This window comes from Rhipicephalus sanguineus, chromosome 4 (genome assembly GCF_013339695.2).
Source record: "Rhipicephalus sanguineus isolate Rsan-2018 chromosome 4, BIME_Rsan_1.4, whole genome shotgun sequence".
NCBI classification, from domain to species: domain Eukaryota; kingdom Metazoa; phylum Arthropoda; class Arachnida; order Ixodida; family Ixodidae; genus Rhipicephalus; species Rhipicephalus sanguineus.
The window spans coordinates 106,536,901-106,608,989 of NC_051179.1; the positions used below are offsets into that span (position 1 = coordinate 106,536,901).

General features: G+C 46.3%; 1 protein-coding gene and 1 long non-coding RNA gene across 2 annotated transcripts; both read left to right on the plus strand.

Annotated features, from left to right (window-relative positions):
* Window positions 1-28,675: 28,675 nt before the first annotated feature.
* LOC125758088 (uncharacterized) lies at window positions 28,676-51,256 on the plus strand. Its single transcript, XR_007415826.1, has 3 exons — window positions 28,676-30,315; window positions 47,439-48,721; window positions 50,596-51,256. It is a non-coding gene; the product is annotated as an uncharacterized LOC125758088 (long non-coding RNA).
* LOC125758087 (uncharacterized) lies at window positions 40,996-43,665 on the plus strand. Its single transcript, XM_049414853.1, has one exon. The coding sequence runs from the start codon at window positions 41,157-41,159 to the stop codon at window positions 43,458-43,460; it is 2,304 nt and encodes a 767-aa protein (XP_049270810.1). The 5' UTR covers window positions 40,996-41,156; the 3' UTR covers window positions 43,461-43,665.
* Window positions 51,257-72,089: the final 20,833 nt, after the last annotated feature.

The following is a 72,089-nucleotide window of genomic DNA, read 5'->3' on the forward strand; positions in this document are numbered from 1 at the left end:
TCAAAGTTTCAACAACATAACGGCAACCTTTGAGTAACGTAATTGCTACATACAGCAACATTCTCGCCGTGCTGCTTGGATGTTACTGCAACATTTGGGCAACTTTTGTGTAACTGCAACATATGCCAACCTTCGCTTCAAGGCACTGGTGTGGTGTTCACGGCTCCTTTTTCATGCACGTCCCTCAACCATAGGTATCTAGATTTCGTCATGCCTATAGAAACAGCAAGTGACAGAGTGCAACCGCCAATGGCAGAGAGGACAATAAATTCTTGCATTTACATGATATGTAATGATGCTCAACATTAGTGGTCATGAAGCCAGTCTCAATTGAACAGCTGTGTTACATGCACATCTACCTGTTGCCAGTCAATGGTTACTATAGCAGTAATATTTGCCAAAAGGTGTAAACAGAACACTTTATATTAGCCTAACATATATCACTGTGCAAAAGGAAGAATTATTCCTCCATGTTTCTTATGCAATACATGCATCTCGGTGCTTGCAGTATGTTGTCGGCAATATAGTTTAAGGGCAGCAGTGAATTAATCCACTATAGCAGTGATTACAGTGAACTTCCTAGTGGCATGGAAGTTCCTAGACATGAGTTCATCACTCAGTATTAACAACATGAAAAGTAATGCAAAGATTTATTACACAGAAGAGAAAAGACGCATAAGCTTGGTTCGAATTTTTCAGAATCAAATAACACTACAATTTTTTCTAAGAAAATATATGCTTACATATTCTTCAAAACAAATGCACCTGTCCAGGATAGCAATACAGCAGAAACATTTCCATTCATCAATGCTGATCACAATCTTTGATGAGGGGCCTATTGCGGCTAGCTGTGCGACATTTGCAGTGAAAATGGCCACCCATATTGATGAATAAATTACCCTAAATTCTTGCAATGAACGAAATCACATTGACACCTTGTACAACTGAAAAGGTAAACAAACAGAATAAAAAAAGCAGAATATTGGCACCAATGCTGGTCTTACAGTGAAACTAGCAATATTAAGAAAAAGAAAATACTGCGTACAGTAACATTAGAAAATAGTGTCAACAAACTTGGCCTCTTCAAGACATTCTAGCAGTTCTGACAAGACAAAATGTGACACAGGAATAAGTGAGCAATAATCTTGGAAGTCTGGTACCTGCGTGGCCATTCATGAAGTGTTCTTAACATTAACAAAGCTGCAAAGTCAGGCTTGACTATATACTGTAATATTACAAAAAAGAAACTGAGCAAACCTAAGAGCACTTGAACTTTCTTTTTTGAAATCTCCTAAAGAAAATGTGGCACAGGAGAAACTAAGCATCAGTCCTGCAGCACTGGTACCCATAATTATGTGGCCCCTTATAGTTTTAACATCGACAAAGCTGTGAAGGCAGGCTTGACTAGATACTGTAGTACTACAACATGGCAAGACAAACATAGGTGCAAGTTGCCCTTATAAAGATAGCCCAGACAGACAAAATGTGACACAGGAGAAAGTAAGAAATAATTCTGGAGGAATAGTACCGATACCTGTGTGGTCACTTATCAAAGTTTTAACATGAATAGACCTGTGAAGGCATGCTTGACTATACACTGCAATATTGCAAAATAGCATGAACAAACATAAGTTCAGCTTGCCCCTTTTGAGGTAACCAAGAAAGGCAAAATGTGATGCAGGAGAAAGTAGGAAATAATCTTGCAAGGCTGGCAGCCGTAACAATGTGGCCCCATATCAACATCACTTTGATATCAACAAAGCTGTGAAGGCACGCATCACTAGATAAGGTAATATTACAAAATAGTATGACAAAATGTGAGTGCAGCTTTGCCTCTTTTAAAGTAACCTAGAAAGACAATATGTGACAGATGAGAATTTAAGACATAACCTTGCAAGGCTGGTATTATAACTATGTGGCCATTCATCAAGTGTTCTTAAAATTGACAAAGCTGCAAAGGCAGGCTTGACTAGATGCTGTAATATGACAAAATAGTGTGAATAAACCAAAGAACAACTTTTCCTTTTGAAATATCCCAAACAAAAAGTAGCACAGGAGAAATTAAGCAATAGTTCTGCGGGATTGGCACCCGCAACTATAAAGCATCAAGTGTCTTAACATCAATTCTGTAACGGCACGCTCAATTGATACAACACTGAGGTATTATATTTACATGGAACGAACAAACATCAGTGCAAGTTGCCCTTTGGAAGCTATCTTAACTCTACAAAAAAAAAAGAAATAGAAAGAACTGAAAGTTGAAAGAATTTAAACAACACGGGGTTTCAGATCACGTTGGCGCAGTAAGCCCTTTCTGGTAGTAGTGTAGTAGTGTGCGCATTTGTAGTAGTGTGCGCACTGTACATGGTGTTGTAATGGAAACAAGGCGACAAGACGAACAGTCAGAGAACCGCAGGTCGAATACAGGCTGGCACTGCCTCTCTGGAGAAAAAAGAAAAGGGCACAAACTAAACTGGCAGAATAAAGCAACAGACTTAAGTAACTTGAAGCACTTAGGTCCTGCTAATTTGCCTACAAATCTACAACACCAATTTGGCTCAACCTGCAATTGTGTTCAAGGCCTTACGAAAACAAAAATAAAATTAATACATCCTGAAACTCACGCTTAATTCTTTCCTATTGGTGGTTCTGAATAAATCATTACAGCACCGTTAACAGTTTCAGTGGTCAAAAATGAATGCATTGCCATGCATGCGTACCGGCAAAACTTATCTTTATATTCAACGTACAAAACTAAGGGTGTCCGGCGTTAGGCAAGGTGGAAGCGGCTGATTCAGTGCCAGACGAATAAAAAACGCCACTAACATCACGTTCGCCTGTGACTGATGCGCGCGGTAAACTGAGCGCGCCGTGCAACTGCGGGGCGCCGAGCAGTTGGGTCAGAAAACGGAACTTCATTCCCGCGCTCTGCTGACTCGTTCACCGAGTGATCGTCGCTGCGACAGTCGTCACTTGTATCGAAACAGCTAACGAGTTCATGACGAACATCTTCAGCTATTCTTCAACGCTTTTGCCTTTCGCCTACTTCACTCAATGCGCACTTCACCCGCTGCGTTTTTCGCCCGCGAACTCCGTATAAAGCAAAGAGCCAAGGCAGGAAAAGTCCTCGCAAAGCACGGAATATTCTGCGAGTGACCACTGACTGGACAATAATTGATGTTATAATATATAAATCCACAAAAGACTTACCGTTCTCTTTCCAACGCAGTATTCTCGTAGACTTCAGCTGAGCGCCACGAAGAGCTCAAACATCGCGCACAACTTTCCACGGGAAACTGCTGTCGGCCATTAACGATGTCACTAACCGTAGGACTGCCGCTGATAAGCAAAGGCTCCGCTTTTTGTTTCGGTTTCACTTTTATATGCCGCTTGCCCCTGCGGCACCACTGCGCCAGAATCAACGCGTCAGTGGGATAATTTATGAAAGTGCATATTTAACACGAGATACGTATCGTATAAATCTATTTTGAATATGCGATGTGCACGTGTACGCGCACGTTTTCATTTCAGGCAGCAGTGCAGCAATGGCATCTTTATTTTGGGCAAGCAGCTGAGAAATCTTTTAAATTTAACTGTGCATGCCACGGAAATAACACCGGTTTTGCAGTTACAGTTGTTTTGCAGTTGCGGCGGCGATGTTCCAGCCGTGTGGTCAAATATGGGCCAACGTCTGTCAACATTTGACAACATTGTATTAACATAGTAAATGCAACGTTACCTAAACATTGCTGAACGTTGTTGAATGTTGAGCAACATCTGACAACATTGACGCAATGTTGTGAAATGTTGCACAACATTCAACAACATTCGCAACATTGTGACAACATTGCAGCAACAATTCGTGCTACTAGGGATGCGACCGATTGTCGCTGAGTGTAAAAGAGAGAAAGAAAATGAAGGCACAAATCGACTCGGGCAGACTGCCAAAAACGTGCGCGTGTAAAAACGGATCGCCCAAAGAGAATTAAGCGCAAAATCGGCGCACGAAACAAAATGCTTACCTGATGCTAGAAACGGAAGCGTAACTTGGAAGGCGCGTCTTGGCTGGCACTGACGAACGCATCACGCTGTTTTGGCGCGCAATTCTCGGCTCGATCAGGGCGAGCAGATCGTGAAATTGCTCGATGCTAAGGCGCAGCAAGCGCTTGTACTCTTCGGGATCGCTGGCCAGTAATTCTTCGTGCAGTTCTGCATCCCGAGAGATTTTTTTTGTGAGCCGCGGCTTGACCCAGACCGATCACTTGCGCTGAAGAAAACCGCTCTCCTCTTCGTCGTCTGCTGCAACTTCGAGAGCAACAGCCATCGCGGCAAAGCGGCGCTTGCGCTCGACGTCCATTTTGCGCAGCGTAACATCTGCAGCAGAGCTCCTGCGCGGTCACCTTTAATCCTGGGAGCGAGGGTAGGGCCGATCCGTCCGCGCCGTCGTCTGTTTTTCTCCCCTGTCGTGTGAATGCAAGCCGCGGACAGATCTCAAACACGTCACATGTCACGTGACTGATTCGTCCGCGACCACGTCCATCGTGGGAATACAGCTTTAGGGGGCGACATCGGCGGGCCGCACCCACGACTCGACGGGGAGATGCATCTCCTCGGCCATGTCATGGGCTCTCTGGATAGCCCTTAGCTGGTCTTCTTTCTCGTTGCTAGTGACAAGATATCGCCAGTCCTCTTCCGTAGAGGGAGACCCGGGGCTCTCGCGCAGTGCAGGACACTGCCACAGCATGTGTTGTAAGGTGCAACGCGGGTTAGCACAGCGAGGGCAGCCCGGCTCTATGCCATGCATGTATTTAGAACATCTAAGAGGAGAAGCGTATGCCTCCGTCTGTAACAGACGGAAAGTGATGGACTGCGCTCTGTTTAGATGTTGATGCGGGAGGGGGAACTTCCGCCGTTCCAGCTGATAGCGCTTGCAAATGTCATGAAAGGTTAGGAGGGGATCTCGGTAGCACCAGCTTGCGTCCTCAGCTTCCGAGTGGTTCTCCCCGACGTGGAATGTTAGACCTCGCGCCCGGGAGTGTGCCAACTCTTTGGCATTAAGGATGGTTCCGTGTACGTGTCGGCCAACGTGTGCTGGGAACCAGATGATGTGCTTTCTGTCTGTCCAATTGGCAGCAGTGAGAATTCGAGCTTCTTCCCGGCATACCGAACCCGTCATGAAGGCTCGGGCGGTTGCTCGCGAGTTGGTGCCCAGACAACACAATAACAACCTTAGGACATCCTCAGTATGCCACCTTGAGGACATTATGACGCCCTCAGAACGTCCTGTTATAGTACAAGAATGGCACTAATCCAGTCCTGTTGTCCGTACTCATAATAACCTGAGGGCGTCCTCAAAACAACACTTCAGGACTTTCTTAGTATATTTTCAGAACAACCATTGTGCAGCCGGTTCGGTACCGTAGGCTGTGATATTTTGTATTACTACATATGATTTATTTCTTTTCAAGGTATTTACATACATTAAAGGAAAAACACCTCTGTGAGGTCTTGTGCATGTATACTGCGTCAAGAAATGGAGAGGTGACAATGAGTGCTTGACTATGACAAAAAAAAAAAAAAAAACAAAGCTTGTTGACTGAAATTCATTTATTTAAACAGTAATTAGTCCCGACTGGTTATGAGGACGGCTTTCTCAGGCATCCGAGTCCGAGTAGTCAGAGGCAGTGTCTGAAAAAAAAAGCAATATTAAGGCATTTAGCACAAATTTGCAAAGATGTTTTACTGTACCGGGCTACTCCTGCAAAAAAAAAAAGACGTCAAATAAAGGCAGTTACGATTTTAATGAAAGGATTAATACATGCAAAAGGAACCAGATGCTGTCCCATGTAGAACAATGCTACATTTCATGACAGTCTCATGTGATGTCACCGCAGCATGCGACGACTGCGACTCAATGGCCCACGTTTGTAAACTTCCTCGGAAGTCTGGCACAATGTCCTCGTCACCATGTGTATCGTGCCCAGTGCACTCATTAGTGTTAGAGGCTCCGCTCTGACAGCCCACCAGTGCACTCGACACGGGCATCGAGTTAACTTGCTTGAGGTGGGGCCATGTGTCAGGCGCAGACGTAGATTCCCCGTTATTCACGTTGGGACTCTCCGAAGCACAATTCACCGCGATTTGTTCGACTGGTGCCGATCCATTCATTGGAGCATCAGTCAGAGCTTTGAGTAACGTGAAGCACCCATCAACACGGCGATTGACCTCCCGTCGACGTCTACGATTTGCACTTTCAGACGTCTCACTTTTGTTAACTATGCACTACACTGTATTATACACACAAACAACAAAGATGCGGTTTGCACTCACCTACATTGCAAGATCCCATTATGGTGGCTAGATGGGGAGGTGTCAGCATCGAGCAGCCTGCGCTGCGAGAGGAGGCGCGCCAGTGCTCCATGACGCTGCTAGGTGGCGCGCTTGTCGCCACGGAGATGCCTTCATGCTCGTGGTGCATCGGGGAACACGTATGTTTTAGCGAAATGCTGCCGTGCTGCCGCTGCCTTCAGTGATTTCTTTTTGCAATGTGGCCGTGCTCGTTATAGCTATGATGATTGAAAAGAAACAGAGACACTGCTTTGCTCCAGGATGCACTGCTGGGTATGTTTCCGCCAGAAAGCAAGGTAACAAGGCGTCCCTTTTCACCGCTCCTGAAGACGACGAACGAAGCAAGGCTTGGGAGCGCTTAAACCAGCGTGCAGACTGGAGAAAAACTGTGTCGTTTGCGAAGCGCATTTAGATGAGCGATTTATCGTTCGGACGTACAAACATGTGATCAATGGTGAAACCGTACAAATTCGCCGAGACCGTCCCTGCCTCACTCCCGACGCCATACGGGCCGGGACTGTTTTCCCAAATATTCCGTCGTACTTTACGAAGAAGCTCCCACCGAAAAGGAAAACAGCAGCGTCGAATGGTTGCCTCAGTTTTGAGACCTTGGCACGGTTTCCCTCGCGTGGCAATGTTTCAGAGGGCCTGTTAAATAGCCTTTTGGGTCCGAGCAACAGTTGCGACCTAAAATTTGTGCAAAACAAGCTTGATGATCTTTTAGACGTATCGCAGCTCAATGAGGTCCATGAGATATTAAATGCATGTGATGCCCTTCCAGACCACCGTGATTTGGTTGGGGAAAATGTGACTCGCGTGTAACATACTATGTTTGTGGGTATGTAGCTCGAAGAATGCTAAAGAAAACCAAATGTGGTGACTGTGCAGAGTTGTTGCTACAAGGGGACAGCCAGGGCCCGGGTCCAAGATAGTCATGTTTAACAAATCACATGGATAGAGGAGGACTGATGTACCCTTCACAAGCACTGAGCTGGTCTTGAAAATGGAAGATGCCTTTACGCACTGCTTTAGCTTTAACAAGCTGAAGAGCAACAGCATAAGAGATCTCATCTCCTGCCTCTCTATTAACAAGCTTAACACGGTTGGCTACGCACAGCACAATGTATAGGTCACAAATGAAGTGATCAGATTTTATGTGATAACTAGGCTTCATTTTCTAGTGGCAGATGAGAAAGCATCAAGACAGGCTAAAAGAGACAAGATGAAGCACCTTAAGATGAGGCGAACAACATGATAGAATGCATTTATCTTGTGAACATTTCAGTGTTTGTATAAATATGAAGTTCCATTTTGCCTTATTTTATGTGAACTCGAAGAGTTGATAATTAAAAAGTTCTGCTGCCTAGAAGCATTCAACATTCCTTACTGCGAATGTGAAGTCTTACCTCATAAATGTGATGTTTTGCTATATTATTCCAGTTGTACCAGTTAAAATTTTGTGCATTATGTGAGTTTGTTAATATTTTTTTTCGTGTTATGTACTTGTACATTGCTAAAGATTTATAGATTTTTGAATAAATGTTCATTTTAAGCATGGTCCTGTCCTGAGCTCTTCCAAGCGAACATGTTGCTCGTTATGTACTTTGAAAGGTAAGGCAGCCAATCCTTGCCAGAACTTAATTTTATGAGAATTGCATGCACTCACCACTTTAATGCCACTGGTCTGTGCGTATATATATACGCATGCGGAATTGAAAGTTACGGCAGGGTTCAAACCACCCTGGTTTCGCCGTTGTCTAACACACGGAGAAGAAGGCGACCGTATGTTTTTTTACCTCGCATGATGTCGACGTGAAAGTGTATTTAGTGGAAGATGAACTGTACGACATGCGCGCTGCCATTGATCTTACAAATTTCTGGCAGATAGCTGCTCGATTACAGAGCGTGCGAAGTCCCCTATTTCGCAGCGGAGGCGACCGGTCGCGCGTCTTTCGCATCTCCGTGCCGACAGCAGCGCCGCCGCAGCGTCCTGAAGATCCGCTCTCTCCACGGCGCGCCGTTTCGCACACCTCCCCATCTAGCCACCATAATCCCATCTTGACAGTCAGTTGACTTGGAATGGCTTGGCTGGTTTGGCTACTTGACTATCCAGAACGGCAACGCATGGTCAATATTACGCGCTACAGCGGCGGATATTCACGAATATATGGCTGCCACTTTTAAGAACATTCTATTTTAAATGAACATTTCGCAATATCAGCTTCGATACCCGAGATGATTAATTACTTGTGTTTCAGAACGCGAAACGTGTAATTTGAAGCTTTTCAACCAAAAGAGAAGCAACGAGGCAAAAATATGCAATGACTGTGTGAAACAAACGTGCTGAGAAAATTTTCACATATGATATGCATCTACTTAGTGTGAAAAGGACACGAGGAATCATATGTAAGCGCTCAGTGCATGCATTGCATTTGTCATCCCCAAAAGGTCCCTGGAAGAACCTTTTCAGGACAACTTGTTAGCGCGCTCTCGATATTGCTTTTGTCATTCCCAAAAGGTATCTGGAAGAACCTTTTCAGGACAACTTGTTGTCCTCAGAAAGCACTCGCAAAGACGTTTCCGGGTCAGACCAGCTCGTGTCGTACTCAATATGTACGAAGGACATCGAGAAATGTGTGAGGACGATTGTACCATTTGAGGACGACCTCGGGACGTCGAGTGTTGTCTGGGTGTAAATAGCTGTGCTGTTGGTTGTAGCAAGAGCGAGTGCTACGATCACGGCAACCTGTTCAGCGTGATCTGCGTTCGCGTGTAATAAAGTCAGTGACGACAAATGGTCGCCTTTAAGTGTGGTCACTGGTGACTACTGATACAAAGTGATCCGAGCAACCGTACTGCGCTGCGTCTACGAAGGCCACGTTATCCTCCGTAGCGGCTGCGGTACTGAGCAAGGCTCGCGCCCGTGTCTTGCTCAGTACCGGGGTATCGTTTCCGGGGTTTCGGGGATACTGTGAATTTAGCGTGCAACTCCTCGGGGAGCTGTACTCTCTTTGGTGAGTAACAGGAGATGTGAGCTCGAGGTGTGCCAATAATCGTCGCCCAGCCTCAGTGGAAGACAGCCGTACAAGTTGGGATAGTTTTTGCGCTTCAACAATTTCGCTGAAGGTGTTGTGTATACCTAGCTCATTGAGCTTTACCATGCGGGTGTTGCCTGGTAACCCGAGGACCTGTTTAACACACCGGCGAATGAGTACATCGAGACGGTTCTCGTCCCCTTTTTGCCACAGGTGGGCGGGGGCTACGTTGTTGATATGACTCATGAGAAACGCGTGGAAGAGTTTTCGGAGATTCTCATCAGGCACTCCCCTGCGTTTGTTGGCCACTCTATTGATGAGTTTTGCCATTGCTTCGGCCTTTTTCGAGATGCGTGTTACGCTGGTGGCGTTGCTGCCATTGGCTTCTGTAATCATGCCCAAAATGCATGCTTGCCCTACCGTGGGGATTATTGAGCATTCTGCTGTAAGGAGGGTTATTTCTGAGTAATCGTCTTTGTGTGCCTTGTATTTGGGGCGGTAAAGTAGTAGCTCCGATTTCTCTGCCGATAGGGAGAGACTGGCCTGCCGTAGAAACGCTTGTATCGTGTTTACTGCGTCTTGCAGTCTTTCTTCGATGCGGCCATCATTGCCCCCCGTACACCAGGCCAACGTTACTAGAACAAACTCAGTTTAAAAGCTCCGCCGGAGAGGCGGTCCGCGTGGCGGTCGTGAGAACTAGTGGCGCTGCAGTCACGTCTAGCTCCCGCGGCTGGCGCTTGCTGTGATCGGCGCCGCCGATGTACGAGCGCACGTGGGTTACAGCGTCGTCTGCGCTTTGTTAGCTCGTCATTTTTGCGACTGTTCTTGACCAGGCTTAGCGTCTTGTACGAAGACACGTGCATGATGTACGAAGCGTAACGAGGGCGAACAGATTCACAGTGCGGTACGCCGACTTCCTTTGCGCCGGGCTGCAAGAGCGGCTACCGCAACGACGACTCCGCTTCACGACACTTCTTCGGACCTGCAAAAGACTCTATACCATTCAAGCTTTGCATCGCAAAGATAGAAAGCTTACTGCGAAATGCAAGGTCTGTGACGTTCATTTTGAGAGTGACTACATTGTAAAGCACTGTCGTCGTGTCGTTGCGGGACAAGAAGTTTTGATCCCACGTGGAAAGTGGGAACTCGCGCCAGGTGCCGTGCCGCGCTTGTTCCCAGCACTTCCACCCCACATTTCACAGCCAAAATGTTCGGTGTTTAGGCGCACATCCCCCCCCAAAACGCACGGCGTCCCGCGAAAGCCCAGTGCCCAATTTGGAGGAGCCGCCAGAAATAGAACAGCAGAACGAAAGGCAGGCGATTACCTATATACGCTACCGAGACTGAGAGTTGCATCACACTAACATTCGATCAGTTGTCAGCTGTCGCTATGCCTTCAAAGCAGTGGATTTTCGAGAGATTTTACGACGAGGTATTGAACAAGATGTGCGGAATATTTTACACTTGCCGGCTCGGGAACCGTCTGCTCAGAGCAAAAATTTGACACGGTACACATAGAAAAGACGAGGACCAGCGCTGGTCCTCGTCTTTTCTATGTGTACCGTGTGAATTTTTTTGCGCTGAGCAGTTTAATAATGGAATACCAACTAGCCCAATCCCACACTTTGCTTCGGGAACGGAGACTTACTTGTGCAAAAGATAATTGTAGTTGACGAGCAGTTTAACTGCGTAGTGAACGGCTACAGCACGAAACGCAAACGGCTGTCGTACAGTGTAAAGTGCTTCAGGCATGGAACATCTGCTCGGTGAAGTTGAAAAACTGAAGTTGAATACTGACGACTCTTCTAGCGACAGAGTACGCGCGAATAACTGCTCGGTGCTCACATCACGGCCGATCTGTTCGAATTGTTTAAGGCACCGTAGAAGGATGCGACGTAGAAAGATGACACACCGAAAATACAACTATCCGCTGAAATAATTGCTTAGAGACGACATCTATTCGATGTAATCGCACACTGAGATTTCATTTACCGAGTTCTCGTAAAATTTTCCGATTTTGGGTCATTATCCCTTTAACCTTCGCGAAAACGTGTCTTGTAAACATTGCAAAGCATTGGTGACGTTTTTCGAGAAAGTTTTTTTCAATAAATTGTAGAAACATGAGTACTGTTTTTCTAGAACGTTTTTGTATCTCGAGTAAGTGCGCTTCTTTGTCCACTATAAAGGCTTTTACAAACGTGTTGGGTTGTTCTTGGTCTAAATAAGACGGCAGCGGCTAAAATTATGGTGGTAGTTATAAAAATTACTCTGAAAACCCTGATTCGCTTAGAAACTCCTATGCTTGGAAGTTAAGCGCAATGTAGACAGCTCAAATATTGTCACAGGGTGGTGACGTCGACGAAGGCAGCATGCAGTCAGCAGGTCCGAGATGAAACTCTTTATTTGGCCGAACTTGTGGCCGGGAAACTGAAAGTCAAACTACAGCAATACACTGATAGCGGCGAACAGAGCGTCGACCGTAGATCAACTGACAAGCGGTCAAGCGCGTCGGCTTTTATACAGGCGCTATCGAACATCGAACTTTCCAGCGATATCGCTGGTGGCGGCGTTATCTCTCGACAAAGCTGGAACATTCGTGTGCAGCGCGCAATCTTTCCAAAACGATCTATTACAATCGCGAAGCTTCTCGAACACTGCTTTGCGGACAGCGTCGAGCGTTGATAACCGTCCTTGCTAGTCAAACCTGAATACATCAAAATAAAACAAGAAGTGGGCGTGGCAATATAGACCGAACATCGATTCTTAGCCCATCAATGAACAACGCACGCAGGTCAATGCATACGACGACCTTATGCATATCCACCTAAGTATCCACCTAACTAGTACAATAAGAAAGTTGCCGCGCAGTTGCCGCTCGGCAGACCGCAGCGTTATGCCGTGGCAGCAGACGACGCGCCGATAGTAGCGCAAGACGGAACTGCAGCGCCGCTAGTTCTCGCGACCGCCGTTCGGACCACCCTCCTCCGCTGGCGGAGATACGGAGCTTTGAAACTGAGTTTGTTCTAGTAACGTTGCACCAGGCTGTAATGTCGTCGGCGTAGAAGGCATGCCCGATGCCGTCGATTTGTGAGAGTTGCCGCGAAAGTGCGCGCATGGATAGGTTGAATAGGAACGGGGAGATTACAGCCCCTTGAGATGTGCCTCGCGGCCCTAAGTTGAATTGCTGTGAGCCCAATGTGCTTAGTTTCAAGGTAGCTTTCCTCTCTCGATGAAACGAGGTAACATAGTTATAGAAACGTGTCCCTAGTCCGGCCTCCCTAATAGAAGCAAGAATGTGTGAGTGCTTTACTCGGTCGAATGCTTTCGTCGAATACAAACAACGCAGGCACAGCAAGTGCATAAAATATGTTGAGACTGACGCGTGCACAGAGCTCTCTAAATTCTACTGGAACTTAATAAATAAGAAGGCGCACACAATCTTAACTCGCCTCTTAATCGTCATACATTTCTTTCGTCATCCTTTTCAAGTGGGATGGAGTGATGTTGAAACCATAACAGCTACTATCAGCCAACGTTCTTTTTGCGTGCAGCAAGGCACATAACGCGTCAGTCAACCTGTTTTGTTGCTTTGTTTTTAGTAGGTTCAATTGGGAAAACACACGTTCAACAGCGGTGCTGGAGTGTGGCAGACACAAAATGTTCCTCATAAAGTTTGACAAAAGAGGGTCCTCTTGCGTTCCGTCGCCTCTTTTAATTTGGTGAATGGTGTGCCAAAACAGGCTCGCAGTTAAGCCAGCGTGTTCACTCAACTCCATGTTACGGAGGAGTCGCCACTCCCTGTCAATATCATTTATTTCGCTTTCTTTGACGATCAGAGGAAATGTGACCGCAAGCGACGCAATCGACGGAACTGTTTTGCCTACGACAACTTTGGGGTCCTGGACACGAAGGTTCTTCAGTTGTTCATTTTTCAAAGGGAACCGCATGTAAATGTGGTGGGCTGCCTCAATACAGAACTCTATATAAACACCGCAGCCTGAAGTTGTGTACCTGGTTCTCATTTCGTCCATGCATGCCACCGGCTAACGCTGCAGTTGGCTTCGCTCTCAGGTATATTTCTTACAGTGGCAGGAATTTCGCGGGGTCTTTGTACTGCACATCAGATAATGGCGTGGCCTCCAAGTAGTCTCGCTTGATGTAGCATTCCACTATGCATTTTAGCATACCCTAAACCTTTTCATGCAACAAGTGGATTCTGGTTTCCTCGGACTGCACCTCTTTATTTAGGTTGGTGAAAAAGGGCAGCATGTATTCAAGAAACTCAAGGTAGAGCTTTGTTGAAGGGTCACTCAATTTCTCAAGTATGGTTTTATACAGCAAGCAGGCGGTCCTCAATGACTGATTTTCTAAAAATTTAATGAGGGCTGGCATCTGCTCAAGTAGGCAGGTCACAACAACTTCGAGGGACAGCTACCTCGTTTGGCTTGGGTGCAGCAGCTTATGTGGCTTTACCTAGCTCTGCCAGCTTTTGGAACTCTTGATTAGCAGACGTCTGCTTGGGAGACAAAAAGTAGTTGAACACATCGCGCGCCAGGTCCTCCATTCCCCTTGGAAGTGTCTTGCATGCGTAAGAGGCGCAGAGATGGAATGACTGTCAAACGCATTTCATAAAGAAAATGCCCGGAATATCTGCTTGCAGCAGGGATGCAACGGAATGGCGAGAGCCCATCATCACGTTCGCTCCGTTGGCTGCAAAACCGATCAAGTTGGTTTCGTAAGAAATTTTTGTGTTAGTAAAAACTTCTTTCAGGCTACTGTACAGAGAGCTGGCGGTCGCATCACTGACTGGTACTAGGTCAAGAAACGCATCCACTGCGTCATCGTTGTCATTCATTACTCTTGCGACGAGGGAGAAATGCTTCACCGTTCCCATGTCTGTAGATTCATCTACAAGAAGAGAGAACTTCTGCTTGCGCAAACATTCAACGATCTGTTGGCGACTCTGCTCTCCAAGAACGTTCTTTATGATGGCAGTGCATTTTGTCCGGCCGCAGTTTACATTCTGTGCAATTTGCGAATCATCACATGCTGTCGATCACATCGACCAAAATGCCCCATTGCATTAAATGACAAGCCTCTGACAGATCTGTTTGGTTGACTATGCGCACTCACTGAAGGCATAGACGTCAGCATGCGGGTCGATTGCAAGCGCTTTTCTTGTGCTTGCAGCTTGCGAGGTGGCGGTCGAGTTCTGATTTTGCGCCTTTGCAGTCGGCATTGCATGATTTACAAAATAAATACAGGGGCCCTTTTTTTACCGGCTGAAAGCCATCCTGTGTACTTTGGTACAGCTTCCCATTTAGGCAAGTATTTTTGGTCTTATACTTTAGCTTTCTTTTTAGACGGCTCACCTTGCTCAATATCAGGTGGAGCAACAGTGCAAGGTAAAGGCACGCGGTGAGCTAGAACTTGGCACGTTTTTCCGCGCTCCACAGGGCAAAAATACACTTAGTGTCACAATCACTCACGCCGCGCAGTACGTTACGCGCATCCCCTCTAAACGCCCACAAAGTTTCGTTTTCCTTCCCGGTGTACAACCGACGATATTCTCGCATTGCAGAACGGCTATCGCCATCTCTCGGCCAAGCAGAGGACCAGCGCTCTTTTATTAAATAAAATAGATCACAATATATTACCTTTATGCCGTCTTTTTTGTTGAAACGATTCATTAGTTGGTTAATACTGTCATGGGGCCGCATCACTTAACATTTCCCGACTAACAAAAAAAAATCCCTAGACTTTACGAAAAAGACGCCAAATCCCCAACAGACCGGAGAAATTCCTAGATAGAAGGATAAATCCCTAGGGTTGGCATCACTGACATGAAGGACATTAGAGAAGTTTATTTTCAGTTTCGTTTTGTATCACACGGTTAAAGGGGCTACCACAAGCTTTCGAAATGCCACTTTGGCGTACCTATGGCGCAAAAATTCCCGAAAACGACCATTTGGAGCAGCGTGGCGCAGCATTTTCGTTTTAGAGCAGTTTGGCGCAATTGGAGCAGCACTGACTTATTTATTTATTTATTTATTTATTTATTTATTTATTTATTTATTTATGAAACCCTCAGGGTACATTTCTACATTGTATAGGGGAGGGGCAGAAATACAGGTCAACAGCAAAATAAATACAGGATTACCTAAACATAATAAAGTGGAGATAACAGTACTACATAATAGTAAATATTACACACAAATAGTATACTTTATTAATAGACAATGGAAATCAATACACAAAGAATACACTCAAGAGCCAATCTACACCAATAATAGTTATACACGTTGGTACAATTCACGATTGCAAGTTTACTATTATTGCATTCTTAAAATGATATGGTACTGTCACATGCATAATGAGAGACTGCATGACCACCTGAAACACTGTCAGAATTTTGACTCCCTAGTGAAGGGAGTTCGCTTAGCGTGTTAGCAAATGTTTGCTTTAGCATGGTTAACGTGAATGGTTTATGCAATTCCTGTGACTTCGTAACGTGAATGGTTTACGCAATTCCTGTGACTTCATGTTTTCCTGCGAGGTAACATTCGCAAATGGTGCGTGGGGTTAGGTGCCTGGAGTTGCATTAAAGTTTTATCCAAACACTGCTAAACGGCTCGTCTTGTAGGTCTCGATAGTGTTTCTTTTTGTGTGCCAATTCATTGCTATTTCTGAAACATGTATAAACTAAGCACTCGCAAGTTTTGTGGGATGTTTGCACGAACTCTCAATGTGTCTGCTTCTCTGCCCTAATGTGAATGCTGCGTGATGGTTGCTAATTGCTGTGTGTGAAAACGTGTACATAAATTTGTAACTATGAATAAAGGAGTGGTAAGTACTGTCAAGAGAGAATACAAGTACAGCATTCATTTTTTCACCTAAGCTGATCCTTGCAATGCGGACACGTACAAACAGAGGTTCATGTTGAGTGCGTTGTTATTTTCGTTGCGGGTAATCTTCAAAATACATTCAGCACACACACAGACGCGCGCGCGTGCTGGCTACATGTTTGGTACAGCGTTTATTTAATTCTCTGTACCACACATTGCACATGCCCAAATAGATTATTTTGTAATCTGACGAGCAATGTCTGCTCTATCACCAGTGAAATTGGCCAAAGTGCGTTGGCGGGCTAGTTGGTTTGTCATGTTAAGTTTGAACAGCGCGACTGAACGCGGGCAGAGTGGAACACGGACATCCACGCACAGCACTGACTTTCAACTGGAAATGTTTATATTTATATGCACGTGGCGCATGTACATACATACGCGAGCAGGTAAAAACAAAGTAAGATGCAGAACAAGGACCCAAACGCGCATGCTTTACTGCAATCACAACCTTTTACAGACTTGGGTGACGGATCGAGAAATGTCATTTCCTTTGTCGGACAGTGACAAAGATGGCATGCTGACACACTTATCATTCAAGTGAATGATAAGGATGCCGACCACAAGCCACAAAAATACAAGACGTTTAGGCTCCGAGGGGAGACGAAGTAGACGGTCATATATTTTTGTTGTTTGTGGTCCGCATGCTTTTACCGGACTAGCCTGATTTTACCAACCCTTAAATTTAATATTGCGGCTACTAAACCCAGCACATTCCTACAAAGGGAAGGCATCCCTGATTTTGCGCACGACGCCGCTTGGCAGCACCTTCCTATTTCACTTTCCGAGGTGATGCCACACCAAGCGCACGAACCGGCGGTACGCCGTCTACCTGTAACGCCTGAAGGGGAATAGATAAACACTTTAAAAGAGATCATGGTCAGTATATGCGCGTTGTCATGGGCGGTAAATATCTGCATGTCGGTGTTCTATGGCGGATAAATTCTGACAGACTAAATGGTACGCGTCAAAACAACAGTACCGCGCGTAACACAACAGTACCGCTGAAGCGAGTATGCGTGCATTCAGCAGGAAAAAGAAAGGAATGCAGAACGTGGTAATGTGCGCTGCACAATTATCTGAATTTCAGGTGCTTCTACGAGTGCTGGCCTATCTTCCATGAGAGAGTTGTAGGCCATCGCCAGGACAATAATAGTCAGGTATGCGTCGGCAAATTCCGCATGTGCAGTCATGCAGTCTTTGTCTCCTCTCAGTTTATTTTTATTTTTTTTTAATTTGTGACAGCACACGAACTTGATTGCTGTGTCCACGGTGCGGCAGTGTCTGCAGTTGCACGGACGATAACAGCAGTAGTGCATTAATATTTGCACCGCACGCCGTCACGTGCAAATGGCCAGCAGCGCTGCAGTGCTAAATCGTCGTAAAAACATTTTTTTTCTCGTTTTCGGTCGTGTGTGTAAATTTAAGCTTGCACAGGCTCTAACCCATAACATCCGCTCAGTTGAATGCCGTTCTAGTATTTGTACGTCGCGCTGCTGAGCACGATGCCGCGGGGACAAATCATGGCCGCGGCCGCTGCATTTTGTGGGGGCGAAATTCGAAAATGACTGTGTGCTTGCGTTGAGGGCACATTAAAGAAATCCAGCTAGTCAGAAATAATCCCGAGCCGTCCAATACGGCGTGCGTCATGATTAGAACTGGTTTTGGCAAATAATTAAGTCACGAGAATGTAAATGTTTCAATCTAAGGTCATGGCTGTGCCATGGCTTAGGTTTTTTTTTTCGACACCACCAACTTGGAAGGTCTCCTCAGTGTCAACCAGTGATTAAAACGGATATTGAACGTGGACAAAGTGAACATACTGCGGCTAAATGAATTGCACTGCAGAACGTTTGTGCACTAATGTGTCGGGTCTTATCACTGAACGTTGTGGATGCGAGTTTCACCGTCGTCGCTGCGATCGCGGTTGCTTCCCGGCGAATTACTCCTTGCCAGAGGATCAATTTGGAAGTGGTTAGCCACGTGAAGAATCCGTGCAATGCCAGCCTGAAGAAAATCGTCGCCACTTGACGATGAGATCGACGACGACAACGAGGACGATGAGGGTGACGACATCGCGCAGCACGTGCGGCAAGCGAGAGAACGTGAGCATGCTCGTGTTCTCATCTTCGGCGGTGCACTTGATATTGAATCACGCGATCAACGTGAGTAATCGATAAAGGAAGCAAGAAAGCACTTTTGAGCGCGGAGGCAAAGATGCGCGTCCGATGAGGCTGTTTTGAGCGGCAACGAACGACGCCGCATCATCCGCCACTGGATCAATGCAGGAGAACGTCCTGACACGCGGAAAATGTCCAGTCTACGACTGCCAAGTACGATAAGCACACAATAAGCGCAAACAATATATATCAACACGGCAAATAGGTAAACGCGGAGCACATGTGCCAGCGGTAAGGCGCTCCTGCAGTGCAACGAGGCCTGTTGCAACTGCTGGCTTACAGGCTTAATCAAAAGAATAATATAGGCAACAGCAGTATCGTGTTATCATACAGGACATTTTTACATTTAAAATAAAATGTATTTATGGCTTTGCACACACGTTTAGGCATGTCTACATTATTTAATCGATGTTTATGTTTAATTTTGAAGCTATACCACTTGCACTTGGCATATTATAAGTTCCGAAGAAAATTTCACGCTCGAGGCGATGGTTATCTCTTGAGTGCAGGTACAGATCTCAAAGGCAATGCTTTTGTGTACAAGCGCCGAACAGAATTTTGTTTCAGAGGTTAGAGGCATGGCCCGTGTGTAGAGAAGCAGGAATAGCATGCATTGTTGCACTATAAAAGAGGAAGGGTGTATCTGACCGGGTGCCCATTCCTCTACTTTCTCTGTGTAGAGAGTGGTTCGGGAAAGAAGAAGAAATTAAAAGGACGCTATGTTCTGCCTCCCGTGGTGGGGGCACGGCTCAGTGCCTTTAGGGATGGGGAAGGGGGAAGTAAAGATCTGTGACCACGAAAGGCCTGGTCTTCTTAAAGGACATACGTGATCTAAGCGTCCGATGGATGCATGCATGCCTGTATACTACTCGCTTTCGTGATGAAATTCATCGGTTATTCATTTCTTTACAGGATACACATGTCTAGTCTCACTGTGAAAGTAAATTTCAGTTTGAAGCTAGCGGCTTCTTTGCATCTGCATTGTCCTTTTTGTCGAAAAATAGTTGTACTTGACACTATTAGATTATGCAGTACCAGCTGGCATGGATCGTTACACTGCTGAAAAATATTCAGTCAATCTTATTGTTCAAACAGCGCTGCAGCCAGTCGAATGAGTCGAACTCCACACTCAACGTGAGCGGCTCGGCAGAAGACGTCCAATGACTTTTTCGCCTTTGGGTCGAAGACAATGTCAAAGACCCAATATAAATCAATTTGTGTGGCTATTGCTGCCAGCACACTGTCCTCCATTATTGCAATGTGCTCAAGTTGAACAGTGAATACGGTGGCGTCAAAAGTGCTGCTGCCTTCATACGTAATCCTTGGAAGTGGGTAGGTGGCCCCTGCGTTCTGAAAGCGAATGTGTTCAGCAGTAGTTCAGTGTCTTCACAATTTAACAAGATCAAGAAATGTTTTTTGCCGAGAGCAGGAGGCTAAGTGAAGCTGCATCACGAGAAGCCAGTAATATTGTGAATTCACAGAAAGCTTAACTTACTTTGTTCACAGTTCAATTCAAGTGGTGGTGGGAAAAAAGTGTTAGTTTTTTTCTTTCCTTACTTCACAGCAGCGCATCAGAGTCACTATATAGATATCCATTAGACTTTATTTTAAATTAAGTCGACAGAACAAATAAGAGCTTTTCATGGGACTCAAGAGATCCCACCTGATTGTTCCAGTCGTGGGCTGCATGCTGCCTGCCACGATAGGCACAAGTTGCAAGTGCTTTATTCAAATTATTCTATTCGCTGAAGGTATTGTAAAACAATTAGGGAGTGCAGGCCAGCAAAGAAAATGAAAATAAAACCAGGAAGATTTTCTTGGGAGAGCTTCCTGTATAAACGTAATGTTGTCCGAACAAGTTAAGGGCCGTCGAAAATCTATAGTGAATGAAATATAGTAGGCAATGCCCGGTGTCGCTAGATCATTAAATAAGGGCCATATTTTGAGCTTAGGGCCACACTGTTATTGTAAAACGGCAGCTCTGCCTCCTTTTAACATTGTTTTTCACACAAGGCAGTCATAACAACGGAATAAACATACGACACTTGAATATGGTTATGAGTGAGCTAAGCTTTAAAAGTAGTTAGCTTAAAACATTTCCAACGTTTCAGCTTAGCAGATCAGCACTGTTCCCCCAAAAAATTTAGTTGGAAAAGGTTTCTTGCCTCGGGACAAATCAAGGCTTCCATGCGCTCCTTCACAAGAATTGGCAGCACACACACTGCTGCCGTGAGCAAGACATCTGAAGTAGGGAACAAAATGGGTTAGTAGCTTTATCACATAATGCCAAAAGAAGTCCACCACAAAAATACCATATACATTATTCTAAAAGCACTTTTTTGAAATGTCTGGACATTGGAGCGGTGCACAATCTCAGTGGGTTCTTCCTCCCAAAACAGAAAATTAAATTTTCCTGATTCATTTATTAGTTTATGAATCAATGTCCACTGCACATCTAGTGTCCCTCTAGTCCTCACTATTACTGTTGTTGCAACTGCCTAGGTTCAGTTCATGGATCTTCAGCTAGGTCTGGACTAGCCTGAACTATGAAATAGTCTGCATTCATGCAAATTTAACGACACGCGCGCGCGCACACACACACACACACACACACACACACACACACACACACACACACACACAAATAAATAAAATCAATTGTTCAGTGCATGTTGCATAACTAAGCACAAAATGGAGCACCCCGTGAAATGGATGACGACTTGGTTGTAGAACAAACCACCAACAGCCACCTACACAGTGTGTTTGCGGTGGCTGCATTGGTTGCTCTGGCCGTAGTTATAAAATGCACACATTGCAATTTACAGCTCATAGCACTTTTCTGTGATCATGTGACCAGCTGTATTGAAAGAAAAAAAACCTGGTCCCGCTGCTGCCTGCGTTTTCAGAAACCAAAACTGCTGCTGGGTCCTACAAAAACCTACAAATAATTAACGATCATGCACTCAAACGAATGAGGTTTCCAAAGTATGATCAGTGGGTCATTAGCTACTTATCGTAACAAAAAAAGCAGGACGAAGAAGCAAGATGCAACAAATTCCTCCTCTACCTTCGTCCAGTGCTGGTAATTCAGCCCATTCAGCAACACCTGTCGAACGAAAGCTATGTTGCACAACTTCAGCTTACATCGAGGCTGTTTTCCTAGTATTATTCACATGTGCCAGTCCATTTTTTTTCTAAGCACAATATCTTTCACTATAGATAAAAGATACTGCTGAAAAATAACCAGCATGTCCCGGTTTGTCTGGTCCCACATGCTTCTGTACAATTATTATGCTTGTGGCCCTTATTTCCTTTAAAAAACTTCCTGAACCATAGATAGTGACCCTTTGTCCCATGAAACTATTTGAATCATACCATTGTTCCTTGAGGACTCGAGAGCATTGTCGACGTGGTCCACGAGCTCTTTCATGAAAGCATCTAAGTGCCTTTTATTTCGAGCAGCATCAATTATATTCGCAACTGCAGGTGCAAAACAGTGCGCCAAGGCCTCTGGTAGCTGCACCTTAGTAACTGGAACTCCAAATGGGCCTAAAGAAAAATAATAATGAGGCTGAAAGTTACCAATAATTTTTCCAGTGATTGTCATAGTAAGAAATGAAGAAAGTGATGCTGGAGGAATTATGAACTCTCCTTGGCAAGCATAGATGCTCCACAATGCCATTGTTCCTTGAAGACTCGAGAGCATTGTCGACGTGGTCCACGAGCTCCTTCATGAAAGCATCTAAGTGCCTTTTATTTCGAGCAGCATCAATTATATTCGCAACTGCAGGTGCGAAAGAGTGCGCCAAGGCTTCTGGTAGCTGCACCTTAGTGAGTAACTGGAACCCCAAATGGGCCTAAAGAAAAATAATAATGAGGCTGAAAGTTACCAATAATTTTTCCAGTGATTGTCATAGTAAGAAATGAAGAGAGTGATGCTGGAGGAATTATGAACTCTCCTTGGCAAGCATAGATGCTCCACAATGCCATTGTTCCTTGAGGACTCGAGAGCATTGTCGACGTGGTCCACGAGCTCCTTCATGAAAGCATCTAAGTGCCTTTTATTTCGAGCAGCATCAATTATATTCGCAACTGCAGGTGCGAAAGAGTGCGCCAAAGCCTCTGGTAGCTGCACCTTAGGGAGTAACTGGAACTCCAAATGGGCCTAAAAAATAATAATGAGGCTGAAAGTTACCAATAATTTTTCCAGGGATTGTCATAGTAAGAAATGAAGAGAGTGATGCTGGAGAAATTATGAACTCTCCTTGGCAAGCATAGATGCTCCACAATGCCATTGTTCCTTGAGGACTCGAGAGCATTGTCGACGTGGTCCACGAGCTCTTTCATGAAAGCATCTAAGTGCCTTTTATTTCGAGCAGCATCAATTATATTCGCAACTGCAGGTGAAAAAAAGTGCGCCAAAGCCTCTGGTAGCTGCACCTTAGGGAGTAACTGGAACTCCAAATGGGCCTAAAGAAAAATAATAATGAGGCTGAAAGTTACCAATAATTTTTCCAGTGATTGTCACAGTAAGAAATGAAGAGAGTGATGCTGGAGAAATTATGAACTCTCCTTGGCAAGCATGGATGCTCCACAATGCCATTTCTTGCTTATCTTTATAATCCTGTCTCAATAGATGATACAGCTCATTTATGCATAACTTTTTGTAAACAGGTTACAGAACACCTTCAAATGCACAATGCCCATGCCTTTTTATTATGTCAAAAGCCTAATCTATTTAGGTAAGCAAGAGAAGTTTTAGAAATTTTCTGTAAGGTAAGCGTTATTAACAAAAATGAGATTTTGATGTTGCTATGATGTACGCCATTCCTTTCATTATGACTGTTTAACAGCATGCATCTAAATGTAAATTTGTTGCAGTAATTTGAAAGCTTCTATCTAAAAGAGTACCAACAACACTTTCAACATACCATTTTTTTTTGTTAAGTGAAAGTTCTGAATCTCAAAGTCATGAAAGAAATACTGGCATGTCTGAACTTTATAAATCACTTTTTATAGTCACCACTTTTTCAGTTCCATCTGCCAAGAGGTACTTTGTCATAATGAAATTATACAGAAGGTGGTCACATAAAAACAGAACACCAATGTTTTGCCACACATTAATTCAGTCGATAATTGTTGTTTGCTGTCCCTGCTACCCAGTTCACAGAAACACCTACTGGCAAATGAAACCAATAAAGAGGTGAGCAGAAACAATTAGCTAGTTATTCAAAGCTCTTCCAGACAAACACACATTTTCAGAGTTGCGAGAATTTGCCAAATTCTGCATATAACAAAAAAAAATGGAACTTTCTTAAGCTTAGAGTACAACAAATCTGAAGTAATAACATCTGTCAACAAGACTATCACAAATATAGGACTGATTTTTTACTGTCTTCCAATTTGCGATGGTAAATGCAGTAATACAATGATATAGTCGATGTTCGACAGCTAAATTTAAGCGCTGTGTGGTGTTTTCTTCGTCAGTCTTTGTCTGTTGCAGAACGATGGAAAAATGCAATAGTAGTTCCCTTTCTAAAAGCTGGTAAACCCCCTACATCGCCGAGCAGCTACAGGCCTATTGCCCTAACCAGCTGCTTGGCAAAAACATATGAGAGCATCATAAACTGCAGATTGTCTTTCATCCTATACTCAAGAGATCTGATAAACAAACATCAATGTGGATATAGAAAAGGATGTTCAACTACTGATCATCTTGTCAGACTGGAGCATGAAATACGAGAGGCGTTTCGATACAAGCAACACTGTCTGGCGGTTTTTTTCGACCTGGAGAAGGCCTATGATACGACGTGGAGATTCGGCATTCTTCAAGACCTCGCTAACCTAGGCGTTCGAGGTAAAATGCTGAACTGCCTATCCGATTTCATGACTAACAGAACATTTCAGGTGCGGTTGGGCACTGTACTTTCACGCACATTTGTCCAGGAAAACGGCGTGCCTCAAGGCTGCATTCTTAGCACAACTCTATTTATAGTTAAAATGAATACTATTAACGAGGTCATACCACCCACAGTTATGTACTCTCTATACGTTGACGACCTCCAAATCGCTTCCCGTGCGTCGAGCCTATCAACCTGCGAGAGGCAACTTCAAGTTACCATAAATAAACTGGTGCTCTGGGCGGACAAAAATGGTTTCCGATTCTCATCACAGAAAACTGTCGCTGTTCTGTTTACGCTAAAAAGAGGATTACACCCTGACCCAGTTATGACATTAAACAGCATTGCACTTACGATAAAACATGAACAAATTCTTATAGGCGTCACATTCGACAAAAAACTGAATTTTGTGGCTCACATAAATGCACTGAAAATCAAGGCACACAAAGTGCTTAATATATTAAGTCTTATCGCATAAGCACTGGGGTTCTGATCGGATATGCCTACTGAGGATTTATCGTTCGGTAGTACGCAGTATTCTAGATTACGGGTGCGTTGTTTACGGCTCGGCAAGAGAGTCATACATTCGGCGCCTGGACCCCGTACACAATCTCGGTCTGCGTCTATCCAATGGCGCCTATAGAACATCCCCTGTGCAGAGTTTATACGTAGACTGCAATGAACCTCCGCTAAGCCAGCGTCGAGTATTTTTAACCGTCTCATATGTTTTAAGAATCAGGTCACTACCTCAACACATATGCCATGACATTACCACGAATTGCTACTCACGCTTACACTACTCTAACAAACCACACTCCATCAAACCTCTCATTCTACGTTTCGAAGAGCACTGCCACGCATATGACATTTCTAATGATGCTATAAATATCACCAAGAAACCGCCGAGACTGCCGCCGTGGTCGGATCTGACGCAGCTTTGTGATCTTTCACTGGCTCGTCTGAAGAAAAGACACCGCACAAGAGCACCTAACTCAGGAATTCCGCGCACTTCAGGATAAATACAAAGATTATACCGAGGTATACACGGATGGCTCGAAAACTAAAAACCACGTCGGAGTCGGAGTTGTGATGGAGGAAAGTGCTATCAGCATTAGAGTGCCTCATATCATGTTCATTTTCAGCGCCGAAGTCTACGCCCTATGGGAAGCAGTGCAAAAAATCATCACAGGTAAACACAAAAAAGCAGTCATATACACTGATTCATTAAGTGCACTACAGGCGCTAAATCTAAAATCTGATTGTGAACCGTTAATCGGTGATATTTTAAACATGATTGTTTTAAACAGTATTGGTGTGACCATCCGTTTTTGCTGGGTCCCAAGTCACGTAGGGATCCCAGGCAATGAAAAGGCAGACGAATGCGCATCTCTAGCAGCACAAAAAGCCATTAAAAACATAAATATTCCCTACAGAGATAGCCAGCGTGCTGTCCGCTTAGCGGTGTTATCGAAATGGCAGCAACAGTGGGACTCCTGTACAACTAATAAGCTTCATCTGGTGAAGCCCACAATAGGTGAATGGAAGACGTGCTATCATCAACAACGGTTCATTGAGGTTATTCTATGCAGACTTCGAATTGGGCACACTCACCTCACACACAACTTTTTGCTTAGAAAGGAAGACATGCCGCAATGTGAAAAATGCCAGCAGCCATTGACAGTTGTACATATCCTTATCACGTGCCCACATGGCGAAACAGAAAGAAAAAAAGTACTTCAGAGAACTATACAAACATCAGATACCTATGCACCCGAGTCTCATTCTAGGAGATGATGCACTGGTTCCCCTGTCAAATGTCATTGATTTCCTAAAAGACAGCGGCTTCTTACATAGGCTTTAGAATTACATATAATGTCCTGATTACTACAAAACACCCTGTGTCTGGCGCAGCTTAGCCTCAGTTGCTTTTGCGCCATTAAACCCAATTTAACTAACTAACTTTGTCTGTTGCATTGTTTGTACATTCACTTATGTCCTACCAACTTGCCCAAGTTTCCACGCTAAATATTAAGGTGTGCCCATGAAGCGGCCACAGGGTCGGGGCGAGAGCAAGCCAGGCAAGCATACCATACATAGCTACAAGTAGCTATACCGTTAGAAAACAAGTCAATGTGAATGCTTACAATGGTGTTCGTAAGTGCTGGGTGTTTCTCCACCACATCAGCCACACTTGGAATTTCTCTCGAAATCCATAACCTACGTTCTGCGTAGGTTCTGGACATAGAGTCCATGAGATAATGGTAGCTTGGGCTGGCTTTCAGCATTTCTCTCTGCATTCCAGCAATGTGAGCTGCAACACTCTCTTGGTCCTCAGCATCATCGAGGTTCAAAGCCTAGAAAATGAGCAAACTCATTACCTATGTAAAAGCAATGCTGTGGTGCAGAGAGACACAGTGCAAGAATGTTTGCATGTGCTAGTGGGAACATGTAATGCTTTACTTCACTAGTTATTTACTTCAGTGCTACAAGCTCGGGAACTCGCTTTGTCTCATCAATAATACTACTGCGACAGAGACTGCAAAGCGTGTACTTGTGCCTTAAAGCATAAAAGCCACATACCCGCAAAGTATTCCAGGCTATCCTCCTCTTCATGGCAAAGTTCAAAGACACCTTCAAAGCTCGTTTCTATGACATCATCAATTGTTGACTCCTTAACAAGTTCCTTCTTTTCAGTGAGAAAAGTCAACGGGTCGTGTGAGTCATCAGTGGCATATGAGCCATTGCGACTGGGCTGAGAAAATTGTGTGAGCACAAATACTCTGAAGGTGGACTTAAGTTCCCTGTCACGTGGAACTGGTGTTTTTAGCCTTATTGTGCTGAACAAGTTTTCCAGCGCGTCCTGGCTCAGCCTGCTCAACATCAGAAACAAAGTTCTGCTTAACATAGTAAAGCAATCGTAGTAAAGTGATCGTGGTAAAGATATGTGCATCTATGGTAAAGATATGTGCAAAGGCAAGCAAGCCTACAGGTTCACCAAAACTTAGAATAACAGAGAGCTGAGCTAGTTGGTAAGTATTCATTCTAAAAAGACAGGGCATGCGAACACGGACACAAGAAAAAAGTCAGGACACCACAAACGGCGTTTGTGGTGTGTCCGTATTTGCACGCCTTGTCTTTTTTTAGAATGAATATTCACCAAAATTTTTCTTTTCCCATATTTGTTAACGGGTTGTGGCCGTGCAGTGAGAACTCACGGGAAAAGATGCTTGGAACTGCATCGGCCTTTAGACGTCTCCTACCACGCTGGCAAGGCCCCTCAAATTGCTCTTGAGTGAAGTGGTCCTGCACACAAGCAAATTTTTACGCATGTCACGTTTATAGGGCTAATATTCGTAGTACAAGTTGCTTAACGTATAATCAAGGTGAACTTACCTCGCATATTCTGGTTCCTTTCGGAGCCGGCCGCACGGTACGGCATAAAACACTTTCCCATTTCCTGTGCGGTTTGTGCAGTTAGGTGCACTACACCCAGTCATGTGTAACGCACAACTGTCAATACGACATACTTTCGGACACTTCGCAATGGTATGGAGCCGATAAAGCACACACTCGACAAACGCACGCACGCTGAAACGCTCCACAGCCGTTAATGGCAATCACGATGGAACTGACGGAAACTATTCGGCGCGGGCAGAGGACGCGCGGGCGCTAGCCGTCGGACACGTAAAGTTGGCTTCGCCGCGTGGAATTGAACATTTAACGTCATTTTGCACAACGTCATGACACTCGACGAATAGCGGCTGAAAGAAAAGTTATGCGCAACTTTGCTACATAAAGGTAGCATATACAGTAACTAGCTGCTCCGAGGTCGCCTATGTATTCCGGTTGTACGCTGCCTCTCGCGCTCTGATTGCGAGCTGCCTCGGCATCCGGCGGCTCCGAGCCAGAGGACCGGAGCGGCTAACCGAATACACACACCATAAGATAGTTGCAGGAGCAAAATTTTTTACCAACTCATTAGCACTTTCTTTTGTGGCAATGGCAAATTCAACGGACACATAAAACCACTCAGGAAAACACTGCATAGACCCTAATGAAGCATACCCCCCTGTTTCGAGGTGAAACAGGTGAAATACGACCGCTCTGGCAAGAATGCAGTGCTGTATTGCTAACCACGGAAAGCCAATATAAATCACCAACGTCGGTGCATTCTACCGAAAGTCAAATCCTGCTACTATTCAAAGTTGTTTCCACTTCCTTTGGACCAAAAAGAATGGCATTTGCACAGGCCTTGTTTCAATTAAAAAAAAATATTGTACAGATTAGTTGGGTCATGACAGATATGCTTCTCTGTGATATGTACTATTCACTATTCACCTAAAATTCACTATTCGCGCAAGCCGGCTCGTGACCCATAACATAAGTCGCAAAATAGTCAGTGACGAGCTCGGTGGAAGGTGTGACTAAGAGAAAAATAGTCACATGCAAGTTGATTCTTGGCACATGTGTCAAGCTGAATGCATCTATCAGGTTGATCTATCCTTTAGCCAATTTATCTGTTACAGTTTTCTTGTAAGCAACTTCTGTTACAGTGCTTGTGCTTCCGTCTTTTTATGTGTGCGTGTTTTGTGTCCTTTTGTGCGCCACTTCTTCGAAAGTCATGGCTTACCAACTAGCCCATCAGTACATAAGCTATATTCCAGGTTTTAAATTCACATTGAGCCCATGCTCACCAGACATCCCGATTGAGACGTAACATTTCAGCTACGGCAGCATGGTTATTTCATCAATTATTTCAGCTGCCTGGCACAAGCCTGAAAACAGCTTACCTTCACAACATGGTTTCAAACTTCGCTGTTTGCTTTGCCGTTAGCCCTTTCGGGGGCATGGCGGAGCCATGATTTCGCGCTGCACTCCACGTCATCCTTTGTGCTGTTTGGGAAACGTTTCCTAATAGCAGCTGTCTCGCAAGCATTACATGAGCCAAGTTAGAATTTATAACTGGTGCATTCATGTCATGTTCATACCAGTAAACTAGCATACCTCTCTCTTAAATACATATGGCTCCATGTTTAAACTGCCAAATGTATAAAGGCATCACGGCAGCATATTTACCTTCCACTTCAAGTTTTCGTTATGGCTGATCACTTAGCAGCATTGCCCCACGTGGCGCACAGACATCGGTCAGACTCCTAAATTTAAAAAAGCTATGCTCGCCACCGATTTGCATAACCATCCTAGCATGCATTGGGTGTGGCTTGTTCTATAAACGCAATACAAAAGCTTAGCAATGCTTAAGGTTCCCATGTAGATGCGTGCGAATAGAAATCGTTAAAACCAAATATAAAATAATGAAGCTGTGATCACATCAAGCTATAAATACATTGAAATGAAATCTTCATCTGCTTTCCAGCAACAAAAATGTTTTCATTAGTGTGCTCCAGCTAGTTCCCCATTTCCTTAGGGAAACAGAGGATTTTGCCTACAACCTGAGGCCAGTGCTGAAGTTGCGCACTTAAATACGACCCCATACACTATTTCTGCAGTATTGAACCTGCTCTATTATAAACTTTTATGAGAAGTTATTAAATAAAAGTGGGCATGCTAACATTGCTCGGAAGCCCATACATAAATGTATATGTAAAAGTAATGTTGAATCTGTGTCATATTGAGGCAATCAAACGTCGCAATATTTAATGCTGTGCCAGAAAGGATGACAGTATGACAGAAACTATGACATTAAAAGAGACAAAGACAAGAACACTTAGTGGAGCAAAACGCACTTAAAATTACAGGAATCTCTACATGGATAGACTGCCCCTAATAGAAAATTATGTAATGAAAGATAGACGTTGTTCTTTGTGCCGCAATAGTTTTGTGGCTGGCACTATCCACATACCTAGTGTTAAGCTTTAGAGCTTGCATAATTTTTTTTAAAACTGCCTGTTGCCAATTCTGTCTGTTTTTCCTAAATGACGTGAAGAGCAGTGTTGTACACGTTCCTCTAAAACAGGAACGAAAGCTCGTTCCTCGTTCCTTCCCAATTTTGAAACTAGTTCCCGTTACAAGTTCCCTTAACGCGAAAGGAACGCGTTCCAGTTACAATTCGAAAATTGGAACGTTTCGTTACATTAACGTTACATTTTACTTTTTTTATCAAATATAGTTTCGGACAATCCAGGGGTGCAGTAAAGCTAGCAATTTAATATTACATCGAATTGTGCATACTATGCGAATTCGAACATCGCTGACAGCATAATATCTGAAGATGAAAATGCGCTCCAAGACGAATATTTTTGATGTAGCACCGCATAAACTTCCGACATGTGCAGCTTTGGCGCTCGTCTATTACAAGTGCAACGCGCATGAAAGTTTCCACATCAATCTTCAAATGCTGAATCAATTTGAAGCAACCTTCAAATTCTGAAGTGCAAATAGAAAGTAACTCACAAGCATCAATATAACTTAATTTATTGCACTAGAAATTACATCGAAATAAACAATACACTGGCATTTAATGAACGTTGTACGGTATGAGCGCGAAAAGAAAGATCGAGAATACATATTTGAACTTAAAAAAGTTTCTTGTTGGAACTCAGGAGCAGTTGAATTTCGATGTTGTTGTCCGACAGACGGACCCGTTTTTTCGTAAGCACTTCGTTGGCAATGTTGAATAGGCGTTCGACTGAAGCGCTTGAGGGTACTGGCGTGTTGTATTTGAGGAAAAGTTCCTTCAGTCCCTCAAAGTTTTTCATTTGAGACAGCGGGTAGTCACCTGGTACCAGCAGGTACCTCGACAGCTCATCCTGTGTCTCGGCTGGGAGGGTTTGGAGCCCGAACGAGAAGAAATCTTCAGGCGCCGACGAGGCGGCGACATCTGCCCTGGCTGGTTGGGTCACTGCAGCCAGTTCTGTTCTTACGTTCATGGTCGCCTGGTCTCGCATAGAACTGTCGGGAATCCATGACAGCTTAAACTTTGGTATTAACCCTTTCGGCCCTGGCGGTGTCAATTGACACCATAACACAACAATTGCCCTAGCACCTGGGAAATGAAACCAAAACTGCCCATTCTTGGGGGAATACTTCTTCACTCATCCCCACTGCGATTAACACTAAAATGGTGACATGCTTGCGGAGCTGGTAGCCGCAAAGAAGAAGAAGCTTGACCGAAGTCGTGGGTGACGCCGAGGCGGGTCAGCTGAGGCGGGGAAGCGCCATTTTCGGATCGACGTACCGAAGCTGTTTCAATGAGTATCACATTGAAAAATGAGGCGTGGTTCACATTTTGTGTACTCTAGTGAATAGCAGTAAAAAAGATGTCATTTTTCTCATTTAACAACCGCTGAGCCCTGATGACCTAATTTGATGTCATGTCTGTAAATCCATTAATACTTGCACCACTGGCTCAATTTTTCGTTTCTGGTCTTCTGAAGTCGTAGCCATTAGGAAAACACGCACAAACAAAGTCCCCGACCAAAATAAAAAATCCAGGGCTGAAAGGGTTAAGCAGCTGGCGATAACCAGCTCGCGCTTTCCTCTGAGGTGTCCAAACCTGCAATCCCGAACAAATTATTAGAAAACGAACCTATTCAAACTCTGATGCAGACATCGCTTACCTCTTCTCAATCCCGTCGAGAACAGCACTAGCTAGAGGGCCACAATATGACAGTCCCTTCATAGCCTCGTATTTAATTCGTTTCTCCAGGACGGCCAGGGTTGGAAGCAGGTAACCGATGAACATGTGTTCCTGTCGCTGCAGTACGTCCAGCGCACAAGAGAGTGGCTTCATCACCTGTGAATGATATCAAATTTGCACTTTTTTAATTCATAATGAAGAAAATGAGGCACTCTAAACTGATTTGAACGTCGATGAGAGGAACGCATATAATTTATAACCAACCACCTGCGGGAGCTTAAACCTCGTTGGTGTCGCATTTTCTTTTTTTTTTGAGTAGGTGTTACTGCAAACAAGAGGAAAAGTCAGCTTATAAAAACAAAGTTTACGCCAATTTTCTTCAATTCAGCTTAACTCCTAAGCACATATCCATTGCTGGGAAGACAATCTTCCAAGGGCAATATAACCCATTTTGTATAAAGATATGAAGGCTTTTTGTTGCCCCGATGCGCGCGCGTGTCAAACCGGGGCTAAACGCACAGCTGGCGCTGAAGCCATCACACCAGGCACATAGGCAAGGAGAGGCCAGACCCCCCCCCCCCCCCCCCTTCCGAAAAAAAATTCTGGCCTGCATCACACCTGCACCGAATAGCGTAACTAGGTTTTTTTTTGGAAACATTGGCGTGCTTGTAGCTCACAGCTTTTATACCTCACCGATTATCAGCATACATTCACCAATAGGAGATGGGCACTTACACTGCAGTACTCTTCCATAAATTTGTATTCCGCAGGCCGGTGTAGGACCGGCAGTTTCAAGATGCAGAACAGTCGCTCGATGTCCTTCCCTTCGTTGTGCAGCTTAAGCAGATGCTCCATGGCGTCATGAAGTGAATTCCACCTCGTTGGTACTGGCCGTCTCAGGTAGACTCCACAGTGACTCTTGATTAAGTCAGCTGAGATGTTCGATTGACCCTGCTTGCTCCACAGTGCCGAACACTTCTTAAAAACAGATTTCGCGACTCTCGAATATTGTGCGTCAAGTTCAGCTGCAGCAGAATCCGAGGTTGCGACCAAGTTCAGCGTGTGAGCTGCGCATCTAATGTGCGGCGGAAGCACACATTCAGACCCGTCCGGTGTATTCAAAATGCCTGTCAGGTCCGCTGGTCGCATTTCACTTTCATCGTCTGTTTCGTTTGTCTCACTTTCGCCAAACACCCTGAAGGGCAGAAAAAAAAAAGAAACATTAATTATGCAACCAGCACTAGAAGTGGCTAAACGTTTCCGTTATCATTATTTAGTTTTGGAGATTTACCTGAACGCTTTAACGAAGTTTGATCCATTGTCGGTTACCACGGAGGTTACCTTACCCTGGATCCCGTATTCTGCAAATACCGAAGACAGCACTTCTGCCAGCTTATCATACGTTGCGTGACCGATGACACGTCTGAACGCCAGCGCGGCAGTTTTCCTCTCGAGAGTGCTAGGATCCAACCACAAGGCAACAATGCCAATGAAGCTCCTGCAAAAATTAGTAAACAAATAAATATAGACACCGGGCAATATGCCAACAGTATAACAACCGGGCAGTATAATGCTCAAGTGAAGAACCGCTGCGGTATAAGACACACCTGTGAAAGCTCGACCAAAGGTCCGCTGAGACAGCGACGTGGTCAACGTTGATAAATTCCAATGGCAGTTTCTGCTTCATGTCTTCAAAACAGGCGTCAAGGCGGTCGGTCAGCATTCGTCGAGTGAGTGTTTTTCGGCCTGGAGCGAGGTGTTCCACGAGATCCTTGAAGGCTTTTTCTTCGACAATGGAGAAGGAGTGCAGGCCTTCCACAACAAATGTCGTGACAAGTTTGTCGAGCGTGTGTTGAGAGACAGCTTGCTTGCTGAATATACTATTCAAGCGCAATTGCTTCTGGCGTTCTTCAGCTGATGGTGCCTCTTCAGAGAGGCGTTTACGGCCCCCCCTTTTCATTAGGTTCTCGAATTCTTGAAGCTTGTGCAGATGTGCTCTCTAAAAAAAAGAATATAAATTATACTACAAGTGTCGGACTTTGCTTCAATAATTCCTTAACAATAATAACACATTAGTTAGGACGACCTATATTTAAACACAAAAAGGAATAACCTGCTCAACCTGACACAAACGTAAAACCAGACGCACACACAAGCGCAGTGTGTGTGTGTGTGGTTTTACGTGTGTGTCAGGTTGAGCAGGTTATTTCTTTTTGTGTTAAGATGCACCAACTTGCCCAACAATAAGTACGTCTGACCTATATTTGCTTGTTCTCGCCACCACCTAATTGAAGGTTTGTGCGAGATTTTAAAAATGTGCGGGTCTAATCGTTGGCACACCATAAACTTTCTATGCGAAAGATAAGGCTTGAAACATTTTTATAGCAGATGACGTGTTAACGTGCGGACATTTTTGAGACTCTCTCGCTTTTCCCTCTTCTTCTTTCTTTAGCCACTTTTATCACGTTTTCAGTCATTATGTTCACATACGACAGGCCATTTGCACTTCATGTTTTTTTTTTCTACCTCGTACCTGCTATTTCTGTGAAGTACGTAGACGCGTGGGCTTTAACAGCACACATCATTTGGCGAAGTACGGCTAAAATAAGTGCAGAAACCACTAACAAACATGTTATCAAAGCTATGCAACATAATCATAATATCTGGGGTTTTACGTCCCAAAACCAAGATCTGATTATAAGAGACGGCGTAGTGGAGGGCTCCGGTAATTTCGACCATCTGGTGTTCTTTAAGGTACGCTGACATTACACAATACACGGGCCTCTAGCATTTCGCCTCCATCGAAAATGCTACCGCCACCGCCGGGATCGAACCCGCGAAAAACACTGCAACATGAAAAGAGCCCAACCCCCGCATAAACGTACACGCGTGCGTTTACTGAGCGTACGTTTAATTCATTGGAGATCAAAACCTGGCACACACAATATTTAACGTGAATGACAAAGTAACGTTTGACTGACCGACACTTAGAATGCAGGACTCCTTCGTTATGTGAATATGAATGAACAAAAAGTAATCCTTACCTTCACGTGCTTCTTCAAGTTTGCCGCCGATGTCTTGGATGCGCCAATCGTCTTGTTCGATGGAGCACAAGTCAAACATTGGTATGCGATGTTTCCATTTCCTTTGTCTTCTACCGGTTTAAACATCGGTGATAGCCATGGCCAGGGACACTCTACATCGACACTCATTGCAACAGAATCCAGATGCCGAAGAAGATAATATGGGGTTTGATTACTCTCTAATGTCAAATAGAAGTTATTCGTTTAAGGCAAGTTAAGTCAATTTATATGTACAACACATGGTACAGGACTTACATCTGAACCGGCTTACACACTAGGTGGAACACCGGGGCCGCTTTTTATTGCACCAGTGCTCCGCCTTAATACCACTGCCGACCAATCGTCGCTGGTTTGCCCCTTTGACTGGTGTTGTGCCACATCTCCTGCCCTCGTGCAACCTTTGTTCCCACGGGCAGATCGGTCAGTCGTCAGAATTTCGGCGAACCCTTGTTTCCCGAACAGGTCCTCCTTCAACCGTGCCGTGACAGCTCACGACGAGCAGTCCTCATTTCTTATCATTTTCCGAAACGCTTGTCTTCCTGTTCCGAGAAGCCCAGCCGTAGGTTCGGTTTCACGGAGCGCCGCCGAGTGAGATGAGACCCAGAACCGCGTTCACCTGAACACGGCGCAGACAACTCTTTTCAGCGAAGTCCAAGATCAAGAAGGGAGCCGACGGATGGATACACGTTATAGATTTCAAAACAGGAGAAAGTGCCTCAGATCAGGCTGGCCGACGTTTCGATAGGGGACCTATCTTTGTCAAAGGCGCCTTGTCATCCCTGGCATGTTAGTTTTATGGGGTTAGTGATGACGTCATGTCAGCGGCGGCGCGTCTGTTGCTGTTGGTAATTGATGCCTGGAAAGAGAGAAACTCGAAAGCAGAGGAGTAAAGCCCTTGCCACATTTCAAGAGAGTTTGCAAACACGTTCGGGTCTGCCATGTCAGAGTTAAAGGTAGCTGCAAAGAAAGAAAAAAAAGGAAAAAAAAAAGGGGGGGGGGCGGGTACAACCAAGCGAGAGGGCGAGTGCAGCCATCACAAAGAGCTGCAGAAGGTGGTGAGGATGGGAACTACAGGCGGGGAGAAATACCGGGCGGCTTGCGTTTAAATGTCCGCCAAGGAGCTGCAGAAGGTGGTGGGGAAGGCAGCTACAGACGACAAAAAAAAAAAAAAAAAAGAGGAAGGTACTCGGGCGGCGTACGTTTAAAATGCCGCCTGCCTACTTTAAGTGATATTGAAAGGGTTGCCTGAAAAGCAAGCTCCTGCTTAATGGGTGAAGTAATTGGCTGGCATATGCATCCAGTGTCGTCGGGGGCTTCCAAAAATTGGGCGCCCGTCAACTAAGAGGGGAAAAAAAAAGAAAAAAAAAAGGTTGAAAGGAACGAGGGGCGGCCGGGGGGGAACAATCGGAATAAGACTCGTAGAACTTCCTGAGAAAGCGAGGGCTGTGACAATGCTGGCCAGAAGCGGCCTTTGGAGCGCGGAAAGGGGGAAGGAAACCGTGGTTCGGATTCACTAGAAAATGAAAACATCTTAAGAGAATAATATCTACACGTATGTGCACATTTATACATGCAAGGTTAAGAGATATTAAAAAAGAATATTGATAGTGTATTATGGGAGCTGGTCGGGATTTTATTTTGCGAATAGGTTAAGGTTTTTGAAAGCTGAGCGTACTTCATGTCTCTTAATATTATAGGAATCATGCTATGGCTTTTAACGATTCCAAATTACCACGAGCTAGATTTATTCCTGATGGGTGTAGGGATTGAAATTTGTGTATCAAATACGATTCCATGTATTTCCTCTCACGTGGTGACCGGAAGTTTGTTTGTAGAATGTAAAGTTTGGCTTGATCGAAATTGTGGTCTTGTTGATTGAAGTGGCTGGCTACTGCTTTTGGTAAGTTGTGCTTTGTGTCTGCGCGGTGGCCATTCAGTCTTACATGAATTGGTTGTCCAGTTTCGCCTATGTACTGTTTTTTACAGGTGGCACACTCAATGCAGTAGATCAGGTTGTTTGAGGTGCACGTGAAGTTCGATGTTACCTTGTGAAGGTAATCGGATGCTGTGCTTTTTACGTTGGTGGCTGGCTGTATATGTTTGCACGTAGAACATCTTGGACGCCCACAGGGTCCAGACGTTGGTGTAGTTTTTGTTGCGAGTTTTGCATGTACGAGCATATCTTTAAAATTGGCGTTGCGTCTGTAGGCAACCTTAGGCGGTTCGGGGAAGATTTTTTTAAGTTTCTGGTTGGTTGTTAGAATCGGATAGTATTTTGCGAGGATGTTGTTTATGTTCGGAAGTGCGTTGGAAAATTTTGTAGTGAGAAGAGGCGTTGTTGTTGTTGTGGTTTTAGGGCGTGGTTTGAGTGTCTCAGTGCGATCTAGTTTTAGTGCGTCCGTGTAAGCCTTATGAAGGAACGCGTTTGGATGGCTTCTGTTTGCTAGTGTTTCTTTTAGGGTAGTAAGTCTGTTTACGTAATCCTGATCCTCTACGCATATGCGACGTAACCTTGTTGCTTGGCTCCTGAAAATGCCCTGTTTACAATGTTTTGGGTGATGGCTAGTATAATCTAGGTATTGTTGCTTGTCAAATGGTTTCTTATACAGCGTAGTCTTTAATATACCATTCTCAAGATATATGGTTGTGTCAAGAAAGTTGATGCTCTCAGCTGAGGTCTCGGACGTAAACTTTATCGTTGGATGAAAGGAGTTTAGGAATGATGTAAATTTAGCTAGATTGTCCCTGCCGTGACCCCATATTATAAGTATGTCATCAATGTACCGAAGGTATGTGTGGGGTTTGTCTGCGCAGCGAGCCAGGAAGTCTGTTTCCAGAATTCCCATGAATATGTTTGCATAAGTGGGTGCGAATGGGGTGCCCATGCTTGTTCCTTGTATTTGAAGGTAGTAATTTTCTTCAAATTCAAAATAGTTGTGTGATAGTACTAGTTCGAGTAATGATAAATATACTTCAGTAGAATGCTGTACATTATGTTGATTTAAAGTTTGCTTTATTGAGGTTAAGCCCTCTGGGATCGGGATATTCGTGTATAAAGCGGTAACGTCTAGTGTGACGAGGATGGCGTTTTGTGGTAGTGTGCCTTTGCAGGGTCCGCACGGGTCCTTGAAAACCTTGAAAACCCTTGAATTTGAAAGTGTCATTTTCAAGGCCTTGAATACCCTTGAATATTGCGGTGCTTGAAAGTGGTGCTTGAAAACCCTTGAATTCCGTCCGCGGCGCCTTAAGTCCCTAGATTATTTTTCTTTCTTTTGTTAAGTAGCGACAACCATTGAAGCGCGGCCGACAAATCTTATTAGGTAACGTTTGTTTCCGGTATCCATGTATTGCTAACGCTTTCTCAGCGCCCGGTGAAACGGCGTCCCCCGCTCACTAACGACGGGCGATTAGCGGAGGGGAAAAAAAACGCATCGCGTTCGCACATTGTTCGCTGAAAGGTGCGTGGCTAATGTACTTAAATGTAAGTGGCTTTGTAAATCTTATAAGTGTGGAAGAACATTGCGGGGCAGACTCAGGCTGCGCTTGAGAGGGAGTCGGAAGGGGAGGCAGTTGTCGCTGCTTGACACCGTGAGACGCTGCGCCGTGCTCCCTTATGGGCTGCAGAAATTAGGCGTCTCATTCTTTCTCCAACAACTATGGTCCCAGAATACTTAGAATACTGGCTAGTCTGCCGTCTCCATGAAAGGCCGCGTCCGCGCCGATGATGCATGCTCCGCGGTCACGGCGCTCCGATCGATCGTGGCGCCCCCTGGCACCCAGCGCATGAACCAGGGGCACGGCCGCGTCCGTGCCGCTGGTTCTTCTGCCGTCTCCGCGCCGTTAGACGGCAGACTAGCAACATATTCTAGGGACCACACAACTACCGCCAACAACAACACCGTGAGAATGTGAAAGGTCTATGGACTTCAGCGGTGCCGAGTGTTCGTTCAGCAACCGGCAACATTGAGAGCGTTCGTAGGTCGCTTTCCGATCCAAGCCAATCCAATCTGATTTGGTTATTCGCCACAAGTAGTATGGTGGCTAGAGGGGGAAGTGTGACGGGCGCTGTATCCCCGCCGTGGGAGAGCGATGCGCGGAACGCAATGAAAGTTCTGGCCGCCGCAAGGGGCGCTGGTGTAGTAGTAGGTGCTCGCGCTCTCGCGCTCGCCGCGCTTGCTTTGGCTCGTCTGGACTCGTTCGTTCTCTCTGTGCTGTGCCGTCACCTTGTTCGGATGCCTTGCCTTCGCTGTCGTCGTTTGTTTACCCGCCACTGTACCCACGTGTTCTGCGAACCATGCCGTCAAATCGCGCAAGTACATGCTTCGTCCCTGGCTCTAAAGGCGGGTATAGATCGTGCTCGGAGAAGCTTTCGGTCTTTAAATCCCCGAAGGATCTCTCGAGGCGAGAGCAGTGAGCTCGAAATAATAAGCGGTCTGACAAAGAGCTGACAAGGGACAGCGTTGTTTGCGAGCGGCACTTCGACGTGAGTTTCATCGGAAGGACATACCAACACATTATAAACTGTAACAATGATTGTTCGCGGGCCAGTTGGTACATCTTGAACATGAAACAGCGCGCTTAGACAGGACAGAAAGTTACAAGAAGCAGACAGACTGTGTGCTTCTTGTAACTTTCTGTCCTGTCTAAGCGCGCTGTTTCATGTACATTATAAACGGTGAGGTTGTTGAGATACCCCGCGTTTGTCAGAAGGCGCTGTGCCTACGGTGTTTCTGGACGCACCAAAGTACTTTACCAAAAAAAAAAAAAAAAAGAAAAGCAGACAGGAGTGTCTGAAAATAAGGGAGCGCCAAAAACTTGAAGTTGAGGAGGGTCAAGTAATTTGACCTCTTAACGTGATAGGGGAGTATGTGATAATAAATGTCTGACATAATTATGGGATGACAAATGTGTGATAAATAAACATGTCCTTGCATGTATTTAGTATGCATCTAAAGCCGTAAGTTAACAGAAATCATTGGTCCTTGCATAGACAGAACTATCGCTAAAATAATAAAATAAAATGCTCAGTATCAAAGAGCCTCCAGCTGCAGCATTCCGATCTCCACTTCAATTTTCTCAAGGAAAAGGAGCCGGAAATTGTAAATGCTTTGAACATTTCGCGCTCAAGAGCACTTCAATTTTCTCAAGGAAAAGTAGCCGGAAAATGTAAATGCTTTGAACATTTCGCGCTCAAGAGAACCCCCTACAATACAGAGGAAATGGAGGGGGGGGGGGGGAAGTAGGTGCGGACTAAGAGAGAAAAAAAAACGCGCTGCACTGCAGCCAATATACTCGCTATGAACCATTGTAAACAGTTTACACTTGACCAAGAGGAAAGAACACTTTAAAGTCAGCTGAGCTATGCAGCCGAGCAAGTGGTTTAGTTCAACTGAAGCAGACTATAAATATGGTAAAAGCAGCGCAAAAGGAATATGATAATAAGAATGACACAGAACCAGCGCTGAACAGTTCAGCGCCTGTCCTGTGTCGTTCTTGTCGTGTTGTCGTCTTTTTGCGCTGCTTTTACCATCAAAATCAACCAACTAGCCCAGTTCTTGCACACTGTAGCAGATTAAACATGTCGAAGCAAACCGATATTAAGAAACATTTAAATATGAAAGCCTGGAGGCACGCCAGTTTCGTCTGGTTTAAAAGCATTCTTGGTTTTCTTTTTTTCCTCTTGCTTAACACGGTTATGAACTTGAACACATGCTTCTTAGCGAAACAAACACGTAGCGCCTTCAACAGCACGGGCGCGGGGTATAAGCGATTATTAGAAACAAGTGAAACTAACGTTTAGCGGCCATACGCAAAGCAGGCAAATGCCGCCGCAAGCACCTACGGCGCAGGTAGCGCCACCTGGTGTGACCGCCATCTTTCATTGGGAATTCGTACAGCCCTCCGCTCTCGCCCGTCACACTTCCCCCTCTAGCCACCATACAAGTAGAGTGTACCACAAGTCCGCCATCAGCACTCGTGTTGCCGTATTGTGTGTGCGTTTTTCATCGACGATGGACATTTAGCCCGCTTGTTCGCCACCTCTCGTTCGCTTCATCGGAGTACGTTTTATGCCGCGCGCGTTGGACGTGGACGCAGTTGTGTTTGTGCGCAATGCCCGGGCAGTGCAATTTCCAGGAATCGTGGCTCAGCCACGTTGCGTACAAAGACTGGGTCGCGCCGGACCCAATGAGTTCGCATCGGGCTAGATGCAGACCATGTGCAAAGACATTCGATGTCTCATCGATGGGGGAGTCTGCGCTAAAAAGCCACCAGAGGAGTGCGAAGCACATCGGCAACCTGAAGGACGCAGCAAGTAGCTCCTTGATAAAGTATGTGACACCCCGCGAGAGTGGCGAATCCGTTCGTTCAGTCCCAACGCAGTCCTCGGATTTGAATACCGCGTGCAAGGCCCACGATGCAGCGACCGAAGCCGAGATATTGTGGGCATTGAAGGTTGTTACCTCACATTACTCGTACAGCTCATCCGCACACACAAGCGAACTGTTCCGGAAAATGTTTCCCGACAGCGAAGTGGCGAAGGCCTTTACGTGTGGAGAAAAGAAGTGCGCGTACCTTGCGTGCCATGGTTTGGGCCCCTTCTTTCTATCGTCCGTCCACCGGGCAATAGAGAAGTGTGATTGCTACGTGGTTTTGTTTGATGAATCCGCAAATGATTACCTCCACCAGAAGCAGATGGACGTTCACATCAGATACTGGGATGCATCTCAAAGGATAACTACCAGGTACTTGACGTCCGTTTTTATGGGCCATGCAACGGCGGACGACATTGAAGATGAATTGTTGAAGGCACTGGAGCCATTGCCACTTGCAAAGATTCTTCAAGTTTCTATGGACGGACCAAACGTTAATTTGAAATTTTTCAGAAGCTTTCAGAAGCACTTGCATGAAAACTATCAGGTAAACTGCCTTGATTTAGGCACTTGTGGTCTACACGTGGTGCACAACGCATACAGAGCAGGTGTAACTGCCAGCAAGTGGGGATTGGACATTCTCCTGTCTAGTCTAGGTGTGTTATTTCAAGATTCCCCAGCCAGGCGAGAGGACTTCTCAATGGTGACCGGGAAGACAATGTTTCCTCTCAGGTATGTTGCCCATCGCTGGGTCGAAAACGTTCCAGTGATTGAACGTGCACTGGCCCTGTGGCCTGATGTGGCAATGTACATCGAGTCTGCAAGACGTAAAGAGGTGAACCAGCCAAAATGCGCTTCGTTTCAGAACTTGCACAATTTCTGTGGGGACCCGCTAATTCAAGCAAAACTGAACTTCGCCCTTGCGATTGCACTAATTCTCAAACCTTTCCTGACGGAATATCAGGTGGACCAACCACTTGTATTTTTTCTCGCAAGGGATCTTGAAGCAATTGTCCGGAAGTTGCTTACTAAGTTTTTGAAGTGCTCAGTTCTCTCTGCATCAAATGGGCTGACAGGCCTGTTGAAAATCAACATTGAAGACGTGAACAATCACACTGCGCTTGAGAAAGTGGACATTGGACATACAGCTGAGCAAATTTTGAAGAAGTCTAAGGTCAGTGCAAAAGAGGCATTTGCATTTAAAATGGAATGTAAGCAATTCCTTCTCAGTGTGACGAAAAAGGTTCTTGAGAAGAGTCCGCTGAAGTTCCCCTTGGTTAGAGGTCTCTCCTCGCTGGATCCTCGGCAAATGTGCACCAAGCCGGACCAGTGTTTAGCAGGTCTGAAGAATGTTTTGAATGCACTTATCGCTGCTGAAAGGTTGACTGATTACCGTCGAGACACTGTACTTGCCGAGTATGCCGAAATGCTACAGATGGAGAAGCACAAGCTGCGTTTGTTCGAAAAGAGTTCGGATAGGCTAGATATATTTTTTTTAGAACTCCTCAAGTTCAACTCATCGTACAGTGAGCTGTGGAGAGTAGTGGAACTTTTGCTTGTGTTGAGCCATGGCCAGGCAACTGTTGAGAGAGGGTTTAGTGTAAACAAGCAAGTTTCTGTAGAAAACCTCAAAAGCCTGTCATACATCATGCAACGTGCTATATGTGACGCCGTTGATAAGGCAGGTGGCATCCTTAACATCCCTATAACAAAGGAACTGAAGACCTCTGTTTCATCTGCAAGGCATCGCTACCATGCGCATTTGGAAGAGCAGAAGAGGAAGCAACAAGAAGAAGCGAATGATTCAAAAAGGCGCCTTGTGGAGGACGAAATCGATAATTTAAGGAGAAAAAAAGTGAAGCTAGAAGCAACAGTTGCTGATCTGACAACTTCAGCAGATGAATTGGCTTTGAAAGCCGAAGAGACAGGTGATGTCACATACATAGTGAAGTCAAATAGTCTGAGAAAAACAGCAAAAAACAAGACACAAGAACTGCTAAATATCAACGAAGGAATCGCCGCAAAACTGCTGGCGCTTTCATGAACACTTTCGATCTGCCTCACTGTAGTCTTGAACGCGTCTTAGACTGTTCAATAATTCAACTCGTCTTAGGCTGTTCAATAAGTGTTCAATAAATTTGTCATTTTTTTATGACGAGTACGAGATCAATTATTGATATGGGTCCTTGAAAAAAACTTTTTCGGGCCTTGAAAGTCCTTAAAAACCCTTGAATTTTTGCCTTCAAAGCCTGTACGAACCCTGCTTTGCTATTAATCTCTTCTATTATTCGCAGTAGGTGTGGGGTGTCCTGTACAAATGACGGGAATGTCTTCGGAATGTCCCCGAGAAAGTGGTTAAGGAATTCGGAGAGGCTCTCGGTTGGGGTGTTGTTATTTGATACTATTGGGCGCCCTGGAATATTGGCAGTGTATAATTCGGTGGATGGTACTTTGTGAATTTTGGGGAGGAGGTAAAACCGCCCTGCTGCTTTGTTGTTTGGTTTCAGACGGGAATGTCCGAAGACATTCCCGTCATTTGTACAGGACACCCCACACCTACTGCGAATAATAGAAGAGATTAATAGCAAAGGCACACTACCACAAAACGCCATCCTCGTCACACTAGACGTTACCGCTTTATACACGAATATCCCGATCCCAGAGGGCTTAACCTCAATAAAGCAAACTTTAAATCAACATAATGTACAGCATTCTACTGAAGTATATTTATCATTACTCGAACTAGTACTATCACACAACTATTTTGAATTTGAAGAAAATTACTACCTTCAAATACAAGGAACAAGCATGGGCACCCCATTCGCACCCACTTATGCAAACATATTCATGGGAATTCTGGAAACAGACTTCCTGGCTCGCTGCGCAGACAAACCCTACACATACCTTCGGTACATTGATGACATACTTATAATATGGGGTCACGGCAGGGACAATCTAGCTAAATTTACATCATTCCTAAACTCCTTTCATCCAACGATAAAGTTTACGTCCGAGACCTCAGCTGAGAGCATCAACTTTCTTGACACAACCATATATCTTGAGAATGGTATATTAAAGACTACGCTGTATAAGAAACCATTTGACAAGCAACAATACCTAGATTATACTAGCCATCACCCAAAACATTGTAAACAGGGCATTTTCAGGAGCCAAGCAACAAGGTTACGTCGCATATGCGTAGAGGATCAGGATTACGTAAACAGACTTACTACCCTAAAAGAAACACTAGCAAACAGAAGCCATCCAAACGCGTTCCTTCATAAGGCTTACACGGACGCACTAAAACTAGATCGCACTGAGACACTCAAACCACGCCCTAAAACCACAACAACAACAACGCCTCTTCTCACTACAAAATTTTCCAACGCACTTCCGAACATAAACAACATCCTCGCAAAATACTATCCGATTCTAACAACCAACCAGAAACTTAAAAAAATCTTCCCCGAACCGCCTAAGGTTGCCTACAGACGCAACGCCAATTTTAAAGATATGCTCGTACATGCAAAACTCGCAACAAAAACTACACCAACGTCTGGACCCTGTGGGCGTCCAAGATGTTCTACGTGCAAACATATACAGCCAGCCATCAACGTAAAAAGCACAGCATCCGATTACCTTCACAAGGTAACATCGAACTTCACGTGCACCTCAAACAACCTGATCTACTGCATTGAGTGTGCCACCTGTAAAAAACAGTACATAGGCGAAACTGGACAACCAATTCATGTAAGACTGAATGGCCACCGCGCAGACACAAAGCACAACTTACCAAAAGCAGTAGCCAGCCACTTCAATCAACAAGACCACAATTTCGATCAAGCCAAACTTTACATTCTACAAACAAACTTCCGGTCACCACGTGAGAGGAAATACATGGAATCGTATTTGATACACAAATTTCAATCCCTACACCCATCAGGAATAAATCTAGCTCGTGGTAATTTGGAATCGTTAAAAGCCATAGCATGATTCCTATAATATTAAGAGACATGAAGTACGCTCAGCTTTCAAAAACCTTAACCTATTCGCAAAATAAAATCCCGACCAGCTCCCATAATACACTATCAATATTCTTTTTTAATATCTCTTAACCTTGCATGTATAAATGTGCACATACGTGTAGATATTATTCTCTTAAGATGTTTTCATTTTCTAGTGAATCCGAACCACGGTTTCCTTCCCCCTTTCCGCGCTCCAAAGGCCGCTTCTGGCCAGCATTGTCACAGCCCTCGCTTTCTCAGGAAGTTCTACGAGTCTTATTCCGATTGTTCCCCCCCGGCCGCCCCTCGTTCCTTTCAACCTTTTTTTTTTTTCTTTTTTTTTCCCCTCTTAGTAGACGGGCGCCCAATTTTTGGAAGCCACCGACGACACTGGATGCATATGCCAGCCAATTACTTCACCCATTAAGCAGGAGCTTGCTTTTCAGGCAACCCTTTCAATATCACTTAAAGTAGGCAGGCGGCATTTTAAACGTACGCCGCCCGAGTACCTTCCTCTTTTTTTTTTTTTTTTTTTGTCGTCTGTAGCTGCCTTCCCCACCACCTTCTGCAGCTCCTTGGCGGACATTTAAACGCAAGCCGCCCGGTATTTCTCCCCGCCTGTAGTTCCCATCCTCACCACCTTCTGCAGCTCTTTGTGATGGCTGCACTCGCCCTCTCGCTTGGTTGTACCCGCCCCCCCCCCCTTTTTTTTTTTCCTTTTTTTTCTTTCTTTGCAGCTACCTTTAACTCTGACATGGCAGACCCGAACGTGTTTGCAAACTCTCTTGAAATGTGGCAAGGGCTTTACTCCTCTGCTTTCGAGTTTCTCTCTTTCCAGGCATCAATTACCAACAGCAACAGACGCGCCGCCGCTGACATGACGTCATCACTAACCCCATAAAACTAACACGCCAGGGATGACAAGGCGCCTTTGACAAAGATAGGTCCCCTATCGAAACGTCGGCCAGCCTGATCTGAGGCACTTTCTCCTGTTTTGAAATCTTTTCAGCGAAGGATCTCTGGGTGCCGCTATAACCCCATCTGGAGTGTTGCAAATATGCGTGCCCCCCCCCCCCCCCCCCCCCCAAATTCACCGCAGAGGTAAAGACGTCAGCCTTTGTACTCCTGTGCAAATCTTTTCGTTGAAAAGGTCTGCTTGGAGAGAGCGTTCGCAAGGATCACGGCAGCTCGTGAGGCAGGTGCTGGATGGCTGGTTAGACGGAACCCAAAGGGCGCGTTTCGCGAGCAGTGACGCGACACGAACTTTAAAATTCATTTTAGATATGTTCGAGGCTATAATATTCGTCGATATTTCCTAGATTATGCGTGCACATGTGTGTCCACACAAATCTATCCGACAAGTTATCTCGCCTTCATAGTTTTGTGTCAGTACTTTTTTTTTTGCCTGACATTTCATTCGTTGCCTCGCGTTCCCTCCGCAGCTGTTAATAGATGTTCATCCCACGGCAAAGGAAGTGCACCTGCGTATAGGGGTGGGGGGGGGGGGGGTGTTTAAGCTGGCACAGCACGGTCGAAGAACGACCTATTCCCACTGAACCGCGTTCTAAATGCGCTTGTGCAGAGAAAAGGCTTCGCCGAAAGTCTGTAGACTGACTAATCCCTCTGTAGGATGGAGTGTTGCACGTGGGTAGACAATGTGCCAGAACACTCGTCGACGGGCAAACCGGCGACTCGGGACCCCCAGGCACGATGACCCCGCACTTCATTACACTCACAAAAGTATGCACCATGCTCACATGAAAGGCAAGCGGTAGTCTTCGCGGTACACGCGGTCGCCCATCCGCTTTGCATGATGTGCCCCGTACGTGCGTGCGTGGAACGTTTACAGAAGGAACGTCGTTCCCTGTGCCGTTCCCTCGTAAACGTAACGAGTTACCGTTACAGTTCCAGCGATCCTCAACGGAACGGTGGCGTTCCTTCGTTCCTCCAAAAAGGAACTAGTTCCAGGAACGCCGTTCCTTGGAACGCCGTTCCGTACAACACTGGTGAAGAGTCAGACCTTTCTTAGTCAACAAATAATAGTGCTGAGGTAGCTGATTAAGCAAATTGGACTAATCAACTGTTTACTGATTTTAGGGCATGTGTTGGAATGGCGGAACTGTAGGCCATCAGAAAACATGACAAACCAGTTGGAATCAATTGCATAAGTTTCGAGACATGGGAACTCCAACTGCGCAACCAAATGTGCTGGCGTTCCCCCTTTCTTCTTGCTGTGTGAATTGCTCGATCTGCACGTACAAATGTCTGCCTCCATTTATTTCAGCCATGCAGACAAAATTAGGGTATCACCAAAAGTCACAGTTTCGCCGCAACGGCGAAGCAATGAATGCGATAGCAACAAATTAGAGTGTCACACGAAGAACGGCAAGCAGCTCGATACTTGCAACGCGCCGCTCGAGCCCAATGACTGGCGAAAAGAACACACAGAGGACGACTGCGAACGAACAACGGTCACAGCTCGACACTTGCAGCGCACTGCTGAAACACAAGGTAGGACACTGTGTGCTTACTCACGTAGTCCCAGTACAAGAGCACGTACACAATTAAATTTCTTGTATGTGTTAGTCGGGGGGCCACTATAACATTTGTAAGCGATGCGTATGGGGGTCGCGCATCTGATAAGGCAATAACAGAGCAGTGTGGGCTGTTGGAGCTGTTTGAACCCTTTAAAGATGATATCGTGGTTATCCGGTTTTTTTTTTTTTTTTTTTTTTATTGATATGTGTGCATCTCGTGCAATTGGTATAATCAGGCCCCCATTTTCAAAGAAAGATGGCCAATTTCAAGACAGTGATGCCACCAGGACAACTGAAATAGCACGAGCAAGGGTACATGTGGAGCGGGCTATCCAGCGCATTAAGATATTTAAAACATTTCGCACTACTTTGAACTGAGAAATGCTTCCATACATCAATCACCTCTTCATAACTGCATGTGGCCTCACCACCTTGTGTGCACCTATACTTGCTGATGATAAATTTTTGTGAAAGTTGAAAGTGCAACAAAAGTAAATAAAATGTCTTTTTTATTGTGATGATGAAAAGATTAGCAGGACACAGGAATAAAGATTAAGCGACAATACTTTAATAACTTGCGGTTTGCAGACGACATCGTACTTTTCAGCAATACAGCGACGAATCACAAAAAAAATGATAGAAAAAATGAAGAAAGCCTTGATAATAATAATAATTGTTGGGTTTAACGTACCAAAATCACGATATGATAATGAGAGACGCCGTAGTGGAGCGCTCCGGAAATTTCGCCCACATGGGATTCTTCAGTGTACACCTAAGTCTAAGTGCACAAGCCTCAAACATTTTCGCCCCCATCGAGAATGTAGCCGCTGCGGCCGGGATTCGATCGCGCGAGCTTCTGGTCAGCAGTCGAGCGCCATAACCACTAGACCATCGTAGCGGGGCTGAAGAAAACCTCGAAGTAAGGTTGAATGTGAATATGCAGAAGACAAAGATAATGCTAAGTGTTTGCCGAAAGAGAGAGAATTGATGACAGAGAACCGGACCCTAGAATCAGTGGAAGAGTACGTCTAGCTAGGCCAAGTATTAACAGGGGAGCCTACTGTTGTAAAGGAACTTTATGGAAGAATAAGGATGGGTTGGTGCGCATATGGCAAGCATTCTCAACTCTTGACCGGCAACTTACCACTGTCACTAAAGCTGAAAGTGTGCAACCATTTCATTTCGCCAGTTCTAACAAACTGGGGTAGCTGATATCCTCGTATAAATTACAAGGAAAAAATTGACTTCCACAGATCACGTCATGACAAGGGCAGATAAAAAATGGTCAGGACATAGGAATCGATAGCAAGACGTCAAGAACGCCCGAGAATGGCAATGTGTTAGGTGAAGCGAAGAAATTTGTTGGTATAAAATGGAATCAGTTCGCGCAGACAGGGTGGGTTGGAGGTAATTGGCAGAGGCTTTCGTCCTGCGGTGAACGTAAAAAAGGCCGATGAGCATCTGCATTCAATTGTGGATTGTCACAGGTACCTGTTATGTAACGTGTAGAACTGACTGTTCACTCTTTCATTTTGAGAATAAAATGGTGCAGCATGGTTGCGAAGCACTAGGATGCTTTATACGCAAGATACGATTCAATGTATTGTCCATGTGTGTCATTTCAGCATAGCAGAAGTGACATCACCACAGTCGTACAAGCGGATGACCCGCGCCTGTCAAAAAATGGGTAATAGGCACAGTCTCCTTGTTTTGTGCTTCGCTCTAGTCCACATGACCCCGATCCAGCTATCATTTGTGAGCAAGGATATCACAATGTACTGGCCATTCGCTCCAAGTTTTAAAACCATGTTCATGCACAACTACTTTATTTGCTTCATTTCTCTGCAACAGCGTCAGGTTGAAATGTCCTTCCCCACAATGTTGTATTTACAAATAGGCACCCCAAGCTGAGTGCTTATGTCTTTTTCTGTTTTTCCACGTCTATTACCCTTTGTACAAATACATTTTAATGTGTATATATGTTTTTACTGTGTATGTACCTTTTTTTCAAATGTACCATTAGTTATGTTGAATGGTCAATTACATATGCACCCCGCTCGCTGATAAAGGAGCCTTTAAGAAAATAAAATGACCTGACCCGATCATAGTGTTATGCACACTTTTATTCCTGCTAACTTGCGGGAAATCCTGTAATATAACAGACATCACACAGCAGAAATACTGACAAGCTTAGGAAGAATTTTCTTAAAATAAACAAATTGGAGCCTGCTCAAAAGATCCCTCATGTACTTACGGTCTCGTGGTACCTCAATGACCAAGCTGCTTACTTTGGAAAACACCACGAAGTGGGAAATGTCCATGTTTAGGATGAGCATTCCAAGCTGCGCTTTAGAATAGTACTTGTGGGCCGGCTTCAACACGTAGTTCTCACCGTCAAGGACAATATATGGCAACTTCTTTCCCTTCCCCAAATTCGCAATGCTGTGATCCTTCCCAAGTACAGGACACATGACTTCGAGGAGAATTTTCATGTTTTTCTCGCGGCTTATGCCATCAGGACTGTAGCCTAACCAAGGAACCTCTGGTGAAATGACAATGCCCAGTCGGCTGACTTTTGCTTGGTGAGTGGCTTCATACTCCTCTAGTGCCACTGGCTCATTCATGGTGCCATATGCAGTTGCCTTGTTTCCTACAAAGGAGTCATGCCATTACATCCTGTTTAGTTTTGCTTCCCATGTGTATTTTTCAGTTTCGTTGAATGTGTAGAGCTCACGGCAAACACTTCCAGTTATCCTGTTTCGTATCTCACTGTGCCATAATGTACAACTTTGAGTCACGGTGCGCTGACATGCTTGTTTGGCTTTTTCATGGCTCACACGCTCCTTTTGTTCGTAGAACTCTCTTTCTTTTGGGGTAAGACTTGCAAGTGAAAACCTTTTCAGCTTAACGGCTCTTCCTTCATTTACAGCCTCAAAAAATTGAAAAGTGCTGAACTCCCTGAGACTTGCATTTACACGATCATGGGCGAACACTGTTGTAAAAAAACGTGTCACATTGCATCGCTGTCAACCGCTGCAGCTGTCTTTCTCTGACGTGACTTGTGCTTTGCAAAACTAGAGTTTGGTGCTGCCTTCACAAATTCCGCTCTTATTGATTTCTCCACCTCTTTATCGAAGGACATTTTTGGATATTCTTGAACGTGGCAAAATCTGTCAACTGGCCGTGGCGTGTACGGGTTGGTGACACTGATGCGACCCCACTGCTGCTGTACGTCGGTACATGATAGCCAGTCAAGGCTGTCTGCACTTGCTCTGTAATTAGAATGAATAAAAATTTGTTACAACGCATCTAGAAATTGTGTTCTTATTTGAAGTGCCTTTCTGCCTTTGCTTTTTGGCAATTGTGCAATGCATTGTTGTATAACACAGCAAGAAAAATGGGAATTTCCACTCTGCTCACATTTCTAAACTACAACTTGAAAGGCGAAATACAGGGCATTGCTACTTTGTGTAAAACATTTAACAGTGGCAGCTTATAGATTGCGATGTTTCTTTCGTCGAAGTTACCAAGCATGCGCCACTTGCACATATCCGTACACACTTCCTCGAATTACAATACAAGTACCGACACCCTGAATTCTTTACAGATGCCTCAAAGTCTAACACTTCTGTGTCGTACGCAGCCGTTGGTCCATCCTTTTCCGATTCCGGTATTCTGCACCCTGATTCCAGTATGTTAACGGCAGAAGCTTACGCGATACTTGCGGCAGTTAAACACATAAAACAATTAACTACAAAAGGCAGTGATATACACGGATTCATTAAGCGTAGTGAAAGCTTTAAAAACTATGACAAAACACACAAATCCGGTCCCTGTCTCGCTGTATTCTATTTTATGCACGATCTACTCTCTTAAACAACATGTCGTAGTGTGCTGGGTGCCAGGGCACCGCGAGATACAAGGCAACGTGTTGGCGGATCAGCTAGCAGCATCCGCCCACGAAAACAGTCCCAATACGTCTGTAGCTATCCCTCCATTAGACTTAAAACCATTCCTCAAAAGAAAGATCTGGCCCTTTTCGCAGAGCACATGGGATAGGAACACACAAAATAAACTGCATGTTATCAAGCCGCAACTGGGTAATTGGCCGCCGGTATCGAAGTCACGCTACACAGAAGTTACACTTTGCAGACTGAGGATAGGCCACACACATAGTACACATTCATATCTTTTGTCCGGAGGCGATCCACCTCTGTGTGGTCACTGTGGCGATCCACTAACTGTACTCCACACCCTACTGCAATGCTCGGAACTGGACGCTCTCAGAAAAAAGCATTTTTCACCAATATACCTGCAGTTCCCACATCATCCTTGTATGTTCATTGGCAGAGAACCACTTTTTAAATATCAGTCTCTCTTCGAATTTCTAAAAGATGTCCATAACTTCAACGTTATTTTTCCAGGCGCTCCGTAGCGTGGCCTCATGACTGAGGCTGCTGCTGCGGTAACTCTATCAAAGGAAGCACCTGCCTCCCGGCCTTTGGGCGCAAAGGCCTTGAGGAGGCATTCGTGCTGTTATCCCGCCTCTCACTTGTAAATACCATGCTCACTCGTCATTTATCCCACACCCATAGATCACACCACTTGTCACTGGCATAATTTTATACTGTATACACATCTTTTACGCTTTTTATAGCGCGTGATTTTAGGCCTCTATACAGCCACAATACACCCTGTCATCGTAATCATTGGTCATCGCTAAGACCACATAAAAGACATGGCGCTCTTTGGCCACCCATGGCCCTTGCGCCACAAAGCCCCACTAATCATCATCATCATTCAGGTCGCCAATTTAAATTTTTTTATTTCTTTTTGGATTAGCTCAGATATCTGTTCCATGTAAAGTAGCTGCATGAATATTAAGCTTTGTTTGCTGGACGTAGGGCTATCACCGCAAAGCAAAGCACATTTCTGAGCACTGTTCTGAGCGAAACTAGTATTTAAGATGCATTGTAGGAGGATAAACTTGCAAGAGACTTACCTCCTCTTGCACAAACAATGATGAAAGACCGCCGAGTTTCTTGACATTGAAAGACAGAATCCGAAGGGATGCCACTGTCAGGATGTCTGTAAAGCAATAAAATTGATAGTTAATACTTGCATGCACTTTTTTAGTCGTTTCCTAAAGTTCCCTAAATATGCGAAAGGCTAATTTTGTGAAATATTCACTGATTTTACAGAACATTCTTCATCTACGCAGAAACTATGCGACACAACACGAGCTTAATTTCATTCAACACATCAAACAACTTGCCATCAAGCAATTTCAGTTCAGCACCAGCTTAATTTCATTCAACACATCAAACAACATGCCATCAAACAATTTCAGTTCAGCACCAGACATGAGTTGAAAACCTCGAGATATTTTTAAAGAACCAAACATTTATACACAGATATACTCTAGAAGCTATCATTTAGCAACTAAACCTTTAAGTACAGATGTGCTCTGATAGTATAACCGTAAGACGAAACCCAGTAAAAATCATTTGTCATAAAGTGCGGGTCTAAAAGGTGCCATGAAGCCTTTAACGCTACGGACGGCGTGTTCGCAGCCTCTCTGGACACATTTGTTGCACTTTTTGCGCATCTGATGCCATTTTCACAATTTTGTCGATCCCTTGTGCGATAAAAGGCAATGGGTCAATCTTAGTGAGTCTTGCAAAGTCACTGCTAAACTTCAAAAAAAAAAAAAAATGCATACAAAGTGCTATGCTACAAGAACCCAGAATACACATAGCGATGATCTTACTTGACCATGACATCTGCAAGCACAGCATTTAGGTTGACAATTGGGCAAGGGATGTAAACAATTCAATTGTAGCCTTTTACCTGAAAAAATGCTAAGTGCAACGTTTTTCTGGAGGTGTCCATCAAAGTGAAAATTACGAGCACACACACACACAAAATAATTGTGCTGACAGTTTAACTCTTTCAGAGGCCACCGATGAAGAACTGTTTGTAAGTGCATCAAATCGATACAACGTTATTTCAAGGTACTCGTTATTTTATTGCAACAAAAACAATTTCATAATGCGTTCATTTATGTGTGTAATAATTAATTCAAATTCTAATGTAATTAAATGTCTATTTATTGTGAAGCCATTGATGCTCCGTTTTTGCAATAATATAATGAAATATTACGTCAGAAATATGGTGCAAATTCGTTTTCGGGCATGTTTATTTGGAGCAAAGAAAAATTATACTTTTTTGACGTTGCTCGGCGGGAAGGGGCAGGTCGAACGACTCGTCGAACAGTGTGGTACCTTCAGAAAACTGATCATATACAACAGTGCACTGCGAAATGAAGTTAAATGAAGACAAATTTATTATGTAGGAGGTTCATTTCATCCAAAGCTCAATGTATTTCGCTCTGTCTTAGCCCCTAGTCATCACAAATTACAAAAACAAGTAGTGTACACAATTATGTACATAGCGTGTCAAAAAGTTCATCTAAATGACACAAGACAAGACTTAATGGCATGGCTAATGAGTATTCTGCCAAAATACATTTGAGCCTCAACTTTTTCATCAGAGTGATATTTCGAAAGCAGTATGTAGTTGGGCTTTCATATGTTTCGTAAAGGAAAATGTAGTTTGCGGATTAAAGATGGGCTTCTCAACAAGTTACAAAAGCTATATCTAAAAAAAAATTCAGCTGCCTCCTCAGCCAAGCAAGCTAACATGCTGTCTCGTTCATAGTAGTAGTAGTAGTAACTGACTTACCCTCTCAATGTCCATCATGTACAGAGCCGTCCACTTCTACCTTGAACACCGCACCGTGCGGCGACCTTGATCATTGTGGCGTACAAATGCTGCAGCATGCGAGTGGCGCCCTTCTGTTGGAAGAAGGAGGCTGTCATTACATGCAGAACACTTGGTGGGCAGCACACACTTTCTCGCCACATATCCGGAAATGTAATGTCAGCCTTGAGTCGCTTCTCTGGACGTGGTACTCATGTTCCACAGATTCACTGCCACGTGAATCTGAAAGTCCCGCTTGCTTTTCCGTGCAAACCTTCATTTTGTCAATCAGCTGTTGCTTTGGGGTTTCTTTCCTGTCCCCAACGTCAAGAAGAGAACTGATGACATCGCCTTCTGCATTCCCGCCTGCAACACTGTGTGCCAAATTATAGAAATAGAGACAGTGAACGGTGAGCAGAAACTGCTGTGGCGTCGGGTGTGAGTTGCAGCCGGATGAAAGTCTCACGATTCCGAAAAAGTTTTCCACTTTATCTTGGCTCAGCCTGGATGTCAACAAGTAGCGAAACCCAACTTCCTCACGCAAATAGCGAACGAGCTCTAGAGTACTTGTTAAAGTGACTCTTAAGCCCTCAGCACTAGACTCGCTGAGAAACTTCTTGTCAGCATGACGCTCCCTGGCGTCTAGGAAACTGAGCATTTCCTTAATGCTTTTCTCACCTGCAGAGTCGAGTCTGAGAGCCTCGGCTGTGTATCTTGCTGTCATCACAGCAATCAGTGGCTTCATTCTCATGAAGAACTTCTCTGTCCAATCAATTTTACCACAGCTCCTTTCCAACTGAGTACGGTAAAAAAAATGCTCCCAAAGGACCATGGCCAAACAACTGAAATGCATAACTTGCCCGCATTTTTTCCAAATTGTTGGGGCTTATGTGAACGCTGGTTATTCCAGGCATTGCTTTCATTGTGACAGCATTCCTGTCCAGTTTCAGAGCTTCTCTTGCAAACTGCATCGAAACTTCGCCATCAGGGGTGTCAAAAGTTGTGGTAAGGAGTCTGTTTCGAACGTTTTTGACTAGATGAGGAAAATCAGAAAAAAAGTGTAAGAACCGACTATTGTCAACACAATGCGGCTTCTTGCTTATCACCTCCTTCAAAGAAGCATGCGGCTTCTTACATGTCACCTCCTTCAAAGAAGCTCTAATGTTAAAGGGACGGACAACTACCCAGAATATGAAATGAGTTGACTTCACTGATGTAAAGATTGTCCGTTGCACTGACTCAAACCAACCCTGTTTTTTTTTTTCGTGAGAGATGGATTTATATTTTTATTTCTTAAATGAAAGTCGCGAAAAATGACCTGTGGCGCCTCTGGCGGCAATAACATGAATGATCCGATGAAGACGGTCACGTGACCGTTGATTTCTGTACGCGGTCGACGATTTTTTCGTTAGTATTGAAATATTGTTCGTTTCTCTTTATTAAAAGGTATTACACCATAATAATGTACATATAGGCCTGCGTTAGTAGTATGCATTAAAGTGGCGCTGCCTTCGCGTGGCGTAATGATCCCATGCTCGTCAGCGCGTCTTGAGCAACTTTTCAGCGTGCTCATGCAACCGTGCACGCAGTTTCCAGGTCGCTAAGGTTTTGGAGTGACATAGTTTTGCTACGTACACTTCGTCTCAGAAATGACGTGCGCTGCTACTCGGTGCGGCCGTGCATATGCACAGTTACGTTTTTGATTACTTGGCTTGGCTTGTGTATTGAGAGAGTAACGACGCCGGGACAAGCCATCCACGACACAGGCGCAGGCGCACACAACGCTGTACAGATACCGGGAAGGTGTGTGAAGCCACACATTGTAACAGCTTGCTATGTTCAAAAATGGTTGGAAAGCTCGAAATAAAGGTGGTTAAGCATAGTTACAGTAACTCCAGCGAAAGCAGAACAACGACAGCTTTCACGAGGGCTAGCGGCATCGCTATCAATTCTCAGCATTGCTGGAGCAAGCCTCCCCAGTAAAAAATTCCAACAGCCTGTCGGTCTAAGGGTATACGTAATTTGGGCCTGCATGTGACTGGTCTGCATGTGACTGGTCTGCATGTAACTGGCCTGCATGTGACTGGTCTGCACGTAACTGGTCTGCATGTAAGTGGTCCGCGTGCTGCAGGCTCGGCCAGGCCGCTCATTTTAAGCAGTTCTCGTGCAATCCTGTGCAAATTTAGCAGCAGTGACAACCCAGTGTCACCAGTTTGTGCACTTGGTGTGGCCACTCGCAGAGCTTGCATGAGTAAGAGTGCCTACAGTTTACCTTTGCTCGCTGCTGCACCTCTTTGCACAGCCGCACGTTCAAGCCGACTATTTTAAGGTAGCATGCATCTCATAGAGAAACAATGTGGACCAGTGCCATGCTCGAGTGCCTTCAACTGCAGATGCACAACCTGCATACCATATACGTGACCAAAAAAGGGCACAAAGCAAGCTGCCACCACACTGTTTTACACAGAGGCCGCCTCGGTGTGGTCGTCAAGGAAGAAAAAAAAACCTGGGTGATAGTTCAGGCCGGCAAATCATTATGCAAACAATTGTGTTTATGTTATGAGATATCCAAAATGTAACCATTAAGAGTTGTGCAAAACAATGAACTATTCTATCTAAGCCCTCTTGATCGAGCATGCAATGCTCCAGGTAGAAGCACTGCTACACACTACAAAACGTGGTGCAGTGATACCTTTGAGCTTCATTTAGTGAAGGCTCTTTTAAAATAACGACTTTCTGTATGAATTTTTGAAGTGAAATCTACATTTATTTATGGCACATATTTTCGTTGGACGTCACCCAACTTTTGGGTCAGGTGCCGGCGGACGCTCTTGACCCTTTTGTTGGCCACATCCGCCGGCGTGTTCTCCCCCATGTAAACATGGAACACCGCTGCGAAAAGAAGAGCACGGTGTTACTCACAGACATCACATATGGCATATAATCGCCGACCAATTTTCCAGACCTAGCTGGCATCACCAAATAATTCAGAAAATCAAATAGCTAGACCAAAAATTAATAATACATGAAAATAAAATTTATTTAGATACTTAATTAGAACGACCTAAAAAAACATCTAACCATGCCCTGCTTCATGCTACACTTGGGGATTAGCAGATTTGGTTGCATTTCTCTTGCAATACAGTGATGTGAGCGCACTGGCGATCAATCTCTGCCACTGACGGTTGCGGCCGGCACAGAAGGGGATGCTCAACGTGCTTACACCGTGCCACATATTCCTAGAATAACCCATAACGTATAATTATGCTGGCATGTTTCGATCACAATGCATTAAGTACCAGATAGCAGGATGTGAAAAAAAAAACTGCTACCTGTGATGTTTTTATTCACAGGGACATGATCATTAACAATGGCACAAAATCCCCATCAGCTGATCCAGCCTAAGGCATAAGACTGTCATACCTTTCAGGGCGTTCAGCTTCTCGGCTGTCATGGCAGGTTTGGCCTGCGTCTGCCCAAGAGACCTGTACTTGTTCGACAAGACCCCTGTCACGCTTCGGCACTTCAGCTGCTCTGGTGTCCAATATATGAAGCATGCAGAGCGGCAAAACATCGAATCATTTGGCGACCTCATCAGCATGGCCCAGGCATCCTTCTCAACCCATCGGTTGCACCCGGCATAGATCTGCATACAGAAAGGAGAAATAAAGCTGCACACTTTAAACAAACAGCAAGCATACACAGCTCACGTCATGCTTAACATGTCACTAATGCAAGTGTTACTCGCTCTCTGGCAAGCACATTTCATGTTAGAGCTACATTTTGCCATGTAGGTGCAAAAATATAGGCCCTTATTTGGAAAGGCATCGGTCATTCATTCACCAAAAAAACATCACTGAATATTCATTATGTTTTGGTTATTGCAAAAGCTCCATTCCTCACTGCTGCAACAAAGATGCCCTAGCTCTAACAGAGCAAGAAAGAATGAAATGTGTCCTTTTCAGATGCAAAGTCCCTTGAGCCAAAATCCACAATTGAGCTTAATTTCTCCTGCAAAAACACCAGAGATGAGATGGCTGAAATGGGATTGGGAGCAGCTTTTGGAGCAGTAAAATTCCAATTTCCGAGCACAACCTTGATTTGGAGCAGTTAGCAGCATTTAATATCATCTTAGGAGCTTCAAAAAACAAATTTGTAGTAACTAGGGGGGACAAGTACATATCTTAACCAGCTTAGAACATGCATAACTCGAGCAGCCTTTAGAGAACGCTTTTTAACATACTATCACCAGGTATGAACTACACTACCTTTTTACACACCAAGCAACCCATCTTGCCTGACCAACAAAAAAAACATATAAAGCAACTGAAGAAAAGTTCTGCAAATTAGTTTCACTTCATGAACATTTGAAGAAAAAAAAAACAAGAAAGCATAACACTTCCCAAAATAAAAAAAATGATAGCACAACAATTGTAGTTACATAGCAGTAGGCCTTCATTTAAGATCAGTGATATGATTAAGCAGACTGGTGCATAGGCTTTTTGTAGGTCTGCTTATTTAGCTTTTTCAAGCTTCACCAGAACTTTCCGCAGGTCAGTGTTAGTATTCTTCAGTAGCCCATCACAACAAGCACCTTCAGCTATCTGCTTGGCTGCGCGGTTGATATAGTGTGAAGTGTAGTGCACGCTTTAAAGAAGTGACAACATGTGCTGCACCGCCGTTCGCTGCCCCCTTCTATGGGACCACCTTCAAGAGCGATACTCGGGCGCTCAAAAATCTGAACGCGCTATCACAAATGCGCTAATAGTGCTGCAAACAGAGCGCCATTGTAAGCATAATGAATGCTTTTAGTAGTGAATGACTCAAATGCGCTTCATATCCGTCCTCTGCCGCCCTCTCACGAAAAACTGCTAGAGCGTCATGCATTGCGTGCATGAAGCTAATTGTCACCACGTTGATGTAACAAGGTACTCGCCTCATCCGAGCACAGTATGGCACTCCTGTGGCAAACACACGTAAATGACCACATGCAGCAGCTTCGACACTGTGACCGGAGAAACACGTACACTACCCACAACAAAGAACCGGAGATCAACCCCACTATATATGCCACTTCGCTAAGCAAGAACATATAGCCTAGCGAGTAGAAGGAGCACGCTCAGGGCACAGCAGCAAATTTTTGACGTCACGCCTGAGATTATGGAGGCACTCTTGGAGCCTCTATAAGAAATGTGCGAAGGGCTTTATGTGCCGCGAATGTCTCCTTTTCTTGGTATCCCTGGCGTTTTCTTTTCTTTCTCTCTCTATTTTTTTTTTTTGTTGTAGGAGTGTTTCAGGAAAAGAACATTTTAAGCACTGCAGATCAGATCTTCAGCAAGTTCCCTCTACTGTGTTCCTCAATCAAACAGAGGTCAAAATAAGCTGTTCTACCAATATATTGTATCTGTAATTTGTGATGATAAATATGATTCATAAAAGCCTAAACCAATTTGTCACAGAAAGCGGGCTGCGCAAGACAGGCAACCAATACTAAGCAGGGTTCCACTGTACCTTGCCATCATCTCTGTTTGAACCAATGACGGTTTGATCTACAAAACGGTATTGGTCCCACTGGCTGCCGTCAAGTCCGTTGTTGGGGTCACCGAGCTCGCCCTGGCTGCTGTAGAGCTCACCCTGGCTGCTGCCGAGCTCACCCTGGCTGTTGCAGAGCTCGACTTCGCTGTCGCCGCGCTCGACTTGGTTGCTGCCAAGGTCCAGGTCGCCTAAACAGAATAGAATTTATGGGATCTCAATAGCACTGCACAATGAAACACCGCCTGTCCAAAAAACATCGGAGGCAAAGCAATAAAATTGACGCAAACGAGGTGCCTCTACGGCGTCTGCTGTTCACAAGGCAACGATCGTGTGTGTTTAGCCAGCGTTTCGTTGGATGGGTATGCTAATTTCAGTTCTTCAGGGGGGGGGGGGTGCGTGTGTGTGTTTGGTGGCAAATGGTGTTCCTTTGTGAGTTGCACACGAATCCCCTTAACAGTCACGAAACACTCGAAGCCCATGATTACCCTTCATCTCCATATTAGAGTGTTTCAGCTAGCTGTGCCGGTTTATCGCACGTAAAGCAGGGTAATCCGTACCGTACAGGCTGAAAAGCACACGTGCACGAACATTACCGTACGAAAACACTTTCTGTCCACTGTGACCGCGTTGCGCGAAAGCTGGCACGTACTTAGCTTATAATAAATTTCATTTAATAGTGGATAGCGGCAATTGACGCGATGTCAAGCGCCGCTGTCCACTTATACATTCTTCACGTAGTAATAGTAAACAGTGAGACGTCTGAGAACAAACTAAAAGAGTTACCGTTTTACATGATCGCACCAGCCACAAACTTGAGCTGCTTGGACAGTTGGTGAGATGCGCAACCAGGATATCGCATAACTAAGCAGGTGTGTTCTACTTCATCAAAGAGGAATGGCAATTATAGTTTGCCTCTAAATGTGTCCGAATCGCAGCTGTCATTGTCCAACAGCTCCGAGGAGCTTGTGCACGTGGCACGGCAATCATAAACAAGGTACGGCTGTCGCGGCGCGGTCCCCTGTCCACTGAGCATCTGCTCTTCACCGCTCTCATACTCTACGCTCTTGGGACCGGCATGCGTTGCGCGATTTTCGGTGTTTATGACCCGTTACGTTACGTGAAGTCAGTGCTGCTCGGTTTGGTTTCGGCGTTGCGTTTATTCCTTCTTTAGAATTATTGCCCCGTTTGCTGAGCATTTCTACTATCGAACCCGTGACTAGAGCGTCTTGGGAACATAGAAGCACAGTTATTTTGACATGATTAAAGAAACACCGGAGTTGGCCTTTAAGGAACGGCGTCAGGATCTTTCTACTGGGGAGACAGGGGTGGCACCCATGACAAGCGAGCTCCTTCAGTGGGGCTGGGAACTTGTGCTTCATGATTTTGATGTTTGCGTCTGTCGGTGCAAAAAGGTTGCAGGCGGAAATATTTTGGGGGAGGCTGGACCCCGTGCCCTCCACTGATCCCATCCCTCAAAAACGTTTGATTCTGAAGTGTTGCGTGTTCAGTTCGTGGGCAAATTTTGGCCGTCAAATATGATCGTAGGAATCCGCACAACATTGCCACTCTTTAACGGGCCCCTCACAAGGCTTAGGTATTGCCAGTAGAAAAGTGCAACATGCAGATTGTTCAGAGGCGATCACATTTGCATAGTATGAAATGGCTATGTGGCATGAAAATACTCAAATTTTCAAAAAGAAGGCTGCATGCGCTTTGAGAGAGCCACTCTTCAAGAAAGCTTTGCACAAGCAATGTCATAGTTGAGGCTGCTCTTGGCCGTGAGATCTTCAGTGCAATAAGCAGTACTGCCCCATTATGGAAATTTCTTTTTTATGTGTGAGCAGTTCACGATATTCTATGACCTCTATCGTGCAAGTTGGTGAAGACGGTTGGCACATAAAACTGGAAGGAAAGCGCCATGAAGTATAGTGCCCATTTATTATGTCATCAGATTTGTGACGCAGCAGTTGTTAACTGTGATGATTTACATTTCTGATTGAAGTAATTGGAATTGGTTCATTTTTCTTCTGTGACCTAGCTGGATAACACACAATAAAAGCAATAATGCAATACAATGCAGGGTTGCTCGTCACTACACAGGCCAGTTCCATGAACATAAAGAAAGCCTTCATGCCTCATTAATTTGAAGTCGTATCAATAGGAGTATGCTTAAAAGCAAAAAGAGCGAGGCTCGATCCTCAAGCGATAAAATTGGCCGCCTATCTGCGTGCTTCGCTGCAAATGTCGTCTAAAGACGATAGAAGAGGCGCTGCGTAAGATATGGGCGCCATCTGGCAATACGTCGGGAAACATGAGTGCTGTGTTGCGGGCTGGTAGTCCCGGCACAGCAGCAGGCGAAGACCGGCGGTGACCAAGGCGACCGGTGGGGACGCCAACCAGCCCGAACACGCGGTTTGGCGCGATGCGCTGAAGCAGAAGAAACGTCCGCACTCAACTAGTACTCTCCACACACTCTTTTATTTACACGTCGCCTGCGTAAAACAGGAATGCAAGAGCGGCGCCCCATAGCATTTGTACAGTGCAATACAGAACCGAAACCGAAACACAACAATGAGCTGGTGAAGAGGGCACAGAGGAAGGCAACTTTCAGCGCAGTCGCATTTTTCAGCGCAGCTTAAGAAAGTAGGGTCTTTGGAATTACGTATGTATGCATTTTCTATTGAAGGAACACACCACCTAATACTTACCTAGTGATGATGCGCCTCAGATATGCGTGATATTTACTTTTTGATCGACATAGTTCACAAGTATGAACAGCCGTACCAGTTCAAGATGGCTGGCCCTTGGGCAAGTGGTTCAACTTTGGTCGAGTGGCTGAACCGAGTGACGTGCCGACAAACAGAAAGACAGACCAAAATTTCTCCGTTTAAGTATCCCAAGAAAGACTATCGTCTTTAATAACTAAAAGACAAGAAAGCATGCTTGCCTGTTCACTAGCAGCAGCATTGCCACCAGGTGCTTGCATCGCTGCGAGTTGCCCGCTTTGCAGGAACAGTGACCCTATAGTAACAAAATTTGTAGAACACCCTTTTATTACTCTGAAAACTTAGGGCAACAAGTCGTCGCCGGGGGGGGGGGGGGTGGATTTTCTAATTAAGTAAGAAAGAAATGAAGAGAAAAGGGCACCCCGCAACTGTCTCCATCAAAGTGGGCTCCTCAGCAGTAGTGCACAGGGGGAGGGGCATGGGGAGGTAAAAGAAGAGAGTGGAGGTATGAAAGGGAGAGGAAGGAGCGAGAGTAGAGAAAAAAAAAGGAGTGGGGTGGGGCTTCACTAGGCTATCTGCCGATAAGAAAAAAACACAAAGAGAACTAATTACAGGCGCTCACGCAGTCCGCTGCTGTCAACAAAGTCCAGCAGGGCAGAGAGAGCACGCTTGACGTGCTCGCGGCGGCACGCCGGAAAGAGAAGGTGCTGCGCTGTTGCCCGAGGAAGTCCAAGCTGGCTGTACACGGCGAGAATCACTTGCCTGCTCGCGTCACCAGCAGGGCATTCGAGCAGTAGTTGGTCGAGTGTCTCGCAAGTCGCCACAGTCGATGCAGTATGGACTGCGACGCCCTGAGTGCCGATGCTTGCGCTCGGCGGTGTAGTTGTCCCCAGTGCGGAGACGGAGAAGGAACCCGCGGTCCCTTCGCGAGAGTCCCTTGAGAGGGAGCCGCCGCGGCGGCGTGCCGGCTGCCACGCGAAGATCTGGATGTCGCTCGCGCACATAGCAGGCTATTAGGAGACGACCGACGTCCGAGAAGCTCACGCAGTCGGTGATCGCGGCGCTGGGGTCGTGCGCGTCCTTTGCAGCTCGGTCGGCTGCCTCGTTCCCTGGTATACCCACATGTGAAGGGACCCAGTGCAGCGAGAGGTCGCATCCGCATTGCTTTACGGCGTGCAGTTGCCTGGCTACCCTCTGCGCCAGAAGACTACTGTCCTCCTCGCGAGAGATGGCAGCCAAGGCCGCGCGGGAGTCGCAGATGATGGCTGCCGCACTGATCGATGACTGCGTCAGCAGGAAATCGGCTGCCAGGTTGATGGCGGCGAGCTCCGCCGCCGTGGAGGAGGCTAGGCAGGGCAGGCGGCACTTGCGAACCGCGCCAACCGATGGCGCAATACAGGCAGCGGCGGCGGAGCCGTCGGGGAGCATCGAGCCGTCGACGTAAACAAGCAGCCGCCCGGCCAGCTGATCGTGCAAGAGGGCGGAACACTCCTGCTGCATTGCTGCTAGGGGGTGCGCGTTTGCCTTGATGCCCGCGAGGGTCTTGTGTATGACCAGGGGGGTGTGGCGGTACGAAGGGATGGCCGGCCAGCTGCGGTAAGGCGTGTCCGGTCGCAGGGGGTCGACCAGGCGACCCCCTTGCGCCGTGTTGTTCAGGCGCCACACGTGGTTGAGAGCTGTTTTGGTGATCCGCAGAGAGATGGACGTTTCCGCTGCCTCAGCGAGGGTAGGGCCCACTTGGGAGTTGTGAGGGAGTGTACTCCCGTACGGCGTTCCGATGATCGGCGTCCAAGGCAGCCAGCTGGCAGGCACTCAGCGAAGCCACCGGTGCGCGGTATTGGACCCGGGCTGAAGCGACGGCGTTGTAGATGCGTAGGGCAAGAGCCGGGGAGCAGCCGTGGCCGCGCGCAAGGAGACTACGAGGTGCGCTGAGTACCTTGCGGTTTCCATTCCTCAGGTCGTCGACAGCAGGCCGCCAGCTGAGACGGTTGTCGATTGTCACTCCGAGGTAGCGCACCGTCTTGCTCCATTCGATAGTAAGTCCCCGGAGCGAGAGCCGTGGTGTGCTGAAGCGTGTCGACGCTCGCGGGTGTACGAGCAGAGCCTCCGTTTTGGAGGCGGCGAGCGTGAGTCCAATTCCACTGAGAAATGCGTCGACCGCGTCGATGGCGACCTGGAGTGACCTGAGCAGAGCAGAACGGTGGTAGCCGGGGCCGCAGGCAAACAGCGCAATGTCATGAGCGTAAATCGCCGAACGCACTTCACAGGGCGTGTCGCACGGGATAAAATCCGGCAGCTTGGCCAGCACCAGGTTAAACAGGAAGGGACTGAGTATGCTTCCCTGAGGGACGCCAGCAGTGACGGGACGAGGGCCGCTAAATACGGAACCCACACGAACACGAAGGGAACGGTCGCCCAAAAATCCCTCAACGTAGGATAGCATCCGCCCACCCACACCGAGGTCGCGAAGAGCGTCCAAAATCGATGCGTGGGGCAGGCTGTCGAAAGCGCTCTTCAAGTCGAGGAGCACTAGAATGCCGTACTCGCCGCGGAATTCGGCCTCCTCAAGGGTGGAAACCACGTCGGCGAGCGAGTCAACGGTGCAGCGACTTGGGCGGAATCCACTCTGCTCGGGTGGAAAGGCGTTGGTCGCGGTGGTTATCCAACGAAGGCGCCGTAGTGCCATGGCCTCCATGGCTTTTCCTGCAGCCGAAGTGAGTGAAACCGGTCGGTAGGAAGAGAGTTCCGTCGCCGGCTTCCGCGGCTTCTGGATCGGCACCACGAGCGCTTCTTTCCAACCAGGAGGGAGCTGTCCAGTGCGCCATACCACGTTGCAGGCGTCCAGCAGTCGGGGCAACATGGAATGATCAATATTCCGCAGCGCCTGGTAAGTGATGCCGTCAGCTCCCTGGGCAGATCGCTTCCTGCGGCTGTTGAGCACCACCGTCAGCTCGCTAAGTGTGAAATCCTCAGTGCACAGTGCACGGATCTCGAGGAGGACGCCCTCGGTGGGGAAAAACCGCTCGGGAGCAAACAGCGCCGTCCTGTTGTTTGCGAAGAGAGGGGGCAGCCCTTGGTGTGGAACTGGGCAGGCCGGAGGGGCGAAATTGTCCGCCAGCAATTCAGCCAGCTCCGGTGTGGTGATTTTCATGGCAACAGCAACGCAGAGGACCGGGCAGCGTGGCTCTCTGATGCGGACTACGGCTGCAAAGATACGCCAGGCGCGAGCGTGGTTCCGTGGGTCGTCCAGAGAAGAGCAGAGGCTCCCCCAGCTCTGGTTGCGGCGACGTCTGGCGTGCATACGACATACCGCGTCAATGCAGTTGTACACCCGCCAATGTTCCTCACTTTGCGATCGCACCGCCTCAATCTGCGCCCTGCGTCGCGCAGCACGAAGGTTGAGGAGGCAGATGACCGGTGCGGGGGTGCCCGCAGGCACGGTGCAGCGGGTGGTAGCTGCGTTGTGGCACTCGGCCAGCGCGGTGAAGAAGTCTGCAGAGAATGGCACTTTAGCACACAGTTCTCTGAAGCGCGGCCACTTCACAACACTGTAGGTCCGAGTGCACCTGATGTTAGCTGAGGGGGGTCTGACCACGATGGGGTAGTGGTCGGAGCCCTGAGAGTCCGGTGCACGTTGCCACTCATATTTATACGTACCACCCACGAGTGTCAGGTCGATGGCACTGTCGGACACACCACGGCGCGCAAGAGTACAACTACCCGTGTTTATAACGAGCAGTCCGGCCCGTTGCACGGCACCGAGGAGGTCGCGCCCACGGTGGTTCGTCACGCCACGGCCCCACGAGGTGTGGTGAGAGTTAAAGTCGCCACCGATGACCGCGTCGCGGTTTAGGCGGTCTGCGAGGCGGCACACGAAATTGGTGTCCCAGCGTGCCGAGTAGTTCGATGTGACCACGTACACGCTCGCGACGCTGGTGTCCGTGCTCCCGATGCGCAGTCAGGGCGACGGCTTCGAGGGTGTCACAGAGAATGTCCTCGATGTGCACCACAGCGTGAGGAAGGTCGGCGCGCACATACACCGAAGCCCGCGACGTGCCGGGAGAATGCGAGGGAGTGCTGCACCGAACGGCGCGACACTCTTCAAGTTCGCACTACGTGGTGCTGTGATAGCCGACAAAGCCGGGCAGGTTGAGTGTTCCGACGCGGGCATAGGTTTCCTGCAGCAGCAAGACGTCGTACTCGCGTCGGAGGAGTTGGGTAGACAGCTCGGCGTGACGGCAGCGGAGAGAACGAACGTTCCATTGAAGAATCCGCGGCCGAAACACCTTGCAGCTAGCCATGTTGGTCGAGGGCAGCGTGTGCGGCCAGCGCCGCGTTGCACAGCTCGAACACAGGGCTGGTGGTGGTGGTAGAAACATTTATTGCCAGTGTGTGAACGTGGGGGCCAAGCCCCCTACATGGCACGTGGGTGCTCCCTCAATGTGAGGGGGCACCCTTACAACGCGAAGGAAAGTCCCTGAAGCGCAATCCTCTTCATGGCGCAGGAGATGATCTGGCGCTGATCGAAAGCAGAAGTGCTGGTCATGATGGACTCCCAGTAAGACACCGCCACAGCCGGTGATGGGGGATGAGGGAAGGTGGGGCATGTGAGGAGGATGTGTAGGAAATCTCCTTGTTTGCCGCAAAGTTTGCATGAAGAGAAGAATTGGTCTGGGTATCGGGCGTTTAGTAATATGGGGTATGGAGCAGTTTGAGTTTGTAGGCGTCGCCAATGTGCGGCCTGTGCTATGGTTAGGGATGGGGCTGGGGGGGTGTATATTCTTCGTTGGTCCCGATAGTACGAGAGAATATCTCGAAAGGAGAGCAGGCGGTGGAGGGGGCTCCATTTCTCCTGCCCGGAACGTGAGACCTCGGGCTAGGGAATGAGCCTCCTCGTTGCCAGGGAGGCCGGCATGTGCTGGCGTCCAGACGAGTGTTATGGAACGCTGGGGCTGCCAGAAGCGTAGTAGGCGAGCAGCGGTGCGGGAAATGAAGCCACTGGCATAGTTCAGGATAGCTGATTTTGAGTCGCTTATGATTGTGGAGGCAGATGTAGAAACAAATGCAAGCGCGATGGCTGCCTCTTCTGCCTCTGTGGAGGAATTGGTGATGATTGAGCACGACGTTAGAAGCTTTGCCTGACTGTCAGCTACCGCCAGGGCCATACGGGATCCTGACGCGTATTCCGCTGCGTCCACGTAGACCACGTCATGGTCCTCGCTATACTGTTTCTCGAGGGCCCGAGCCCTTGCCGTTCTGCGTTTCTCGTCTCGCACAGGGTGCATATTCTTCGGGATTGGGGGCACGTTGAGGTGAGAGCGGAGGTTAGAAGAAAGAGGAACCCCCTCGGGTGAGTGTGTAATTGGGGTTAAGTTTAATTGGGACAACAGAGTGCGCCCAGCCACTGAATTAGACAGACGAGATCTTTGTGCCGTAAAGGTGGCTTCCGCGAGTTCCTCAAATGTGTTATGTACACCTAGTTTGAGGAGTCGGGCATTGGATGTGCTGGGTTGAAGTCGTAGAGCCGTTTTCGTGCAACTTCGTATTAGCGCGTTAACCCGGTCTCTCTCCTTCTGTCGGAGGGGTAGGTAAGGGAGGGCATATGTGGTGCGGCTTATGATGTAAGCCTGGGTGAGGCGTAGCGTGTTTCGCTCGCGTAGGCCAGCCCGACGGTTCGCGATGCGGCGAATCAGTCGAGTGGTCTGCTGAGCGTGTGTTTGAAGAGTCCTTATGACTTCCCCGTGTGCGCCATGCGAGTAGAGAACTAGCCCTAGCACACGAATTTTAGAGACTAGTGGGATGGGATGGTCACCTAGCGTGAGAGAGATGGGGGGAATGACTGAATTACATTGCTTCGGGCGGTAGAGAAAGAGCTCTGATTAGGAAGGGGAACAGGTAAGGCCACGCTCCCGTACATATGTATCAATGGTAGTCAGTGCCAGTTGTAGGTTTTCTTCGATTTCGGCGTCACTGCCGTGGTTTGCCCAGACAGTGATATCGTCGGCGTAGAAGCGCGTTAACCCGGTCTCTCTCCTTCTGTCGGAGGGGTAGGTAATGGATGTTGGGGATCTGAGCCAGCTGTTGCGGCAGATGAAGAAGGGCAATGTTAAAAAGAAGAGGGGAAAGAACTGCTCCCTGGGGTGGACCTCGTGCGCCAAGCGTGATGCCCGGAAGGCTGTGGTCGCCTAAGGTAAGTGTGGCTGTGCGGTGGCTGAGGAAGTCTCGGACGTAGTTGTACGTCTTTTCACCGACTCCCAGAGTTACAAGGTTCTGTAGGATAGCTGAGTGTATAACGTTGTCAAATGCCTTAGTGAGGTCTACACCTAAGATAGCTCTGGTGTCACAGGTTTTAGAGTCGAGAATATGATGTTTTATTTGTAGGAAAACGTCCTGTGTGGAAAGACCCGGACGAAATCCAAACATGCAAGTGGGCATGAGATTCTTGCCTTCTAGGTACTGGCAAAGCCTGGTTTGGAGTACATGCTCCATAAGTTTGCCGACAGATGAGGTGAGTGATATGGGCCTGAGGTTAGAGGTAAGCAGAGGTTTCCCAGGTTTGGGTATAAAGATGACCTTGGCGTCTTTCCATTGAGGTGGGAGGGTGCCCTTTTGCCAGCACTCATTAAAGTAATCAGTAAGGACGGCAATGGATTGGGCATCGAGATTGCGGAGTGCTTTGTTGTGCACCCCGTCCGGACCAGGGGCTGAAGAAGTGTTTAGTTTCTGTAGTTCGGCTTGAACTTCTGCTACTGTAATGGTTTCGTCGAGGAGGTCATTAGGGGGACCTGTATGGTCGGGGTGTGTTACTACAGGATATGTTGGGAAGTAATGATTTCGAAGTTCCTGGAGGAGTTCTCGTGGAGGCATATCGGAAGTATGTAGGAGTTTGGTGAGGTTGTGCCTTTGGGTAGTTTTAGACTGCGTTGGGTCAATTAAGTGCCTAAACAAGTTCCAAGTCTGAGGCAAACTCATATTGCCATCTAATTTGTTGCAAAGTGATTCCCAGTTTTGTCGTGAAAGAGCGGCTGCGTGGGTCTCTATCTCTTTGCTGAGGCGGGCGAGTCGACGTCTAAGAGTCCGGTTCCAACGCTGTTTTTTCCAGCGTCGTTCTAAGCTTGTTTTAGCGCCCCATAAATGTAGGAGGCGGGAGTCAACTGTGTCGCTTGGGAAGTCCTCTCGTATAGGACAAGTTACGGATTGGACATCACTTCGAAGTTGTTTGGACCATTCGGTGATGTCCGTGATAGCAGCGTGGGTACGGCTTGCTCTATATGTGCGGAAAGAATCCCACTTAGTGAAAGTGGAGCCTCTGGGAGGCCTGCGGGGTAGTTGCATATTTAAGAGAATTTCGATAATGTAATGATCACTACCCAAATTCTCTTGCGTGTTGCACCATGTGGCATGAGGGAGGCGATATGCAAACGTAAGGTCTGGTGTAGTGTCTTTACAGACACTGTTTCCCGTGCGTGTCGGAAAGGTAGGATCGGTGAGTAGGGAGAGACCGTTTTGTTGCGCTGCTAACCACACCCGACGTCCTTTTGGTGTGTCGCGCGGGTAACCCCAGGCCGTATGTGGGGCGTTAAAATCTCCCACGACGAGGAGAGGGCACTTATTCGCTAAGCGTTTCGCAAGTGTAAAGAGGTGCTCGAAGTTGCCTTGTAGGCACTTAGGGCTGCTATATACATTCAGTATGAACAGACTGGTCGCTCTAGCATGTTGCGGCACAAGTTCAATTAAAAGGTGATCAATGTCTTGAACTGCTAAGCAATGGGAAATGGAGGTGATTGAGCGATGAATTAGAAACGCTACCCGAGAGGGTGTAGGGGATGTGGGTATAATAGAAGTATAGCCGGGTAGGGTGAGGGGGTTAGACGGCTCCTGCAAGGCAAGGACGTCGGGTCCCGCAGCGCAAGACAGAAGTTGGTGGACAACATGACGCTTCTGGCCAAAACCTCGGCAGTTCCACTGCCAGAGTGTAAGATTATGGTTTGGAGTTGCCATAATGAGAGTCGATAAGGGGCAGGGCCGCAGCGCCGGGGTGGGAGTCGTGAGAGACGGCAGGGATTGGGCTGTCTTGCCCTTCGGCTGCCTTAGGCTTCTTGCGTTTACTAGGGGTGAGGTCTCGATTAGGAAGGCGGGTTGCGAAAGAATTGAGCTGTGACTCAAGATTGTTGTAGCGGTCATTGAATGCTTGAGTTAGGGCATCAAAACGGTGATGAAGCGCAGCATTGTCTGTTGTTACACGTACTACCGCATCTTTGAGCGTTGCACATTCCTGATTGATGCTAGTGATAGCTTCCTGCAATTTCGCCTCAAAACGAGCAGTAAAAGACTCAAGCAGATTTGGTATATCGGTTAGAGAGGAGTGTGTGGAGGGATGGGGCGGTGTGCACTCAGTTGAGTGCCGAGGAAGTTCCGTGTCAACATCTAACTCTAGAGCATGAGGAGAGGAAGTAGAGTTGACGTGGTTGGCTATGATAGGGGCTGTGGGTGGATTGGGGGAAGGAGGTTGTGATGCAGTTGGAGCGGGGGTAGGTGGATTTGGATAGCTTGTGGCAAGAGTACTTATCTGGGCCTCGAGCTTCGCGATGTGTTCTCGAAGGGCTGCGGCTTCTGCTCGAGCTGCTTGAGCTTCTGCTTTGGCCGCCGCTGCCTCCTCCCGAGACTTCGCCAGGGCGTCTTGTAGAGTGGGAGTCGCTGTCAAGAATGATGCGTGCTTGGAGGAAGAGCGGGAAGGGCCCCAGTCTTTGTTCAGCGGCCCGGTCCAGGCTTGCTTGTGTTGGCTGGGCTGGGTGGGCTGAATGGGCCCTGGCGACAACTGGGGAAAGTTGTCCCCGTGGGTGACCGGTTCTTGTTGCTGCGTTTCTGGTAGCTTTGTCTGTTTGCGTGGTTGGTGAAGGTTTCGTCCTTTGCATGATCCAGTGCCGGTAAGGTGAGAGCCCTCGCACAGAATCAACACCCTCTAGACTTTAAGGCCTGAAGGCTGCCACCGTGACGTCACGAAGCGGCGGCGGCGGTTGCTCGCCACACAGCGAAGGCTTGCGTAGGGACGTCTGCTGTGCGCTTGTCTTCGCCTTTTCTTTCGTCAGTGTTCCTTTTTGGTGCTTAG

Bases quoted from the DNA above. Each gene is read 5' to 3' on its own strand.
- LOC125758087 (XM_049414853.1), top strand. From the start codon at position 41,157: ATGCCCGGGCAGTGCAATTTCCAGGAATCGTGGCTCAGCCACGTTGCG.